Raw genomic sequence first — 72089 nt, forward strand, 5'->3', positions numbered from 1 at the left:
TGGTTGCAATAACCCACTCGGACGTTGGTGTTCTGCTTTAACTCGCTGGCATGTGTAGCATTTACTCACCCATTCTGCTATCTCCTTCTTCATATTCGGCCACCAAAAGTTTTCCTTCAAATCGCGATACATTTTCGTGCTTCCTGGATGAATGGAATACTTCGAATTGTGCGCATCTTGCATAATTTCTTCTTTTAATTCTGCCACGTTAGGGATCCAGATTCTTGATGCAAAACGTAAAATTCCTTCATTATCTTTCTGAGTTGTAATCTCTTCTCCTGTTAAGTTGTCGTCTTGACTCATCACTTCTTCTTGACAACGGCGAATCTTTTCCAGCAATTCTGGTTGAAAAGTCATAGCGTAGATAGTTTCTACCGATTCATTAGGAATACGAATTTCGATTTCCAATTTGTCGAATTCCTTGGCTAATTCTTCACATGAAGTCAACCGATGTAATCTTTCTTTTCTGCTTAGCGCATCTGCTACAACATTTGCTTTTCCTGGATGATAACTGATTGTAACATCGTAATCTTTAATCAATTCCAGCCATCGACGTTGTCGCATGTTTAGTTCCTTTTGCGTGAAGATATACTTCAGACTTTTATGATCCGTGTAGATTTCACATTTTTCACCGTACAGATAATGTCTCCAAAGCTTCAATGCAAAAACAATTGCTGCTAATTCCAGATCATGCGTAGGATATTTCTGTTCATGGGGTTTAAGTTGTCTCGACGCATATGCAATAACGTTACCATGTTGCATCAACACACATCCCAAACCACGATATGAAGCGTCACTGTAGATAACAAAATTTCCTTGCTCGTCTGGCAATACTAATACTGGTGCCGTCACCAACCGATTCTTCAATTCTTGAAAACTTTCTTCACACTTACTATTCCATTCGAACTTTTCACTTTGTCGAGTTAACTTGGTCAGCGGTGTAGCTATCTTCGCAAAATCTTTGACAAATCTTCGATAATATCCTGCCAAACCTAAGAAACTTCGAACCTCTGTCGGCGTCTTTGGTCTTTCCCAATTCAACACGGCTTCAATCTTTGCTGGATCAACTTGAATGCCTTCTCTGCTGATGATGTGCCCTAAAAACTGCACTTCTTTCAACCAAAATTCGCACTTGGAAAATTTTGCATAAAGCTGCTCCTTCCGTAATATTTCCAATGTCGTTCTTAAATGCGCTGCATGTTCTTCTTCCGTCTTTGAATAGATCAAGATGTCATCAATAAATATAATAATAAACTTATCCAAATACTTCTTGAATATTCGATTCATCAGATCCATAAACGCTGCAGGTGCATTCGTCAATCCAAAAGCCATCACAAGAAATTCATAGTGTCCGTACCTTGTTCTAAACGCTGTCTTTGGAATATCTTCGGCCTTGATCTTTAACTGATGATAGCCTGATCGTAAGTCGATTTTTGAAAACCATGCTGCTCCTTTTAGTTGATCAAATAAATCATCAATGCGAGGTAAAGGATATTTATTCTTGATAGTTAACTTGTTCAGCTCACGATAATCAATACACAGTCGCATACTACCATCCTTCTTTTTCACGAACAATACTGGCGCACCCCATGGGGATACACTTGGCCTTATAATTCCTTTATCAAGAAGTTCTTGCAACTGCTTTGCTAATTCCCTCATTTCAACAGGTGCCATTCTATATGGAGCTTTCGAAATTGGTTCAGTCCCTGGCGTCAAGTCAATAGTGAATTCGATTTCTCGATCTGGTGGAAGTCCTGGTAATTCGTCCGGAAAAACATCAAGAAATTCACAAACTATAGGAATATCTTCAATCTTCAAATCTCCCTTATCAACATCCCGTACATAGGCTAAATAAGCTTGACATCCTTGACGTAGCAATCTTCTTGTCTGCATTATTGATAGGAATTTCTGCTTTTGCTTCTCACCTTTAAATATTACCGTTTCATTTTCTTCAGTTTGCACTTTCACTCTCTTATTTGCACAGTCAATTTGAGCATTATTACTAGACAGCCAATCCATTCCTAAAATAATATCAAACTCCCCTAACCTAAAAGGTATCAAATCAACTGAAAAATGACATCTCCCTATCTTAATATCACAGCTCGGACATACTCGATCTACTGCAACCTGATCATTATTCGCTAATTTTATGACTAACATTTCATCCAACCACTGAATCTCACAATCTATCTTAGAGATAAAGGCTTCAGAAATAAAAGATCTAGTAGCTCCTGAATCAATCAATACTAAAGCATTTACGGAATTTACAGGAAGTGTACCTGCAACCACATTCGGACTCTGTACCGCTTCCTTCATTGACATGTTGAAAGTCCTTGCTCTGGGCTGATTTTGCTGTGGTAATGGAGGTGGAGGTAATGCTAAAACTCTTGGAATACTGGCAGCCATTGCAATTCCTCTGCAGTCTTTGGCGATATGTCCTTTTCTCCCACATTGGAAACAAGTAACTTCTGCTTTTCCCATTGGACATTCTCCAGAATAGTGTCCCCTTTGCTTACACTTGAAACACGTAACATTTAGCTTGTTGCAAACTCCTGTATGCTTTCTACCACACGTTCTGCAATCAGGTATAGGCAGTCGAATAAGCCTTTGCTGAGTTGGGGCAGGTAGTCGATTACCCATCCTCTGGTTGTTTTGCTCTGGCCTTCTAAAGTTTACTTTTCCCCGAGCTTGAAATCCCGGCCTTTTGTTGAAACGGTTCTGAAAATTCCCTGGTCCTTTCTCTTTCTGAGCTGCTTCGCTTTCTCCTTCAATAATCATAGCTTTCTGAACAACAGCCGTATAAGTTGCCAATTCAAACACAGCTACCCTGCTACGAATCCATGGTTTTAATCCTTGCTGAAATCTCTTGGCCCGCTTCTCGTCCGTGTCCACCTGCTCTGGAACAAACCTTGCCAATTCAGTAAACTTGGTTTCATAATCCGCGACCGATAAGTTGTCTTGTTTCAGCTCCAAGAACTTGATCTCCATCTGGTTCTTCATAAAACGAGGAAAATATTTCTCCAAGAAAAGATCAGTGAATCTGTTCCAGTTCACCACACCTTCTTCCAAAGCTTTCTTTGATTCCCACCAGTAATTAGCTTCGCCTTTTAGAAAATAGCTAGCAAAATCTGTCTTCTGTTCTTCCTCGACCTTTGCCAACGAAAAAGCCTTTTCCATCTCTTTCAGCCAAGCTCTCGCTTTCGTAGGATCTGTGGAACCCATAAATTCCGGTGGCTTCACCGACTGAAATTGCTTGAAAGTAGTCATAGGTGTTGCTGGTGGTATTTGATGTCCTGGATGAGCGGCTTGCTGTAACATCTGTTGCTGGAACTGCTGTTGCTGCTGCTGCATTTGTTGTTGCATCATCAACATCTGCTGTTGCATGAGATTAAACATCTGATCCATCTGTGTATTATTGTTTTGGCCCTCGGTGTTTCCATTCGATGAGTCGGGCTGCGCTTTTCTCTTAGGTGCCATTTTTCTGATAAATAAATAATGGACCTTATTTAATAACAGTATATTAAACATATATTAAAACAGTCGATTCGAGAAATAAAAATAACTTATTAAATAACTGAATAAATAAAACAGTATGATATGTTTTAAAATTTTTTTTTTTTTTTTTACAACATGATCGTGAATAAAACTACATTTGTAAATATGCAATGGTACTGAAATAAATGTAAATGCTTAAATGACTGAAAATAAAATAAAGAAAACATGCAAAAGATTATCTCATATATATATATAGGTAGAACACCAGCTACAGGTGTCAGTGCTTGATACAAAATCCTATGATATAACAGTCGTACTGCTACTACTATCAGTCAGAGTCAGTAGCTACACTCATACAAACTGGTCATACAATACTATGCTGCCTCTATCTACAAAATATACATAATACAACACTCATCGATCTGCTGGTCTCAAAATCCTGGTGGTACGTGGCTCAACTCCTCCCGCACTGCCTCTAGTACTGCCTCAGTAAGTCCCAATGCTCTGCGATATGCTGTCTCCGCACTAAGATCCTGCTGTCTCAACTCAGTAAGCTGCTGCGAACTAACCCGGTGAATATGATGTAGTCTCTCTCTCAGTATATAATCCGGTCGTAATGCTCTGACAGGACCATCCGTCTGTGTCTCATACAATCCAAGGATCTCTCTACACTGGTTCTGCCATCTAATCCTCTCCTCCCTCTCTGCCTGAAAGCGCTGGTAAGTCACGGTATGATGCTCATGAAGATCAGTACTGGAACCTCGAGAAGGTAATGGTCCATCTACCACGATCTCATCCATAAACTCTGGCTGAGGAAACTGATACACTCCCGGAACAGGTGCATAAATGGCTAATGGGGCAGGAAATAAGACAGGCTGCTCCATAGGCGCATACACAGGCGGCTCTGCCTCTGGCTCCATCGGTGGCATCTCTGGAATCTCAACTGGTGGCATAGGAATCTGAGGCTCTAAATCCTCCCACTGCGGAAGATCAACCATATCAGGAATATCAAACATCGGAAAATCTAATGGTGGAATATCTGGTATCTCTGGCTCAACATATGGAAAATAATCTGCAAAACCTGGTACCTCCGGGAAAAGTGGTATCTCTGGTGCTGGCTCAGGTGGCAATGGAGGTAAAACCTGCTCTGACACTGGGGCTACTACCGGTACATCCACTGGATCTGTCTCGGTCCTCTCCGTAGACGATGATAAAGAAGCCATCTAATATACATAAAAATAATAACACAAAACAATCAAATCACAATCCTATAACTCATAACTTCTAATCACATAGACAAACAATCCTAACACTCTTACTCTCATCCTATCTTATTTTCCTATCTTATCTTAACCCTAACATTCTTGTTTTCCAAGGTCAATCCTAAGCTCGGATACCAACTATAACACCCTCCAAATCCGGGGTATAGATTTGGGGCATTATTAACAACAATTACCAACTATACCTGCACAAGCGGAATATTAATATAATAATTACCCCGAACTATCATTACTCAGGATCTTTTAAGGGTTGAGGTTGGAAACAAGAATCATGCACTACACTTTATTACAAACCCGACTAAATAAAAACCTGTCTCAAGAACTCTCTTTATTACAAAACTTTATTCTATCTACAGTTTCACTACGCAATCTTTTATTCAAACTACACAAAACTTTTATTCAACCCAACATCACTACTTATCCTGCTACACCTGATCTGGCAATTCAAAGCTCTCTTCGGGAATAGGAAGGAACACTCTTGGTATAAGAGGGTCCCGCTGCTTGACTCGCTTCTTGACTATGCGGGTCCTGATGGGTTTCATTCTCTACCTTAACTGTAAAACAATAGGAGTGACAATAAAAGAAATGAGCCAAAATTGCTCAACAAGCCTGCAACAATTTATATATATATATTATAAAGAGAGAGAAATAAAGAGAAATAAATAAACCAATAAGCTGCTGGTTTGAACAACCATCTGTATCGGTATATGATAATAATTAGCCAATGATGGCGAGTGCCAAATGAACAAGACTGGAAACAAGAACCAACATATGCACTATAATCTGCTGATCAGTCAGAATATAGTGCGGATCTATACCCAACTGCATAGACCCAACCAACATAAGGAGTACTCAGGCAACTATGGCCTATTAATTAATGGTCTGGGAAAACCCCAGCCTTTATAGTAATCATCCAGTCCAAGGCTGAGCATCCGGAACAATCGGTATGCTATTGATGTATCCCAACACCAGGATATACCAGAATATATATAACAAGGGTAAAGAAATTGAAATGTGAACAGGGAATTCAATAAATTGGGTAAATCAAGAATTGAAATGAAACTGAAACAAGTAATAATAACTGGACAACAGTGTATATGAACAATGATTATCAAAGAGAATTGATATGGTAGAAAGGAAATATAAATCACTATTCTGAATTTAGAATAGGGGAAAAACTTGTCTTGCGCGTACTTAACCTGGTTTAACTTACTGCCTTCTGACCCTAGCTTGCTCTGCCTTGCTAACACTGAACAAATCATGGAAAGATAGGTGTTTAGATAATTTACTACATACGTGTATCTTGAATTGATATCACGCAACCTTATCAGTCTACCCATGCGTTTCTATCTGACTCGCATATATATACATATATTTACACAACACATTTATGCACATAATCACATATAACACGTAACATGTAAAGCACACAATTAATTTCTAGATTTATAATTATTTTTAAAATCAATTCCGGGCTTATACCTGCATTACTAGTCGTATCTGATTTTATTATAATTTTTCGGGATTTATTCGGCTCAATTATATCCCTACTAGGACCTATGAACTATCAATTATCACCAACCATTCTTTTTCAGAAGAAATTATAACTTACAACTATTTTTATTGGATTCGTCTCATTTTCCTGAGTCTAGGGGTCTTCGTTTCACTCAAATCGGACTAACGGTTGAATTGTTATGAATTAAACACTGATAATTCAATTTATTATTCAATATAGATAATTATTATAACCTTTTAAATCCTAAAATAATTTTTAAATAATTATTTAAGAAAAATCAAAGTCAAAAATAATTTTTTTATAATTTTTGGAGTTAAAACGAAGAAGTTACGATTTATTGAACCTTATGTGATTAATTACCGAAATAATTAATCAATTTTTAAATATTTAATAAATAAATAATTAATAATTACTTATTTAATAATTTAAAATAATAAATCCCTAATTATTAGGATTAATCACAATTTATTATAATATTTATAACTTATCGATATTTATTCGATTAGATCGATTATTTACAAATAATCAATCAACTTAATTAACTGATACGCTATTTATCAAATAGCTACGAATTATTTGAATTATAGATCACTTAACGATTAATCACTCGTATTTTCACGAGCCACTCGCAACTCCCGCATAATTATCGATCTATTATTATTGAAACTCGTACAATTCGTTAATTAATTAATTACGGATATCTAATTATATGATACGAATAATTATTACAATATTATTCAAATAACTAACGCTCGAATAATAATTCAATTATCGAATCATTACTCGTAATAATAACTAATTATCGAATTATTAATCATATTATTTAATTATTTTTAATCCTTATTTATTAATTAATTACCTAATTATTAACTAATTAGATAACTAATAAATAATTACATAAATAATTAAATAATTAAATAGATAACTAATTTTGAATTGCTAAATTAATAAAATAATTCAGAAACAAGAAACCAGAACAGGTAATCAGGTTTTGAAGATCAAAACCGGGTCAAGGTTTCCGGGTTTTCGGGTCAACAGTCGGGTCCCCAAGAACATGGGTCGACCCGCCTGAATCTGGAAAACTCCGGCCACCTGCAAGATTTTCCGGCGAGCAATTCCTCGGCTTCCTGGCAATCATTCTGCAAGGTCTTTATCCCGATCGATTCCATGTGACTGCAGAAACACAACTCCGTCGTCCTCTTCCATCCCTGTCGTCCCAGTCGTTTTCTCCGGCGAAACACAGAGCATCGGCCGGCAACTGCTGCAGATTCCGACGAGCTCGGTTTCTAGGTCAAAACACAACCGTTTGATTCGTTTCTTGGTGGGTTTTCATTCAAAATCACTCCAGGAACACAATCACGCCAACAACTTCGTCTAATAACCCAGGGAACCATTTCTCCGATCAAAATCATAATATTTCCGGCCAAAACTCAAAGTACCGATTCCGTACACCAAAAATTACACATAATAGCTTAAAATAAAGCTTATTAACTCTACAATCTAACCCCTATAATCAAAATAACCTCAGATTCATACAAAATCAAAAATGAACTAAAATAAAATTGTATAAACTTGAAACTAAGAACTAACACTTAGGACAATCTTTTGTTGAAATAAATAGCATAAATCGACTGTAAACAAGTATATACAACTATATCAAGCATCAAAATCAACCCAGAACCCCATAATCAAAAATCCCCAATTTCAGTCCAAGAACCCTAAAATACAAATTGAAAATCTAAACAACAAAACATGAAATTGATGGTAGGAATAGAAAGTACAGATCAAGAGCTTTGTTTTGGTTACTCACATGATTGAATTGGACAACAGAATCACCTTCAAATCTAGAGATTAATTCTGCAGTTGTTCTTCACCAACAAACTAATTTCTTGATTTTCTGGATTTTTTAATAATAATTAACTAATTAATTAATAATAAAACAGCTATTTATAGTACTGAAAATAATACCCCTAAATAAAATTAAGGGGCTAATTACACTCTTAATAAAAATATTTGGCCCCAATTTTTATAATTTTTGGGTATTAATATTGAATTTTTAAATATCCAATAAATACAAAATAAATACTAAAAATTCCCAAAAATTGTGAAAAATACAAAAATACAAAGAAAAATGATATATAATAATTTCATGATCATATACAAATAAAAATGTGATTTTTGTGGGGTTTTTGGTACCCGAAGGGGTCCGGAAAAGTCGTTTTTCGCGAAAAAGGTCAATTTGTAAAACGTCTAGGGGTTCAGAATAGCGATACGGTATAGGGCATTTTTGGCAAAATAGGGCCAATGATTTTGTTTGAAATACGGGCTTTTAAAATACTGTTTGAGCTGTACGGGTTTTGATATAAAATATATAACTTGCAATAAAACACTCAATAAATGTCCGAAACATGTTCAGATCAAAACAGACAACACGTAGCACATAACGATTAGGGTTTAATGCCTCAACACAGTTAATCACATAATAATACACATAATTTATTATTATTATAATATAATGCAAGCGTAATTCCTCGGTCGTTACAATAGAGACCGCCAGGAACGCTCTTGCGAGCGGTGCGCCTAAGTCTAGCCATCTTATTACTTAACTGCCATGGTTAGATCAACACAATAAATGAGCAAAGAAGCTCAGCAAGTAACTATATAAACAGTTCTGAATACCAGCATAACACAATAACTAAGGCATTCTATAACCAATAACTAGGCGGCGACATTCAATCAACTTTCTGGAAAAGGGTTTCAAAAGAAGGTTTCAAGTTTTTAAGATTGAAGTTTGCATAATCAATGTTTCTCAAGATTAATCGATAGGGTTCTCAGAGAGTTTCATACTTTGAGAGATAAATCATTATAAGCCATGAACATCAATATATAAAAGTAAAGTGGCAGGATTCTCAAATAAGATTCTCAGGACTTTAAAGAATATTATATTCAAACTATTCAACTTCAAATCAAAATCAGAAGAAAAGCATGCTTGTTGCAACATTTATAAATCTTTTACTTTTTATTCTTTAGAAATAAAGAATCCTTAATTGAAATATCCATCTTTTAAATATAATACGGGTGATCAGCTCGTACTGAACTCCATCCGGTCATTAAGGTACCTATGACATTATTTCAGCTTGTATTGGACTAGCCCCGCTAGTCTCTTACGTGGCTGGACTAGTCCCGCTAGCCTCTTACGTCTATATTTTATCCTTTAGTAATTCATTTTGAAAAACCTTTATATTGGAATACAAGGAAGTTTGGCTAAATTCATTTTAACATTGCCAGATATGTGACATCATTTGGACTCAATAAAGTCGAAAATCATTCTTAAGTTCAATTCAAGAATTCAAAAAGGGAATAAACAAATTAGAAATACGAGGGATCGTAAGTTAAGGAAATGACAAAACATTAATCAGAGGGTATAAGAGCATCTCCAATGGTGTTAGCTATAATTGGTTGGTTAAATTGGACATGTGGGACAATTTGTAAAATTTGTTGAACCTGTAAGGTATTGTATTTCGATGGTATTGGCTATACTGGTTAGCTATATTTTTTATTTATAATATGTATTAATAATTTTTAGCTAAGAGTTTCATGTGGTTGGAGATGCTCTAACAAGGCTGTTACCAGGATAGTTACAACGAACGATACATAAACAAGGCACAAGTTTGTTATCATAGGAATCTAGGTTAACAAGGTATGAAAGGATATGGAAGGTTTATTACGTCTCTTAGGGTCAAAGGATCAGAAAGACAGGCAAATATGAAAACAGGGTATAAGTGCTTAGAACAAGGAGTTTCTATCAAGGTTTATCACAAGGATCAATAAAGTATTACGAAGATTCTTTACGCTTTCAATGCGTAACATCAATAACCTCTCTATAATCAATTCACAATAGAAGGCATAGTTACTTGCCTCAAATAACTTTCCTGTTTCACGGTATTCGAGTTATTGCCACCTAAGACCTCTTTTCCTTTCCTAAAATGAATGCCTTCGCTTCCCAAATATGCAAGTGATGTAAAGATAGAGATTGAAAAAGATTGAGATTAATGGTGAAATCTTGGAAAATCGAGTAGAACTTGAGGTTGCATGTAAGAGAGAGAGAGAGAGTGAACCGGGGGAGGAAAAAGAAGGAGAAGGAAGGAAGGTGGGTGGGGGTATATATAGTGGAGTGGAGGGCAAAAGAGTAATTTGCCAGTGATTTTTCTTTTTTCTTTTATATCAAAATACTATATCATGTTTTGATAATATAAAAACGACTTTATAAAATCTGAAAGTGCCATAAATTTAAATAACGATATAACTTTCTAAATTGCGAATCCAAACCACAAAAACACACAGAGAACTCAACATTTATCATAACTTATTATAATCCTCAATTTTATTATTCTTAATCCTTCTCATTTAATTCATCCTTTGAATAACGGGTCTCGTTCTACCTGACGGCCCGACAATCATAACTTAAACCCTTTCACTCACTCAGAACGAGCATTTGCCCGTTCCTTATTACTACTAGCTTAAAACCCGTGCGATGCGGGTTCCCGTTAATATTTATATATTTTTATTTATATTTTATATGATTTTATTGAAATTCTAATATAAATAATTAAAAAAGTAAATTAATAAAAATATAATTATATTTTATTGTGTATAACTTTAAGTTAAATCGAATAGTATAGTATAAAATAGTATATAATTGATGAGATTTGAACCATTAACCTTATTTATAAATAATAATTAAATGTTTGATGTTGGCGGGGTTCGAACCTGTGAACTTGGTTAGTGTATTTTTTTTATAAATATTAATACAAATGTTTGTTGTTGGCAGCATTCGAACCTAGAAATCTATGTATAATTTTATAAATAATAATATAAATTTTTGTTGTTGGCGGGATTCGAAACTGTAGATTTGGTTGGTGTATTTTTTTAGTATTCTGATATAACAGTTATGATCATTTGGTTAAGAGATCTAACGCTAGACGATCGTGATTGAAAGAGATAACAAAAAACAGGGTTAACCAAACACAAATTATACCCCTATTTACACATAAGCCACCAAATTATATAACTTATATATTATACTCATAAATTCACAATTATAACATAAAAATTACAATAAACCGTAATCAAAATTACAACCTAAATTGGAGATTTAAAATGTGGTTTGATGCGAGTTTGACCGACCAACCGCAGCTAACATGAACTCCTACACCCATTTTAAGGTAGCCAAATCAGTTTCATCAGGCACCGCAGATAATGATGCGACTGAGTCTCGGTGGAAATTCGCAGGAGTATCATCTTCGCAACCAGCCTCCTCACTCCAACTATGATGGTACATCTCACAAATTCATATTCAGACTCATACATTTGTCTAAAACTGGAAATGTACTTATTGTAGTAGTGTTTACGTTTCTATGTGTGTTTTGCGTTTTTTTTTGGTTGAGTTGTCGTCAAAGAATAGGTTAAATTTCTATATCCCCAGTTTACATCTGTGAATATAACATGTCGATGGGTCATTTTATCAAACAGTTTAATGTGCATAAAATTTGGGTAGTTAATGTTGAGTTCAGACACATAATCATTAAAAAATCAAAACCAGTCCCTTAAATTCTCCGTTGTCTCTGTATTTTAAGCTCACTTTCTTTACAGACTTGTTAATGTTAACAAACACGTGAATAATAAAACAAATAAGGGTCAGAAAGTAGTATTAGTGGGATGTTTATTTATTTAAGGACCACCCTAACCACCATTCCACCATGTGGAAATGTCATATGAATTTCCGCCAAAAATTGTTGACTGACTTCATATTATTCCTACACAACTTTAAAACTACATAAAATCAATCAACCAATTCTTCTATTTTTAAGCTATTTTTCTGCCATGGCTTCCACCAGTAATCTTGAAATGACTGGTGCTTCCTCTTCTTCGCAATGTCCGCCTATCACCTGGGATGTCTTCTTGAGCTTTTACGGCCAGGACACTCGCAAAAACTTTACTTCACATCTTTATTTTGCTTTGGATCAAGCTGGAATTGTAACCTTCAGAGATGATACTGCTCTTGAAAAGGGCCAAGAAATTTCATCTTCTATTCTCAAAGCAATTAAAAATTCAAAGATTCTTGTCGTAGTTATCTCTGAGAACTATGCTCTTTCACCTTGGTGCCTCAATGAGCTCGTAGAGATCCTTAGATGCAAGAAAACGGAGAATCATGTTGTTCCTGTTTTTTACTATGTTGATCCTTCAGATGTCCGTAACCAGAAAGGGAGTTTTGGAGACGCTCTTGATTATCACGAGAAGCGTTACTCTCCTGACATGATAAATCAGTGGAAATCAGCTCTTGCTCAAATTGCGGCGATAACTGGATACCATCTCAAAAATAATGCAATTGAGTATGTCTCTTTATCTTGTTCTTTCACATATAAGCATAATGGACTATCTAATTCCATGCAGTTTACATTAATATCTGACTACAAGTCTGTCTGTATTTCAAATTACAATCAGGAATGAATCGGAAACTATTCAGAGCATTGTAGAGAACATCACACGACAAGTATCTACGAAGGTCTTACACCTCGGAGAAGATATATTTGGGATAGATTCTGCTGTTGAAGAAATATATCAGAAAATCAGGATGGAATCAAATGATGTACGTGCGATCGGGATATGTGGCATGGGCGGAATCGGCAAAACTACTACTGCCAAAGCTTTTTACAGCAAATATTATACCAATTTTGAGAGTTGCTGCTTTATTGAAAACGTCAAAAAATATTCACAGGGAGGTAGTCCTCTACTTCCCTTACTTGAGCAACTATTGACCGTGCTTCTCAAAAGCAAGGATTATAAGGTCACTAATGTTGACAGTGGAATTAGACAATTGAAACAAATTCTATGTTTCAAGAAAACACTCATAGTTCTCGATGATTTGGACCAGTCAAGCTATTCTGAATTTCTAGCAAAGCACTGCCATTTGTTTTCAGCCGGAAGTAGAATTGTTATTACGACAAGAGATGTACACCTGTTAAATCAATTAAAAAGTGATTTAATAGATGTAGATATATACATGATGAAGAAACTGGGAGAGGCTGATTCTTTAGAGCTCTTCAATTATTACGCCTTTGGAAAAATATCACCACTTGCAAGTTTAAGAGAGCTCTCGGTTGGTTTTGTAACATATGCTGGAGGTCTTCCGTTAGCTCTAAAAGTGCTAGGTTCTTCTTTGCGAGGTAGAACTCATGATGAAGTATTCTGGAAAGCCAAACTTAAGAAAGTTAAAAAAATTCCAGAGAACGAGATAATGGAAATTCTTCAACTGAGCTACAATGAGTTGGATGATGAGACAGTAAAATCAATATTTCTCAAGATTGCATTCTTCTTCGTCGGGAAGTTCGTATATGAGGCCAATGTCATATTTAGATCTTGTGATTACTTTCCCGAGGTTGGTATACAAATACTATTGGAAAGATGTCTACTTACAATTGATACAAACGAAGTACTTCAGATGCATGATCTTATACAAGACATGGGAAGGGATGTTTCCAAGAGCATACACATGTTCTTGCGAGGAAATCCATGGGAATTTTTGCAAAATCAAAAGGTAATTAAAAGCAAAATGCCGAGTTGTTAAATATTAGATATCCCTATTAAATGGATGTGATATCTGAAGAAGGTTAATAGCTTTTAGTCTATAAAATTAATAAACTATCATCATATTAAAAGTTCTTGAATTTATTTCAATTTTATCAAAACATTAGACTATGATTTAGATGACCGTTTTTTTTGTCCCGTTTAAACCATACTTATTTCACTTACTTTTTGTGTGTGCAGGAATTAGACAAAATTGAAGGTCTCGTCTTAGATCTAAGTCAATCAACCGAAAAACAAATCAATTCCCAAATATTTGAGAGGTTGCCCCAGTTGAAATTACTTGAAATTCGTAATGCTCACGGCATTAAAGGACATTTTAAAAATTCATTTCATGAATTAAAGTGCATATACTGGAGTTATTGTACATGGACACGGCTACCTTCTAGTTTCCAACCACAAAAGTTGATCTCCATAAGTATGCCACATAGCAATTTCAAGATGTTGTGGGATGATGCCATGGTATGAATTAAAATTCATTCATTATTTTTATGAAAGTAGTATTTATACATATATTGTTCACTTAATATTATAATAATATATGTTGTTATTTATGTAATGCCGTTAAAAAGTTAACGGAATGTTAATTCTCGTGAGGATAAAAAGGTCATAGTACATTTCTAATCGCTATCTTATGTCTATATGTAAGATTTATCCTTATATTGAAGCTTTTGATAGTAAATATAATTATGTAAATCATTGCTTGATTGATGTTCAGTAATATTATCGTAATCTTTGTAATTACTGTAGGACAACTAGGCAATCATCTAGGACAGTTAGACAAATCTCTAGTAATTACAGCAAGGATATCTTCTGTAATTACAACCAAGATTCCCTTGGTGTGTATGTATAGTTCTGAAATATAATACAAGGAGGTCAAGGGGAATTACTCAATAACTAGCATGGTAATCAGAGTCATCCACCCTACCCTTATTCTTTTTCTTTATCTTCTTCTTCTGTGAAGTTCACATTCTTAGAATTTTGTTGTCTCCTCCTTTTGTCTCTTGCATTTTCTTGCAATGACAAACTCTGCCACATCTTCTGGTGCAGCAACACCACCTATTTCCCCGCCATCTTCTTCCCTACACCCTGCCCAAACAGTCAGCAACATTCGAAACTTAATTCCCCTCACTCTCGACCCTCAGCAGGTTCAATACCACTCCTGGGCAGAACTCTTTCAGGTAGCTGCTCGTGCTCACTGTGTCATGGATCATATTGACGGTACTGCTCCAAATCCGATGCTCAGTAAAGCCAAGTGGGATCAAATTGACGCTGTTGTTCTATCATGGATTTATGGGACTATCACACAGGATCTTCTTCTCACGATCCTCAAACCAGGTTCTACGGCCCGTGAAGCATGGCTCCGCCTCAAGAATCTTTTCCATGACAACAAAAGTGCTCGTGCTGCAGATTTGGAGAACCAATTTAATCATGCTCAGTTGGAGAATTTCTCGTCTATTGCATCTTATTGTTAGCATCTTAAAATGCTATCTGATCAGCTCTCGGATGTGGATCAATCAGTAAGTGACCAACGACTAGTAATTCAACTAATTAATGGTTTATCCCGTGATTATGATACAGTTGGCACAATCATTAGCAACACCAGTCCTCTCCCTTCATTTGATACAACACGTAGTATGCTCCTCTGAGAAGAGACACGTCGTGGTCGACACTTCGACAATCAGCCCTTAGTTACTCATCAGGCGTTAGTCGCTCCAACAACACCACATGTCCCTAACCCTCCCATCATCTCCTCTAATAATCAGTAAGGAGTTAATAACAATCTCAATCGGAACCGGGGAAAGAATAAGGGCTCACGTAACTATAATCGTGGCCAGCCTCATCACATGCCTCCTCAACAGCCTCGGAACATGGCACCTCAACAACACGGATTTGCACAATGGCCAGCTCCTGGACAGTGGCCCGCACCTTCAATTTGGGGTGCACCATGGGCGATGCCTCCTTGTCCTTACCCTACCAGCGGCCCGGCGTATCAGCGTTCCCCCTCTCCTGGAATTCTTGGTTCATCACCGTGACCACAAGCTCTCCATACCACTACATCTGATGGTATCTCTAGGCAGTTTACAGATTTGCCACATGCTTTTTCAGCCATGACCATGCAACCACCTGATGAATCATGGTATATGGACACAGGTGCTTCTTCTCACATGGCTGCTAACCCAGGTACATTTCACACTATTTCAACATCGAGCAATGTTCCTTCTGTTTATGTTGGTAATGGCAATCACATTCCTGTTGTTGGTTCTGGTACTGCACAACTATCCCCGCACCTAACCATGACTAATGTCCTCCATACTCCTCACATTATTAAAAATTTAGTGTCAGTCCGTCAACTTACCAAAGAAAATAATGTCTATGTTGAATTTGACCCATTTGGTTTTTCTGTGAAGGATCTTCAGACATGGGATACGGTCATGAGATGTAATAGTTCTGGAGATCCTTATCCTGTTTCTCAAACCACTGTGGCTTTTACCCCTCCACAAGTGTCTTTTGCAACCTTGTCTTTCCATGATTGGCATTGTCGTCTAGGACATCCTGGAGATCATGTTTTTGATTTTCTTAGGAGTAATAACCTAATTTCTTGTAATAAAGAGCAACACTCCAAAAGTTTGTGTTCCTCTTGTCAAATTGCTAAACATAAGCGTTTACCTTTCTCTCCTTTCACTCCTACTTATGCACCTTTTGATATTGTTCATAGTGATATTTGGACTTCTCCTGTGTTGAGTAAAAAAGGTCACCGCTATTACCTTGTTTTGCTTGATGATTTCACTAATTTTGTTTGGGTTTACCCTCTTAAACAAAAATCTGAAGTTTACAATAGATTTCTTCACTTTAGTACATTCGTGAAGACTCAATTTGAGCGTGACATAAAATGTTTTCAATGTGACATGGGTCGTGAATTTGATAACTCTTCTTTTAAATTATTTTGTCAAAATTACGGGATGATCTTTCGCTTTTCATGTCCTCAAACTTCTCCTCAAAATGGGAAAGCAGAAAGAATGATTCGGACTCTAAATGACGTAGTCCGAACTCTGTTAACACATGCATCCCTTCCACCTAATTTTTGGGTTGCCTCCCTTCATATGGCAGTTTATCTTTATAACATTTTACCTACCAGGCTTTTAAATTTTAACACTCCTACTCATGCTTTGTACCTTCGTTCACCTTCTTACTCTCATCTCAAAACATTTGGATGTCTTTGTTTTCCCAACTTGAGTGCTACTGCCCCTCACAAGTTGTCCCCTCGTTCTACTCCTTGTGTTTTCCTTGGTTATCCCATTTCTCATCGTGGTTACTATTGTCTGGACTTGTCCACTCATAAACTTTATATCTCCCGTCATGTCACTTTTGACGAGAATGTTTTTCCTTTTTCAAAGATAGACAATGTTCCCTCCTCATCGTATAAGTTTTTAGCTGACGATACACCTTCTCCATATTTGTTAGAGCATTTCATGACCATCCCGGGTTCTCACTCCCCACCTACACCTATACCGACCAATAGACCTGCCCACCAACAAAATCAAGACCCTCCACTACCATCTCGACCTCTATTGGTCTACAGTCGTGCTCCTAAACAGCCTCCAAACAGACAGCCCCAACCACCTCCTACTCGCCAACATCGAATGATTACCCGATCCCAAACAGCAAACCAATATAATCTACACACCACTTCTCTCTCTCCCTTGCCTCGCTCCTATCTCAGTGCCGTTGAAGACCCTAATTGGAATGCTGCCATGCAAGAGGAATATAATGCATTGATTAAAAATGGTACTTGGGATTTGGTCCCCCGGCCTACTAATTCTAATATTATCCGGTGTATGTGGTTGTTTAAGCATAAGTTTGATTCTAATGGCAACTTGCAACGCTATAAGGCTCGTTTGGTGGTTAATGGTCGATCTCAAGAGGTTGGGGTTGATTGTGATGAGACTTTTAGTCCAGTTGTGAAACCAGCCACTGTCCGAACTGTACTTAGTCTTGCCCTCTCTCAATCTTGGCAAATTCGTTAACTTGACGTCAAAAATGCCTTTCTACACGGGGATTTGAAAGAAACTGTCTACATGCATCAACCCCCTGGATTTGTTGACCCTTTATTCCCGTCACATGTATGTCTACTTCGGAAGTCTTTATATGGTCTAAAACGGGCTCCACGCTGTTGGTATCAACGATTTGCCACATTTATAACAAAGATGGGTTTTGTAAGCAGTAAATGTGACAATTCTTTGTTCATCTACAAGCATGGGGTGATACTGCATATCTTCTTGTGTATGTAGATGATGTTGTCCTCACTGCCTCTTCTCCAGCATTCATTCAAAATATCATCTCCACTTTGAGTTCAGAGTTCTCTATGACCGATTTGGGGCCACTTAGTTATTTTTTGGGTATTTCAGTTCGTAGAACGGGTGATCAAATGTTTCTTTCTCAGTGGAAGTATGCTGAGGATATTCTTCGCAGGGCTAAGATGGATAATTGTAAACCAATTCAGACACCTGTTGATACCAAGAACAAGCTAAGTGCCGACTTAGGGGACGCATCTGATCCATCTTCTTATCGGAGCCTTGCCGGTGCCCATTCACTCGACCTGACCTTAGTTACGCTGTTCAACAAATTTGCTTATTCATGCATGCCCCGCGAGAGCCCCACCTTGCTGCCATGAAACGTATTCTCAGATATATTAAGGGAACTCTTGAGTACGGCCTCCATCTTTCAGGTTCATCCTCCCGTGACTTGATAGCATACTCTGACGCTGATTGGGGCGGGTACCCTGACACTCGTCGTTCCACCTCTGGGTACTGTGTGTTTCTGGGTAACAATTTGATCTCCTGGTCCTCTAAACGACAACCAACCCTGTCCCGCTCCTCTGCCGAGGCAGAATATCGAGGTGTTGCCAACGTTGTTGCAGAGACCTCCTGGATCAGGAATTTACTACTCGAGCTACACCAACCCATCCAAAAAGCGACCTTGGTCTATTGTGATAATGTCAGTGCAGTTTATTTGTCATGCAATCCTGTGCAGCACCAACGTACTAAACACGTTGAGATGGACATCCATTTTGTACGTGAAAAGGTGTCTGTTGGTCAGGTTCGTAATCTGCATGTTCCTTCCTCATCTCAATATGCCGATATCTTCACCAAAGGTCTACCTTCCTCCTTGTTCACAGAATTTCGTTCCAGTCTCACTGTTCGTCCCTCCCCTGCTTCGACTGAGGGGGTGTGATAGTAAATATAATTATGTAAATCATTGCTTGATTGATGTTCAGTAATATTATTGTAATCTTTGTAATTACTGTAGGACAGCTAGGCAATCATCTAGGACAGTTAGACAAATCTCTAGTAATTACAGCAAGGATATCTTCTGTAATTACAACCAAGATTCCCTTGGTGTGTATATATAGTTCTGAAATATAATACAAGGAGGTCAAGGGGAATTACTCAATAACTAGCAGCTTTAAACCCTAATTCTTAACATGAAATCCTAATTTCATGGCAAATTGGGTCTGAGTGGTAAATGGGTGGGGTTATTTTAGATGATTCTTGCAAACATAACTCCATACGCTAACATTTTACGGCAGGTGGTATAAATTTATATTACTGCTTAGGAAGGTAGTTTTATAATAATTTTATCATATATTAATCATAGTCATTCCTGAAAAAAAAATCATAGTCCTTTTTCTCTCACAAGTAGTGTATTAACGGCAACTGTTCGGACTCCATAACGTGCTTTAAAAAAATATAAATTTAGCCATACAAATGTTGACTTGTTTATTTCCATCACCAAGTGCAAAATCATTAGATTACAGGTACACAAGATGCAATGTAGTCTTTATTTTATTCTTAACTATAAAAATAAAATACGTTAATAAGAACTAGCAAGAGTTGTTACTTTTTTACTAAAATAATTTTTAAGGCATTATAACTGTTCATTAAAATTCTTTGGTATTCTTTTAAACAGTCTTTCACGAGTTTGAAGATGATAAATGTCGAATACTCTCTGAAGTTGAAAACAACTCCCAACTTTGGAAATTCAAAATCTATTGAGAGGTTATTCTTTTGTGGTTGTGAGAGCTTGCTAAAAGTCCACCCATCAATTAGAGAGTTGTCTGGTTTGTATACTCTGAATTTGAAGGAATGCATATACCTGAAAGTTGTGGCTGAAACACTGGGTCAGTCAAGTGAACTGCGCTATATGTTTTTAAGTAATTGTAGAAATCTAAGACAATTGCCAAAGCAGTTGGGTGGTATGAAATGGTTAAAGTGGCTTGATGCAAGTCACACCGTAATTGAGGAACTGCCAGACTCAATTACTCAACTCAAGGAATTGGTTTATTTGAAATTGGATGGTTGCAAGAAGCTTAAAAATCTGCCAGTGCAGATTGGGAACATGGAAGGCTTAAGAACATTTCGTGCAAGTTATACTGCAATTGAACAACTTCCAGATTCATTTGTTGGCCTCATTAATTTGGAAATACTGGATTTGTGTTGCTGCAAAAACCTTCGAAATCTTCCAGATGGCATATGGAAGCTCAGTCTTCTTAAAGTACTAGATCTGGCACGGTGTTCAAAGCTGGAGCACTTGCCTTGTAAATTGGAGAATATGCAATGTTTAGAAGAGTTATATGCACTGTGTACAGCCATTAGAGAAGTACCGGATTCAATTGGACTACTGAGTAGGTTAAGGGTATTACATTTGTCTGGTTGCGAGAAGCTTGAATATCTGCCAAATAGTGTCTGGAATCTTACATCACTCACTCAATTAAATATTTTAGACATCGGTAGAATGAATCTGCCTGCTACAGTGAAGGATACGAAGTTGGTTTCTTTATCTCTGAAGTGTAATGTAATATTATGGCTGCCTGTGATTCTAAGTTTCTCTTCTTTGAAATGGTTAGCTCTTAGTGTTGGGGGTGAGAGTTTATCTTCAACCAAACCATTCAGTCTCTCTAAGCTTTACAACCTACAATATCTCTCATTGTATGACTGTACAAATTTTGGGTCATCTTTTCCAGAACTTCCTCTTCGTATAACACAATTAAACCTAAATAACCATGCAACACTGGTACGTCTGCCAGATTTATCCAGCTTGAAAAAGTTGAAAAAGTTGGAGATTAACTGGTTCTTCAGCCTTGAATCACTTGGACCACTTCCTCCTCATCTTCAATCAATTACAGTTTATGATTGCAGAAGCCTACAACATCTATCAGATATGTCAATGTTGAAGGAATTGAGTGATTTGAATATTGGTAAGTTCTGCAAGTGGAAATCATTTGGTTCGAAAAAGAGTTTCCTTCAGGTCCGTTTATGTTAGAACTCCTTACTTTATCGCCCTAAATGATACTCAATCACACGTTTATAAATCAAACTTCATTTTCTTAAGTTGCAGGTAATAGATGTAAGAAGACACTTCCGCCCTTTCTATAAAGTTGAGGTACCAAAGATCGCAGAATGGTTCAGCTATGCAAGCACTGGTCATACAGTCTCTTTTGATATCCCGACACTGTCAGCCGATAACTTCTTAGGCCTCGCTCTATCGGTTCTTTTAACGGGCAAACACAGGCATCATCGCTTTATCATGAAAGCTGATGTTATTAATATAACAAATGGTACAACGAAGTCCTGTCCGATTCTTGTATGTTTATGCAATAGAACATCTGAAGTATATTATGCGGTAAAATGCATAAGAGGAGATGAAATGTCAATAAGAAGTGGGAACAGAATTAAGATTTTACTTCAAAGGAAATTGTATGATTTTAATGGACTCCTAGAAGTTCCTTATGAAGGAGTGAAGGTAGAGATGTTTGGTGCCCATGTGATGCAAAGAACACTCGCTACCCCAGATTTTCCCTCTGTTTTGAACACCTTGATAAATTGACATGTTGCTTACTTATCTTTTGGTTATCATATTATCTTGAATCAATCTGAATATCAGAATCACCTGATACAGAGATAATACTTATGTCAGGTTAATCTCCTTCTTCCTTATCACTATTACTACTAACTTAATAGATAAAAGTAGATAGCCAGTTTTGGTATGCTTCTTTGAAATGTGATATATACAAGTTCCATATTGAAGAAAATAGTTTGTTCTTACTTCTTAGTATAATCTAGAAGTTAATTTTTATAATTCAAGGTGTATGATCTGTTTCTTAAAAAGATCCCACTGTGGAATAGAATTTCAAGTCTCTGCCTTTAACCTCTACTTTTTAATTGATGAAATCTTCTGTCATAAGTATGCTTTCTGCCTCAGACAGTTATACTCAGCTTAAAGCTTCTCCGTGATTTGTGTTCTTTGTTTGTATTATCTTTTAATGTTGATGTGTACATTGCGAACTAATCACAATTCTACCTTTAAAGCTGATGTTAATAATCACACAAATGGTGTAACAAAGTACTGTGTGATCCCTGCTTACATTACAAGGCTTGAAGTATAATCTGTGGTACAATGCATGAGTAGAGACGAAATCTCGATCAGAAGTGGAGATGGAGATAGAATTCCTGAGATTTAATGTAAATAACGGCTTAATTTTTGGAAAGTGTTGAAATTTTTGACACATTTAATTAGGGCTGAGCAAAACCGAAAAATCGAACCGAACCGTGCTAATTCAGTTAGGTTCGATCCTGTTCGGTCTATTCGGTCGGTTCGGTCCGGTTCTATTAAAAAAATTCGGTTCGGACCGAATAGACCGAAAGACCAAATCATAAATACTATAATTTTATATTATATATATTTTACATATATCTTAAAAATTATAATTATAATTTATAATTTGTAATTTTATTTATATACTCTTAGAACTCTACATATCACCTTATTTTAATTATTGTTTTAATTTTAAAATTTTTGGTTGAAATTTTAATACAGTTTAATTTATAAAAAAAATCGGTCCGTTTGGTCCAAAACCGGACCGATTCGGTTCGGTCCGGTCCATAATATAATTTCGGCCCGGTTCGGTTCAAGAAAAAATGATAATTCGGTTTTTCAGTCTATTCAGTTCAGTCCGATTATGATCGCCGACCGAATGCTCAGGCCTACATTTAATGATGAATGAAGATATTTTTTTATTGGAGGATGTAGATAATTTTTAAAATAAAAAAGAGTTCGGATGTGAGAAGAAAAAAGGGAGAAGGCGAACAATTTTAATTTTGCTGGGATGAAAATTGAAAAATGGCAAGTAGATCATGAGTGAAAGGATTTTTTTTTATTTTTCTCGTATTAAATATTTTCTCTACTACTATTCTTACTATAAAACTAAAAAGAATTGGGGCACTATTTAAGTTTGTGAGCTTGGCCGTTCTAACAGTCTGTTTTTCATCATACAGTTTGAGAGCCAAATTAGTTTGTTTTTCAGAAGCAGCAGCAGCAACATCCACCGCAGATGATGATGCAAAAGCAGTCTAGTAGCATCTTCACAATCGGCCTCCTCACGCCAACTACGATGGTACACTTCATTAATTCATATTCACCCTCGTATATATATAAATCTAAACTAGGAATGCACTTATAGTAATACTTTTTCAGTGCTTATGTCGTAAATTTTGTGTGTTTTGGTTTGAATGCAGTGATTTTTTGTTCAATTGTCTTGAAGAATAGATTAAATTTAAGTTTTGGGAAGAAGCGTAGAAACACTCTTATTATGAATTTAAGTAAATTGAGTATACAAAATCGCAGAATTTTAAGCATAGTACAGAACTCAGAAAATAACTCATCCAGTATTCTTTGGGATTTTGCTCAAACAGTTTGAGAGCATCTTACCTGACATGTCTCAGGTCATTTTACCTAACAGTTTAATGCCATCTTCCTACTAAATCCAAAATTCATATTCTTTAAATATTCCCAAACAGCTAATATTCTCAAGAGAAATACTACTAACTTCCAAACATGTCACTACAAAATGTTTATATTACAGATTAGAAAAATGTATGATCAATTTTATTTCTGTATTCTTTTGTCAGGTATTTTCTGTATTTTAACCAAGTTGTCAATGTCAACTGAACACATTAATAAGAACCACTAGTCCTATTAAATTGGCTGCATATGTCAAGGGCGGCACTATTAAAACTAGAGTCCTGGCCATACTCAACAACAACAATTTTCTTTCATGGCAGCCACTAGTAATCATGAAATAACTGCCCCTTCTACTTCTTCTTCATCTCCACCTATCAGCTGGGATGTTTTCTTGAGTTTTTACGGTGAAGACACTCGCAAAAACTTTACTTCACATCTTTACTCTGCTCTGGATCAAGCTGGAATTTTAACCTTCAGAGATGATCCTGCTCTTGAAAAGGGCCAAGAAATTTCGTCCGGGTTACTCGATGCAATTAAATATTCAAAGATGTTTATCCTAGTTATCTCCGAGAACTATGCTCGTTCCCCATGGTGCCTTAAAGAGCTCCTAGATATTCTTAGTTGCAAGAAGACAGAGAGTCGGGTTGTTCCTGTCTTTTACTATGTTGATCCATCAGATTTACGTTACCAGAAAGGACGTTTCAGTGACGCTCTTGATTATCATTATGAGAAAAAGCGTCACTGTCCAGACATGATAGACAAGTGGAAATCAGCTCTAGCTCAAATCTCGGAGCTATCAGGATACCATCTTAAAAAGCATGCAAATGAGTATATCCCTTTATCTTATTCATCCACGTATCGGAATAATGAATTTCATTCCATTGCAATTTAACCACTCTTTATAAAAATGGGATATAATAGTTTTAGTAATTACATAAAACAACTTGTGTTTGCACATCAGTTTTATTCATTATGGTTGATTGTTTTAATCATTAATCATGCTATAGCAATAAGAGATGTCTGATATTTAAACTTTTAGAACTATAAGTCTGTATTTTTGTTTAAAACAGGAACGAATCGGAAACTATTCAAGACATTGTAAAGTATGTGGAACGACAAGTATCTACAAAGGGAGTGCACCTTGGAGAAGTTCTATTTGGGATAGACTCTGTTGTTGAAGAAATATATCGGAAATTGAGGATGAAATCAAATGATGTACGTGCCATTGGGATCTGTGGGATGGGCGGAATCGGGAAAACTACTACTGCCCAAGCTTTCTACAACAAATATCATACTGATTTTGATAGTTGCTGTTTTGTTGGAAATGTCAAACAATATTCACAGGGAGGTAGTCCTCTACTTCCTTTACTTCAGAAAATGTTGCCTGCGCTTCTTAGGAGGAAGGATTATAAGGTTCCTGATGTTCACATTGGAATTAGACAACTGAAACAAATTCTTTGTTTCAAGAAAGCACTAGTCGTTTTGGATAATCTGGACCAATCAAGTTACACAGAATTCCTAGCAAGGCACTGCAATTTGTTTTCAGCCGGAAGTAGAATTGTTATTACAACAAGAGATGTACACCTGCTAAATCAATTAAAAATTGTTTTAATATGTGTAGATATATACATGGTGAACAAATTGGGAGAAGTTGATTCTTTGGAGCTCTTTAATTATCACGCCTTCGGAAAAGTTAAACCGCCTGCAAGTTTAAGTGAGCTCTCATTAGGCTTTGTAAATTATGCCAGAGGTCTTCCATTAGCTCTCAAAGTGTTGGGTTCATCTTTGCATGGCAGAACTCAAGATGAGTTATTTTGGAAAGCCAAGCTTGAAAAAGTTCGAAAAATTCCGGAGAACAAGATACTGGAAATTCTTCAACTGAGCTACAATGAGTTAGATGATGAGACTGTGAAGTCAATATATCTTGATATTGCGTTTTTCTTCGTAGGAAAGAACAAATACGATGCTAATCTCGTATTCAAATCTTGTGATTACTTTCCAGAGGTCGGTATACAAATTCTTTTGGATAGATGTCTAATCACCATTGATGAAAATAATATATTTCAAATGCATGATCTTATACAAGACATGGGAAGGGAAATTTCCAAGAGCACACGCTTATTCTTGGAAGGAAATGCATGGGAATATTTGCAAAATCAGAACCAGGAGGTAATTAAACCCATATTTTTAGTTGTAGAATATTAGTTATCTATATTAATTGGAATTGAAATTCCAAGAATTTTAAATAGCTCTTAGTCTATAAAATTAGTAAAATATTTATAAATTCAAAAGTAATAAAATTGATTTTTAATATTTTTTGAAAAATAATTACCTATTGCACTATGATTAGATAAATATTTGGCTTCGCACAAAAGTAAACTATACTTATTTTACTTATTTATTTTTCCCTGTCTAAATATAAACAAATATATCTTACCTATTTTTTGTGTTTGCAGGAGTCGGATAAAATTGAAGGTCTTGTCTTAGATCTAACTCAATCAACCGAAAAACAAATCAATTCTCAAATATTTGAGAGGCTGCCCAAATTGAGATTACTTGAAATACGTAATGCTCATGGCATCAAAGGACATTTTAAAAATTCATTTCAAGAATTAAGGTGCATCTATTGGAGTTGTTGTACGTGGACACGATTACCTTCTAGTTTTGAACCACAAAAACTGATCTTCATCCGTATGCCATACAACAACTTCAAGATGTTGTGGGATGGTGCCCGGGTATGAATCAAATTTGTTATCTACTCTTATACAAAATATTTCATTTCATTTTATTTATAACATCTTTGTAGAAATTTGTTATTAAAGACTATCAAAATTGATTATTTTACGAAAACAATCTTTAGCGGCAATGCAAATGTGTATTAAAAGTTTTGAATTTTTTATCTTGTGTCTTTTGTAATCTTTTGTACAGTCTTTCACCAGTCTGGAGATGATAGATGTCCAATACTCTATGCACTTGAAAACAACTCCCAACTTTGAAAATTCAAAATCTCTTAGGAAGTTATACTTTCGTGGTTGCGAGAGCTTACTAAAAGTCCACCCATCAATTAGAGAGTTGAATGGTTTGTCTTCTCTGAATTTGACGGAATGCATCCCTGTGAAAAATTTGGCTGAATCACTGGGTCATTCAAGTGCATTGGACAGTTTGCGTTTGGGTTATTGTAGCAATCTAAGACAATTGCCAAAGCAATTAGGTAGTATGAAATTTTTAAAGGTGCTTGATGCAAGTTACACCGCAATTGAGGAATTGCCAGATTCAATTACTCAACTCAAGGAATTGGTTTATTTGAAATTGGATGGTTGCAAGAAGCTTAGAAAGCTACCAGAGCAGATTGGGAATATGGAAGGCTTAAAGACATTACGTGCAAGTTATACAGCAATTGAACAACTTTCAAATTCGTTTGGAAGCCTCATTAATTTGGAGAGACTGAATTTGGAATGCTGCAAAAACCTTCAAAATCTTCCGAATAGCATATGGAAGCTCAAGTTGCTTCGAGTACTAGATCTAGGGTTGTGTTCAAAGTTGGAGCGATTGCCTAATGAATTGGAGAAGATGCAATGTTTAGAAGAGTTGGATGCATCATCCACAGCCATTAAAGAAGTACTGGATTCAATAGGACAACTAAGTAGGTTAAGGGTATTGAGTTTGTCTTACTGCAAGAAGCTTAAATATCTGCCGGATAGTGTATGGAATCTTACATCACTTACTCACTTATATCTTCTGGGCATCGATGGAGTTGATTTGCCTGCTACAGTGAACGATACAAAGTTGGTTACTTTACATCTGAAGAGTAATGTAATATTATGGTTGCCTGTGATTTTAAGTTTCTCTTCTTTGAAAGATTTAACTCTTATTGATGGGGGTGAGAGTGCATCTTCAACCAAACCATTTAGTCTCTCTAAGCTTTACAACCTTCAAAGTCTCGCATTTTATGACTGTACAAATTTTGGGTCATCATTTCCGGAACTTCCTCTTAATATAACACGGTTATATCTATATGATCATGCAACGCTGATACATCTACCTGATTTATCCGGCTTGAAAAAGTTGAGGCAGCTGGATATATACCATTACATCAGCCTTGTATCACTCCCACCACTTCCTTCTCATCTTAAATCACTTGCAGTTAATAATTGCGCAAGCCTAAAACATCTATCAGATATGTCAATGCTGAAGGAATTGAGTGATTTGAATTTTGTGAGATGCGGCAATAGGAAATCAGTTGGGAGTTTCTTTCAGGTTGGTTTGTGTATCCTTCTAAATGATACAAAATCACGCTTCTATAAATCTAACTTCGTTTTTTTATGTTCCAGGTAATAAATTTAAGAAAATTGTTCCTCCCTTTCTATAAAGTTGAGGTACCGAAGATTGCAGAATGGTTCAGCTATAAAAGCAGTGGGCGTACAGTCTCTTTTGATATCCCAACACTGTCTGCAGATAACAACTTCTTAGGTCTTGCTCTTTCGGTTATTTTTACGAGTAAATTCAACTGTCAAAATTTCATCATGAAAGCTGATGTTACTAATATAACAAATGGTACAGCAAACTCCTCTCTGATTCCTCTATCGACAAAAAATGCAGAGAGAGAAGTATATTATGCAGTAAAATGCATAAGAGGGGATAAAATCTCAGTAAGAAGTGGAGATAGAATTAAGATTTTACTTCGAAGGCAATTGTATATTACTCTTTCCGGAGAAGATCATCATGTAGCTAGAGTTCCTTATGAAGAAGTGAAGGTAGAGATGCTTGGTACTCATGTGATACAGAGGACACTCTCCACCCCTGATTTTTCTTCTGTTTTGAACAACCTGATAACTTCATGTTGCCTAGTGCTTCCGTAACTTTGGTGTCTTTCATGTATTCTTTTTTGGTGGTTAATTGAATTTATAATACATTTTATAAATTGTATATTTTTAATGTGTCTTAAATTTATACATATTTAGTAAATGTGTATATTTATTTTCATTGTTTTTAGTTCATATGTTTTTTTACGATTGGTTTCAGACTTTCAGATGTTATAAATAGGAGATTTCATTAAATAATGGACAAAATCAATGAGCTTATTTGGACTTGTAATGCCTTCAGGAGCATATAATAGCAAATATGTCAAAGTACCCATTTGTACAGGATCTCTTCAATTATTTTACTGTTTTCGCTGCTTGTCTCGTATTTAATACTCTTACGTAGTCTCTCCAATGATTGAGAGTTTCTCTTTTTGGTTCTAGTAACAAGTTATATTCATTTCATATTTTGTTGTTTTCATCATAAAAGAAACATGGAACACTCGAAACAAACGTTTGAGGAATTATATGCAAAGCTGTCAATAGAAGATGAGGAGGAAGGAGGGGTTATTATTGCGTCGGAGGAGATTGTGAGGAAGAAGGAGGCCTTTATTCTGCTAGGACGTTTCTTGACGGAGAAGAAAATTAATTTTGTGGCAATGCAAAATGTGTTAGCAGATTTATGGTGTCCAAAGGAGGGTGTGGAAATTGATGACATAGGAGGAATGAGATATACTTTTACACTCTATCATCCAATGGATCTACACAAGGTGTTAGATGGAGCCCCGTGGTCTTTTGAACAAAGTTTGCTAATTGTCAATGAGGTAAAGGAGAATGGTGATCTAAGGGAGACAAAGTTAGATGATACAGAAATATGGGTTTAAGTATACGGTTTGCCAAATGGATTCATCTCGGAGAGTATACTCCAAAGCATTGGTAACTATATTGGTGTCTACGTAAAGTCTGATCCTGCAAATTACGATGGCATATTGAAAACACATGTTCGAATTCGTGTTAAAATGAGTGTTAGTAAACTAATAAAGCGAAGGATGAAGATCAAGAGATCGGGAGGGGATTGGAGCTGGGTTAATTTCAAATACGAGAGATTATCCACTTTCTGTTTTGTTTGTGGAATTCTGGGACATGGTGCGAGATTGTAATGTGGTGTATGTTAATCCAGGGAAAGTAATTGAGAAAGCATATGGGACATGGCTGAGGGCACCAAGCAGGGGAGCTAAGAACAACGTCGGTTCTAGGTGGAGGGGGGACGCACAGTGGGCGGGAAAAAACAATCAAACGAAATTTCCGGGGGACAGCCGGAGTTAGGAGAATACTCAGGCGAGATTTCAGGAGGTGGATGGGAGGATAAGTGAAATTCAAAAAGAAAGGGGGAAGAATAACAATAATGGAGAAAAATAAGGGAGTAAATAATGGGATGGGTGAACATTCAAAGGTGATGGATATCGAACATGCGAGGAATCAAGGAGAGAATATAGTGTTTGATACTAAGAGGCGTGTAGAGTTGAAAATAATGGGAAAATGAGTGATGGGCTGGAGAATATGACAACAGATGGGCCAAGTAAGTTAAATGACATAACCACAACCCAAGAGAAAGATGATCCAAAAAACGTGAGGATGGCGGACTCTGGTCTCCAGGCCCGCCAAGGATTATGAGTCTAATGGGATGGAACTGTCGTGGGCTGGCCACCTCACGAGCAGTTGATTTCTTTAAGGAGTTAGTGTAACAAATAAGGCCTGGTTTAATCTTTCTGTCTGAAATTTTAGGGAATAAAAAGAAGGTGGAAAAGATCTGTAGAAGTATTCAGTTTGCAGGATGTTTTGTAGTCGAGTCGCAGGGGCAAGGAGGTGGTTTAGCTTTATTATGGAAAAACACGGGCTCAGTGGAAATAAAAGGAAGTTGCAATCACTATATAGACTTTGAAGTGTAGTGTGAGCAAGTGGGAAGATGGCGATATATAGGTTTCTATGGATGCCCGGAAAGATATAGACGTCATGAATCATGGAACTTATTAAGGGGATTAGCTGGTGATTCTGAGTTACCATGGTGCGTTTTAGGTGATTTTAATGATTTGATTTTTGCTCACGAGAAGAAAGGAGGTAGACCTCACCCTCGAAAATTACTGGATGGTTTTGTGGATGTTGTTAATGACTGTGGTTTAATAGATATGGGCTTTTCTGGGAATGAATTCACATGGGAAGGAGCTCGGGGTCAAATTAATTAGATTCAGGAGCGTCTTGATAGAGGGTTTGCAAATCAGCAATGGCAAAACATGTTTCCAGATGCGAAGATAAAAGTTTGGGATGTGTCCTCTTCGGATCACCTTCCATTGATTCTAGAGTTAAACAAACAAGTGTATACTGTGTATGTTCAAAAAAGTCATCAATTTAAGTTTGAAAATATATGGATAAGGGTGGCTGATTGTTACAATTTAATAAACCAGAATTAGCATGTGCAAGAGGGGATGGGAATAATGGATAAGATCAAGTATTGCACAATGAAGTTACAGGAGTGGGGTGGAGGGCAACTGAAAGAACTGGGGTTACAGATTAAGCGTAGCAAGGGAATGTTGTGAAGCTTGAGATCGAAAAGGGATTTATATGGTGCTCAGCAATATAATGAGGAAAGAGATATATATCTTCGATTATTGGAGAAACGCGAAATATATTGGAGCCAAAGAGCGAAGCAGTTCTGGCTCAAGCATGGTGACCAAAATTCTAGGTTCTTCTATAGTTTTGCAAATGGTCGGAGACAGCAAAACCAAATTAAGGGATTGAGGAACAAAGATGGGGAATGGACAGAGGATGATAAAGAGATGCAGAGCATTGTGGTCGATTACTTTGAAAGGTTGTCTAAATCTACGATGGATGCAGAGAGTTTAACGGAGAGAGAGGTTGTTATGCATGTTACTGAGGATCATAACGAGGAGTTGATACAGCCTATCATGAAAGAAGAGGTGAAAGAAGCTATTTTCTCAATGCATACAGAAAAATCGTCGGGTGAAGATGGGTTAAATCCCGCGTTTTATCAGACGTATTGGAATATAGTTGGGGATGATGTTAATCGAACTGTGGTATGTCTGATTCCAAAATTAAAAAATCCTCAAAGCATGACGGACTTACGTCCGATTTCCCTATGTAATGTGTTGTTTCGCATTTTGTCGAAAGTTTTGGCAAAACGACTCAAGAGTTGTCTGCCTACATTGATCTCAATAAATCAAAGTGCATTTGTTCAAGGAAGATTATTGACTGACAATGCATTGATTGCTTATGAAATTAATCACTACATTCGACGTAAAATGCAAGGGAAGTATGGATATGCGGGGTTAAAAATTGATATTTCAAAAGCCTACGATCGACTTGAGTGGAAGTTCATTGAGGATATGCTTGGCAAATATGGGTTTCATCAGAGGTGGATATCTCGAGTGATGACATGTATTCGAACTGTTTCTTACAGTTTCTTACAGAAGAGAGAGGTTTTTGGCCAGGTTATTCCAGAGCGCGTGATAAGGCAAGGGGATCCTATATCCCCTTACCTGTATATTTTGTGTGCCAAAGGGCTGAGTTCGATGATTAGAAGGAATGAGGAGGTGGGTTTAATACATGGTTGCAAAATTGCTAATGGAGCTCCAAGAGTTTCTCATCTTCTCTTTGCAGATGACTGCTACTTGTTCTTTAAAGCAACAGTAACGGATGTTGTTACAATGAAAAATGTTTTGAAACGGTATGAGAAAGTGTCCGGGCAAGCGATTAATTTTAATAAGTCTAGTATTACTTTTAGCCCAAACACAGCAAAGAAAGAAAAAATGAGGATTTGTGAAGCATTGGAAGTAGAGGAAGTGGAAAATCCAGGGCGATATTTGGGCATTCCAATGGTGGTAGGGAGAAAGAAGAAGGATGTTTTTGGGTTTCTTACTGATAAAGTGAAGCAAAAGCTGCATAATTGGAAGAGTAAGAAAATATGGAAGGCAGGAAAGCACACTTTACTGCAAACGTCGTGTCAAGTGCTTCCAAATTTTTGGATGAACTTAATGACTATCCCTGCTGAAGTATGTCAAACTATTCAGAGGCAAATGAATCAATTCTGGTGGAGTAATGGAGGTCAGAGTAAAGGTGTGAAGTGGATGGCTTAGGGAAGGATGTGTGAAGCTAAAGAAAATGGCGGCCTGAGATATAAAGATTTACAGCAATTTAATCTCGCGATGCTTGCAAAACAGGGATGGAGGTTGATAAATGGAGAAAATATGTTTGTTACAAGTATAATGAAGGCCAGATATTTCCAAAAGACAGATTTTTTCAATGCGGAATTAGGAGCTAATCCAAGTTATATGTGGCGAAGCATCTTATCAGCTCAAGACATTGTGAAACAAGGTTGCCGGAGAAAGATAGGTAATGGTGAAGAAACTTTTGTTTGGAAGACCCCCTGGCAGTAGTGGAAAATGGAATGCTTACGACTAATATGCCACATCGGTTAGCAAATATCAAAGTGGCAAGCTTGATAAAGAATGGTGAGAGGGAGTGGGATGAGGAGATTTTAAACGATATATGCAATGAAAGAGATAGATTATTGATAACGAAAATTGCGTTACCTAGGAGAGATAAGGAGGATTCGTGGTATTGGGCTTTTGATAAAAAGGGAGAGTTTACTGTTAAGAGCTGTTATAATCGTATAAGGGGGGAGAGGAGTATGTTGAATGTATCTTTTTGGAGGAAACTATGGTCATTGAAATTACAGGTAAAATCATCCACCATATATGGCGTGTGTAGATTGTGTTTGCCTACTGCTGTTGATTTGAGAAATAAGCATGTGAATGTGGAGACTGTGTGCTCGTGGTGCCATAATCATGAAGAAAATGGCATTCATGTGTTGTTTGATTGTGTCTTTGCAAGAGCGGTGTGGGAGGCTATTGGATTGTCTGACTTAATCCAGTTCAAACCAGATGAAAATGTGTTTGATATCTTTCTGAGAACTTTTACCCGGTGTACAAGGAGTCAAGCAGCAACAGTGTCATTATTTTGCTGGCACATCTGGAGTCGTCGAAATAAATGGCTATAGCGTATTAATATATCAGTATATGGCACTAAGGCAACAGCGATAAAGATGTTGGAGGATTGGAAGAGTGCCCAGCAGGAGGAGAGGTTAGAGTGTGGGTAGTAAGGTGTGGCAAAAACCAATCATGGGTTAAGATTAATACGGATGCAGTAGTTATTCCTGGTACGCATCAGATTGGGACTGGAACAGTGATAAGGGATGAAGATGGGCGATTTCTACATGCGAGATGCATGGACATTGCAGGTGAATGGAATGTAAAAGAGGCTGAAGCTCGAAGTCTCCGTGATGCTGTTGGTTGGACAGTGGCTATGGGTTTCAAGAAGTGTATTTTCGAGCTTGACTCGAAGATTGTTTTGGATGCTTGTAATGGTGGGTCTGGTAGATCAATTTTTTATTCCATTATAGCGGAGTGTGTTGAAGGTTTTAAGCACCTTAAGGTGCAATTTACTTATAAATGAATGTAGTGGTTCATACATTAGCTAGGGCCTCTATTTCTATGTCAGGTTTTCATGAATGGCAGGGGAATGCAGTGATGTATTGAGTTTTGATTTTATTTAAGTAAAGCAAGTGCTTTTAATTCAAAAAAATAGGAGATTTCTACACTTTTGTAAAAGAAGGTCAATCAATTAATGTACCAAATAATGAAGAGGTTATTTTCTTGAAAGATCTCCAGCTTGTGTGTAATTTTTAAAAAAATTTAACAATTTTTAACAATTTTAAAACAAATCTTTACAAAATCATAAACATGAAAATAAAGATTACAATATGAACGTAATTATTACAATAAAAAATTAAAAATATTAAATATAATTAAATAAAGTTCTAAAAAGCCGACACTTTACTCATAACATATATCTATTGTAATAATTTAATTAACAGGTGTATAACATTTCTATCATTTTAATTGGCCGAAAATCGGGTGTGTTGTATTACTGTATAAAAAATAAAGATATTAATAAAAAAATTATATATATTCTTAATTGATCGCGATTCATTAACACCTTTATCTTCACACAACACAATTCAAAACTCGAGACTACAACAACATATGACTTGGAGTTTCTAATTGCCGTAATAAAAAAGAATAATTTATTAGGGCTTATAATTATATTTAATGAATGTTTTAACGATATGAAAATTAGGTCATAATATTATTCTGGAAAAAATTGATACAAATTTAAGTTATATAGCAATTGATTTTATAATAATATTATTTACTTATATAATGTTAACGGCACAGATTGAATGTTTATTTATTTTTTAAAAAAAGTGCTTGACCGAAATGACAGATTGAAAATTTGTCTACTTATTTATTTTTATTAGATATATATATATATATATATATATATGGTCAATTAGATTTTAACTCAAAATTTTGTTATTATAAATTTGAGATATTAGATTTACTAATAGAAAAACTTTTTATTGTGACATTTAAATTTAAGTACTTTTCTCCTACACCGACAACCATAGACTATAGAAGTTGCATTTAAAAGGGTTTAAAATAAAGTCGAAGTAAGGGATTGATGCCCGGTGAAATTACTCTTTTCTCGGAAATGATGTACATCAATTTAGAAAATAAAATAATTTTGAAGACCTCACTCTCCTATTCTTATAAAACACACACACATATATATATATATATAAAACACACACACATATATATATATATATATATATATATATATATTAAGCGGATACTTTAAAATTATCATCATCGTGATAATAATTGATGTCAATTATTACATTTACTCAAAGTAAATTCATTATGAATATTAACGAACATGTAAATTTTAATAAATTAACATGATAATAATTGATCTCAATTATTAAATTTACTTAAAGTGAATTCATTATGACTATCAACGAACGTACATGTAAATCTTAATAAATTAATTCCTTTCAAAACGAAAAAATAATTAATTAATTGATAAATTAATAGTTTATTTATATATTAATATATATCATTTTATGTTTTTTGACAAATATTTGTAAATATGTATGTCAAATAGATTATTAATCATCATGATGTAATGAATGCCAAAAATTTTATTGATTATCTTGACGAAAATGAAATAATAACAGAATTATTGGATGATAACAAATAATTAAGATATTATGGAAAATGAGAATTAAGATGAAACCGATGATGAGATCCGAGGAAATGTACTTAAAATACCAATGAAATTGCTTAATTTTTTTCTTAATGTACAAATGTACATGGTACACCATAACTTGGTACAATTAGATTGAAAATAAACTTTTAGGAAATGTACTTAAAATTAAAAATGAAATTGCTTAATTTTTTTAATGTAGAATTGAACGTGATACACCCTAGTTTGGTACAATTAGATTAAATTACTTATTTTTAAAATAAGATGTTTATATACTTACATTTTTCTTAAAAATAATACAAACAACATATACTTTGTATTGTAGGGACAATTTTCTAAAAGTTGGCTTTTAATCGGTATAAAATTAAACTGATTAAGTGAAAATCTGGTAAAAAATCAATTTTTAAGAAAATCGGTCAAAATCGAAAAAAACGGGTTAATCGATCAAAAATCGGTTTAATCGGTCAAAAATCGACTTTATTTGTAAAAAATTAAAAAATATTTAGAAAAATTAAATTTTAAAATGAAAAATGTAAATTTGTAAATTTGAAAAAATTTAAGAAAAATAATATTCTCGTATATATTTTAAATGGTTAGATATTAAAATTTCTTAATTTTTCATCTAAAATTGACCAATTTATAAATTAGATCTATAAATTATATTCACTTTAATAATAATACATATTTTAAATTTATTTATATATTTATAATAATTATATATGTATAATTAAAATAATAAAATAGTCATTGAGCAAAAAAGTAGTATAATTTCATATATTATTATTTATAAATAGAGATAATATTAAATTATTTTCAATTAATAACCAAATTAATCATTCCGAATAATTCTCGATTATCGATTAATTAATTCCTAAACGGTTTGTGCGGGGGTCCTTAATCGAGTAGGCGTGGGGTGTGTGAAGCAAACCAAGAACATAAGAGTTGACGAAATTTTAGAGTCCAGGCTCCAACCAACTAGATCGCTACGCATACATAAATTGAGGATGAGGATTAGTATATAGTTGTAACTTGTAATTCATAATCCCAAGCCCAAATCTCCGTTAATCTTTAAATCTTGTTGAATTTTGAGTTTGCAGATCAGAATGATGGACAAGATCCCAATGCAATTTCTTGGAATGGACTTCACTTGTGCTTTTCAATCACTCAGTAATGGTTCTATTCCCCCTAAAGATTGCTTGCTTCCTCTCATTTCTAAGCTTCTTGGTTATGCCATTGTTGCTGCTTCTACCACTGTTAAGCTCCCTCAGGTTTCTCCTCTCCTCTCTCTCTCTCTCTCTCTCTCTCTCTCTCTCTCTCTCTCCCTCTCTCCCTCTCTCTCCCTCTCTCTCCTTTTCTCTTTCCCTCTCTCTCTCCCTCTCTCTCCCCTCTCTCCTCTCTCTCTCCCTCTCTCTCTCGCCCCCTCCCTCCTTCCCTCTTTCCCTCTCTCTCCCACTCTCTCCCTCCCTCTCTATCTCTACTAATTTTAAATTTTGATAAATGGGTTTGATTTTGAAGTCACATTTAGTAATTGGGTTTGTTGGTTTATAGGATAAAATTCAATAATTGGATACTATTAGATTAGAAAGTATGGATCTTTATATGTGTAGTGATCACAACTTCGATTTGGTTTTTTTTGTTGGGCCTTGTGTTAGAATGGATGGATCTTTATTTCTGTAGTTTCGTGATTAATTATTCTTGCAAAGAAACATAGCCTGAACAATAATGTTGTACACAAGAATTAGTTTACAGTTGCGGATTCTCTATTTTTAGAAGAGTAGGAGTAAGGCCGGCCTCGTCCCTTTGCTTACACTACTAATGTTTACGATACTAAAAATTTATGCTTTACATGTTTTTAAGAAGACATTGTTCTACTTTTAGAAGTAGTTTTAGGAGTAGGAGTAAGGTATGCGTATATCTCACCTTCCCCAAACACTACCTAGGAGTGAGAGATATTAGGTATTTTCGGTTTTGTATATGTTTTTAAGAATCAAGTGCGTGCATTTGTCAAGAATTCTGATGCCTTCTTTTCCTATGTATGAAGTATGGATCAGTATTACTTTTAAGAACAGTGTTTATTCTCTTATGTGTGTTTTTCTCTTTGCAGATATTAAAGATATTGCAACACAAAAGTATTAGAGGACTTAGCCTTGTTTCCTTCGAACTTGAAGTAATTGGTTATACCATAGCTTTGGCATATTGTCTGCACACCGGAATGCCCTTTTCAGCTTATGGGGAGTTGGCATTTCTTCTGATCCAAGGTAGTAGCCCACTTAAAAATTGCCTATAGAATTCTCTTCTTCCTCTTTCCAGGTCTTCTATGAAAATGAATCGCCTATTTTCTAGATGAGTACTACTCTATCACAATTCAGATGTCCTCTTTTGTTTGGGCACACAGATCGAGAAAATATATTATTGTTCCTTGTGCACATACCTTCTCTTTCCTCTTTATTTCACCATTAATCTCTCTCTCTTTCTCTCTCTCTCTCTGTCTCCTTATACATAGACTATGCAGTATGCATTAATGGTATCAATCTTTTATAATGGGATCTTGGTTTTTTAGTTATCTTGGGTATTATCTTGAAGGCATTAGTGGAAATTTACTCTGAAGTTGTTAAGCCTAAAAGGAGGCCATATGATTTGAACATATATAAAAGAATAAGAGGACATTTCAACTAGCAGGAAGGAATGTATGTTATGATATTGTGAGTGCTAGAACCTTAATGTTGTGTTTGGTTGGGGTGAATGGAATGGAATGGATGTAATCAAAGAAATTATATGGAAGTTGGAGAGAATATTTGAAAAAATTAATTAGATGGATAAAATTGTTATGATAAGAATTGTGAAGAAAATTGGGTTAATAAGGAATGGAGCATTCCATCTCAAATTGGGGGTGTTTAATTATAATGTAGGTGGTTAGGAATGGAATGGGCTAAAGAATGAAAATTTTAGAAAATTTAATCATTTTCCACTTAAAATCTCATTCCATTCCATTCTATTTCATTCACCCCAACCAAACACAACATAAGTTCACAATCAAATTTTTCTATGAGAACATCGGAAAGAGAGTAGTCCTCCTCAATAGTCATTCTCTTCTGGGTTTTTTCATTCTATTTGTCATTTTCTGGCTTGGTGGTGGGGTTGGAAGGAGATGAGATTATGATCAAATAATGTCACTTCAAAAAAGTCATGGTGAAGATTTTTGACAATGGACATCTGTTTCAATTATATATTTGAACTTACACCCAACGGGCTCAAGCATAGCATGTAAAATTTCTAATTTCAGCTAACTTATGGCCAACTACGAGTATATATCAATAAAATTAAACAAGAGACCATTCTATGGCTCTATTTGTGTGCCAAAAACTTGTTCAATAATTTCACTAAGCCTTGTGTTGTGTATTTATAGAAACTGATATATAAGCTGGCAGTTGTGAATCAAAAAGAAGACGCCAACTGGTGTTGGATATCTCTTGCTTAAAATATGGGCCCGCCTAAGTAATTAAAAGCCTGCGTGTTTAATAACCAATCATATATATCCATGTCGTTCGGTTTATAAGTTTGGATTATCTGTTTGGTCTTTAAAGTATTACTCTTTATTTGTTTATTTATTGATTACCATTTTCGTAGTGGATCTAATACTTCTTCGTTTGTTTTATATGTTGCACAGCTATAATTTTGGTTGCAATCATATATTATTTTTCTCAACCTATGCGGACATCAACATATATTCGACCACTGCTGTATCCTTTTTACTTACTGGTCTAGATTGTTATTGATTCGTTTTTCAGCCTATGTATTGTCTAAAGTTTATTTGAGAGAATTGCTCTTGTAGAAATGTAATATAGCTGCATTTCCTTAGTAATGTATTATAGATATTGTGGTATAGCACCAACTATTTTAGCTGGTCGGATTGATCCCCTTCTCTTTGAAGCTCTCTATGTAAGTGGCAAAGCTTCTATATGGACCTCTATATATATATATATTTATTTATTTATCCTCTTGAAATTTCTTCTTTATGAGGAATTTTCTGCATCAACTTGTTGTGAATTGTGATGGGTATCTAAGCTTCTATCGTTTTAAAATTATGTATTTCAGGCGACCCAGCATGCAATTTTTCTCTTTGCCAGAATCCCACAAATATATGAAAACTTCAAGGTAAGTTCATGCCTGATAATATTTGTCTTTAGACAACATAAAAAAATGTCGCGTGTTATGCCTTTTTGTTGTACATAAAGGGCATGTGATTGTCTTTAGACATCTCCAGCTTTTACCTTTCAAAATTTTTGGAGATTGATATCTCCGACTTGATCTCACCGTGAGAAAGTTGATGTTCTTTTTTAAATTTAGGGAGGAACTCGTAACATGGACAGTCTAATATGTTTCTTATCAAGTACATTGGAGTAAATTTGGCTTAAATTGTAAACAATAAGCTTACCTATAGGAGGCATGATGTAGGGATAGTATTTGTTATGATCAACTGTATATCTATTTATTTTACGTGCTGGATTTCCTCTAAGTAATCGCAGACCAGTCCGTAGTAATGATTTGGAAGAGAAATGATTTGTTAGGTTGATGGTCCCTGGCATACACTTGCCCGGACCTGGACCCAGTATGAATACTTTTTAGTTGTACGTAGGTGTATGAAACAAAGCTTTTCGAACTCATTCGTGTTTTGACATGTGTAAGCTCTGTATACCTTGTAACAACCGGAAGGTAAAGCTTGTATTTGTTCACTCGAACACAGCAAAGGAGAAATTAAAAAACCAGACAAACCCCAGGCCACAATGCTATTTTCTCTTCCCTAATACATTGTGGTACCCGTGTTCGGACAATGTTCATCTTGGTACCCGTGTTCGGACAATGTTCATCTTCAGAATATTCTACCGTTGCTTAGAATCCCAGAGAACTTTACTTTTCACCCCTTTACAAAAATCAGAACTTTATATATCCTCCAAAATATCCTGAAACACAAAATTAAGTTAACCCAAAAATTTCAGTAACTACCAAGTATCAAGGCTTCAAATGCAAGTATATTCAGTACCTTCTAAAGCATGTAGTGGACATTTTTGGACAGCATGATCAGTTATGGTTTTTTCCTGTCATCCATAGTTAACAATTATTAAGATATCACACTGTTTTTTCAGCTGATTCACTTGTACATTTGCGAACAGAGGATGAGCTGCTTAACTAATATCTTTAGATTTACAGTATAGTTTTGGTTACAACCTTGCCATATAAATGCATTCGTCACAAAACAATAGTGAATCCTTAACATATAAACTTCTGTCATTTCTTTTGCTTCCCAAAGTATCCTTTTACCTGAATAGCTATGTTATTGTATTAATTATTGTTTATTTCTTGTTGAGCAGAACCGAAGTACAGGAGAGCTCAGTTTCCTAACCTCTTTTATGAACTCTGCGGGTTCCCTAGGTTTGTTCAGTTTTTCTGAGAAGCAAGATGTTTAGGACTAGAGATTATACGGAAGGATCATTGCCATCTGTTAATCTGTTATTTATATTCCAACATTATATTTAATTTTCTTTGTTATTTATATTTTGCAGTACGGGTTTTTACCAGCATCCAGGAAAACGCTCCAACAAGTGGTATGCATCGTGTTTATAAAATGCTATAATTGGTCCTTTTGGAAAAAACTTCTTCATAGTTCACTGTACATTATTTGTTGGTGAACTATCACACTCAAACAATATCCATTTTACGTCGCATATTGAGCCTTGTGTTTCAACAACTTGAAACATCGAACCTATAATGTTGGAATTAATGCCTATTGAGAACCAAATGCCTGCTTTATCATTGTACGGCCTCTAACCTGAGAGCTTCGTTTGATAAATCTTTGCTGGCTCTAATTATATGATTTCTCTAATTTTATGAAGTTATTGCGGGATCTGTGGTGGGCATAGTGACCAATGGCATCATATTAAGCCAGATATTAGCATACCAGAAGCCACCTGCAAAGAAAGAGAAGAAAACAGACTAGAGACCAGATTTCGGTATGTGGGGGTATTGCTGCTGAAGCTGCATCAAACAGTGATCATACTCGCAAAATATTATTGCGGAATCTTTTGATACACATTGAAGAAGCGATACAGCTTCAACTTAATGAACTCTTAGATAACGATTCTTGTGTCAGACTTGGATTAGATCCTACAGCAAGATTCTAAAGTTTTAGCAGTATTATTCCCTGTGTTTGAACTTCAAAATAGCCGTCATACAATTTATTTATGTTATTGTTACTTGTCTACTTTGCCAGTGTAGATTATAGTCAACTAGATCATGTGAGCAAAACTAGAACAAAAACTAATTATATGAAAAATCCTGAAAAAAAATTACCTACAAAAAACCACGGAATGGTATGCTTATAACTTGTGCTTGCCCTGGACCCCCACGAATATGTATTAGCACCAAATAAACGGCATTCTCTTTCTGTAGAAACTCTCTCTGTTACAATGTCAACCCTAATACTAAGCATACAACTTGAATGACAAGTTACAACAACACACATAGTTTCACAAACCATAAGAATGTGTATCCAATCCTGAACAAGCGGCAGATCATGGCTACTCAAATGCCTTGTTTCGTGTTACCACCTGCTTCTAAATTCGATATAGATTTAAGCACTCAATCTGCAAGTATAAACACACGATCAATGATAGGCAGTCAATCTATCCACTTACGGAAACACAAAGCGCATATGCCGCACACCTGGGACTTATTTGCGCATATGCACAAATATTAATTCCGGTCTCGATCACTTCAACGTGAAAAAAGAGAGGAAGAGCAAGGGAGATCACCCCTGGGACTGAAAAGGATCAGGAAAAGGATTAGAGGCAAACAACCCAAGAGACGGTCATTGATTAAAGCATTATTTCTTAAACACTGGGAACTGTAGTAGAATATTCAAAAGCTTCCCATTGTAATGTATAGAAAGGAAAAACAACTTTAACCAAGTCAAATGTCTGAGCCCCAACTGTACACAAAAGGAAGCAGGCATCGTCTCCAGTCTTCACAATCAACACCTAGCTGACATTTGCAGGATTAGTGACAACACAAACTGGACATGCTACTAAAAACATAGTTGCTTCCGCAACTATCTCGGTATTGATTTCGACAAACCATGATTGACAGAGAAACACAATACATGATCGATGATAAAAACAATATAAATGTTGCATTTTGTGGGCTTATAAGAAATTGTCCCAGTGTCATGCAATTTTAAGGATATTTTGTTAAACTCATGCTTATTATCTATCACTTCTTTCATACGGTCCACAAATTTAAAATGATCCTCACTTTTTTCAATTTACAATGGAACGTTTATTCCTATCTTGTCTCATCTCATGCTCATACTATATCACCTTTTTTTGGTACATTATATATTCTTCCAACATATTAGCTTTTACATTAAAGGGGAGGAAATGAAATCTGATAGCAAGCCTAGTTGTCAAGGGGGAAGGTATGAGCCTTTACCACTAATCTATCCCTGAAAATGCAAGAAGTACCCTGAGTAAATGCAATAATTTCCCAGAAGTACCTGAGTAAATGCAATAATTTCCGAACACACAAAAAAGGCCAAGAAATACAAACAAACATAACACTGGGGTAAGTAAACACTTCATATAAACATTTTGTCTAGCAGGATAGCTGCAAAATTACAAAATTACAAACCTGCAAAGTTGAAAATATAAAATAAGAAACATATTTATTAGGAATTAGAGTAAGTTGGTGCATAACTGCTGGTGTCGGGTATTAAAATTAAAGAAAATAACAAAAATGCAGAATAGGGCAAGCTTGGAAACTAAAAATGGAATGCAATATTTTTAGTGAAGACTTGAACAAGATAAAGAATCAAGGAGTTTAGTACTCAATAGTCTCATCATAAAACAATCAAGGATAACATAAGCATAATTAACTAACAATGAGAGTAATAATGTAAAATGGGTCAGGTAAACAAGAAGTCACAGGTTCTAGGAGCTAAATATCTCAATTTTATGTGTAAGAATACATGTAAATAAAAATGAATTTTGAGAACTAAATTAATGCATCCATGATGTTATCTTAGATACAAAATTGATGCTCTGATATCACTCATCTACTATGATTATAAAAAGTAAATGCACATTAAAGGCTTCATACTAGGTCTTTTTTTTGGAAAGAGGGGCTCATACTAGTTTACAGACTATAATTATATAGGTATATCTATTTTGAAACCAACACAAAGGACAATGCACTCTATTTGCAATCTAACACAAAACGTGAAAAATAATGTGATAAATTCTGAAATGAATAGTTTTGCTTTACTTAAAGGTATTATCCTTGACAACCTTTCAATATTTGCCTACTGCAACCAGACATCAAGAGAGTCCATAAATGATAGAGTAATCCCTGCCTAAACTATATATTTAAAAATATATAAATTTCAAGGTCATGCAACTTGTAATATAATATTTAAATTTTACCAGGTAATAATTGAAATACATACCAATAAAAGCTGAATATTTCTTGTTTGAAGAGAGAGCATATCATCAAACTTTTTTTGATATGGAAGCAGCATGCCAACAGGTTCATTCCACCTTCCCAGGGCATGCACTGCACTGTCTGCACCTAAGAAAGAGAACTCTCCAAAACACATGTACATGTAGACCGCCGCTATAGAAATATCAATTACCGAAAGTCAGACTTACAATAAGACTATTGAAATCTCATATTAGGAGAACCAAGATATTGATAAAACAAGCTTGAAAAAAAAGATGATGCAGTATGCTTCAAACTTTCAGATGAGCCTATATTGTAATCTGCACTTGTTACAGGCTTATTACAGGGAAAAGATGTGTGATACCTTATTGATCGAGAGAGAAGGGCTATAAAATTAAATCCGTTCCAATCTTAGCTTATTTATCTTATTTAGGTCATTATATTCTAGTCTCTCTTACTACAGCATAGATAATTGCTTATTACTATATCAGTCAGTAGAATCTTGTTAGCGTAATTGGACGTTGGAGTGATGGAATATCAGTACACCCGATAAAGGCAGGTGCGTGAAGATTCCTACCGACATAATGTCAAGGAATGTACACGACCATGTCATAATAGCTTTACGGCATAAACCAAAGTCAACAACGTGCATAAAATAAATTACTACATCTTATCGAGGCATGACAACTACAAAAGGAAGCAACTAAAAATGGCACCAATTATAAGAATCTAGCATATGAGCAGAATCCAATAGCCCTTCCCTTCTCACACAAGCTGCGATCATACTATACAAGCAGACAAACAATGAATGCGACAAAAAAAGATTTAAAAGTTATGTAGGGAAAAAGCATTCACAGTCTCTCATTGAGTTTCACGTAAAATGCATGGCACAACATCAAAAGGTAATATCATAGGGCACAGAACACATTATATATAAAGTATAAACCATAGGACACACAAGACACCCTTCATCAAATGGATATGTTTCTTGCATGTACCACTAATAATAAACGAGTAGATTGCAAATTTAGGAAGTTCTTTGTTTCAGTTTGAGTTATATATAGGATGATATAGAAAAGGAAACAAATACATCATAATTGCAGATTGCAAATTTTAAACTTTAAAGGCATAAACAGCTACAGAAGTCAATTACAAAGGATAATGAAAAGCAAACTATGGATTATAATGTGAAAAAGACCAAGAGCCTTTGTACTTTTCTTTTATATGTCCATTCAGGTCCTTCTCTGGCTACTTCCTGAAAGACCAAGAGCCTTTGTACTTTTCTTTTATATGTCCATTCAGGTCCTTCTCTGGCTACTTCCTGAGGTGCTGCCGCTGAAGCTAGACCATCTTCTTAGAGTACACGCAACTAAACTTCTTCCTGCAGTAAGGCGTAACCGGGACTTGAATGATGCTGACCGGACAGCCCTTGGTCGACCATTACTGCTTGACGCAACATTAGTACCCACGTCTTGGACAGTTTCAGGTGCATTCTCAGCAGCATTAACTTCCTGAGCATTACCAGGAGCAACAACTTCCTGGTTCTCAGGCTCAACAGTGTCCAAATTAACAGCCACTAAAGCCCTATTTAATCTCAACCAATCTGCACCCTCAGAAGTCACGGCTCTACATTTCTTAACCTTGACCTTAACCAAATTAGGACATCCCCCGGCAAGAGCTTCCATACCATGATCAGAAACGGGACAACTTTTAATACATAGTTTTTTCAAAGCAACACATTTTGCAGCAATACACGAAATCTCGGCATCTCCAACAGTCTCACTTCCACACAACGCCAACCGTTCTAAACCCCGACAATTCGTAGCCAACCGCTCAATACTCACACACGTAGGATTCACACCAATCAGAACAAGTTCTAGCAAATTAGGACAATGTTTTGCAACAGCAATAAGACCTTCATCACTAATCCTATTCGTTTTCCATCCATCAATATGCAATTTCCGAATAAGCTTACAACTCTCCGCCACAGCCATTAATCCCAAATTCGTACATTCCGGAGTCTTCACAAGATGCAATATCTCAATATTCACACAATTAGCCAACGTGGCTACTCCAACATCACTAACCTGAATCCTCTCCAAATGTACTTCAACTAAACTCGTCACACGACTGGTAATCTCCTCCAAAAGTTTATCCCAATCCCCCGAACACCTATAAAGCTTCAACGTCTTCAAATTCTTCGCTCCCATTATCAACGGACCAAAACACTGTCCCGAATAAAGCTCCTTCAAACAAATCGTCTTAAGTGAATTTGAAGCCAATCCAGGACCAATCGGTTCCAATGCCGCTCCATCAGGATTACACCTTAACCTCTTAACCGACAATTCCTCCAACGTCTCGCAATTATCAAGCAACGCATTCATTCCTTTCGCCCCAAACGTACACGAACCACACGAAAACTTCCTCAAACTCCTACAATTCCTCGCTAAAACACTCAACCCTACCTCACTCAACTCCTTACACGCGCGAATCTTCAATCTCGTAAGGTTTCGACATTTCTCCGAAATCAAAACCAACGCCTCATCTCCTATACTCTCAGATCTCCTCTCACATTTCAACGCGAGTTTCGTAACCGAATCGAACCGATTAAAAACCGAATCAATCGCACCACAAATCTCCACACTCGCATTCAACGACAACCGATACCGACTCTGACCTTCAACTCTCAACCACCGGCGACACACCAGCGAACACTTTTTCCGATCGCCGGATCCGAGAAGCTGAAACACACACGCCAAACACTCATCCGGCAAATACGATGTATAATCACAATCACTATCTCTCTCGCGATCTCTCTCGCTATCTCGATCGTTACGATCGTGGCGATCGGAGAGAAAGTCCATAAAGGAGCGAACTTTGAGAAATCTCGGCGAGATTGTGGCGGAGGGAGAGTCGGAGAAGGGCCGTGAGGGAGTCGAAGATGACTGCCCCATTCACGGCGGCCGAATAACGGCCTCGATATTCGCGCTGCTATGAATAGGGTGTGTGTATAGGTTTGAGTTGTATGTATAGGTTGGAAAATGTATGTATAGGTGAGAAGGAGATAGGGAGAGGAGATTAAAGTGGAGTTGAAAACGGAGTTTTTTTTATTTTTGGAAACTCTACTTCTCTAGGGTGTGTTTGGTTTCTTTAAACTAAGCTTTTTTTGTAATTATTATTTTTAAGGATTTATATTTTATTTTTTGATATTTTGGTTGGGTTGTTTTTTAATTTGTAACTATAAGAACTCACCAAGTATGTAATTATTTTTTTGCAAAAACCAAAAAAAATGATTGTATTTTAACAGATTATTGGATATTACGTAATTATGACGAGTGTTTGTTGTTTTGTTGTTGTCGCGGGAATGTATAAGTTTAGAGAAAAGTCAGTTTTTTATTTCATTTTTGTCGTGTACGGGATGGATTTTAACGAATTATTGAACGTTATAACAGATTGTGAGACATGGATGCAACATGACGTTAATTGGATATTTTTTTGTTGTCGTAATGATTTTCTACGTGTTAAGAAAAAAAATTGTTTTTATTTTTATTTCCGGTAAGTAATGAGTTGTAATCTTGATTCATTGATTTTGTATTGAAGTCAATTCTGCGTAAAAAAGTTCCCGACTTAGAGAAGTTAAATATAACTCAACTGAACGCGATTAAATAGCTCAAGCGGCAACTATGCGATTCTCCGTTTTATATTTTGATTATGATCTCGATTTTTCGAAAAAACAATATTTAACTTGATGTAATTGTAATTTGCTCAAGAGTTGATGAACATTCAAGTACATATCTATCCAAATGCATGTCATACGTTAGCTGAAAGCTGTGAATTCAACATTTTGAACCAAATTTCCGGCTTGACCCGTCATATATAAGTTAGAAATTAGTTAGTTTGACGACAGCTAAATCTTGGCAATGGCAGGCTCTCGTGTGTAACTTTAATACTTCTATTTCATATCTGTACGTAAACATGACGATAAAATCATAACAAATTATACAAGATGAACATCTGTAGCAAGGTTGTGTCTCGTGTGTGTCTCTGCAAACCAACATGACACCTCTTTGTTTATTTAACAAACACATAACTTTAATGTAAATGAAAGAATATTGGAGTATAAAATAAGTTAATATAAGATTGTATTTGACAAAATCAACCATAGACTGCAAAGAGATCGCATTGATTATAAGTTCATTTATATCTGTTAGGTAACGCTTACGAGTATGTTATCAGTTAGAAGTATATAACATTAACATTCACTTTAAATTCAGTTTTTTCTCTCGTAAATTACTTTTTATATGTTTATATTCAACGAAGATAGGTCAATATGTGAAAGTCTTGTTCATTTTAGATACAAAATCAACCACATACTCCAAAAAGATCACATTGATTATAAGTTCATTTATATCTATTCGGTAATACTTACGAGTCTGGTACAAGTTAGAAGTACATAGTGTCTAATTGACAACGCTCACTTTAAGTTCAGTTTAGGCAGATTTTTTTTCTCATAAGTTATTTTTAAATGTTTGTATTTAACGAAGATTGGTCAATGTGTGAAAGTCTTGTTCATTTTAGATATACAAGACCATAAATTCCATTTTCTCGGAAATTTTGAATTTTTTATAAAAAGTTTATTTTCACATGCACTATAGTAGTATATATACCAAGTTTTTCTAGACTTAACTTGCTCATTCACTGGGAAAAGCCCTTTGGTTTCAAAAATTTTATTAATCAGTTATGCACTACCAAGTGAATGTTCATGATCACATACATGATTTCACAACTTCTGCTAAATGTTACAGATAGAAACAAGTGATTATGAACCAATGAACTGTAATGTTGGCATCATATGGCAACAGAGCTTATAAGTTTGAGTATCCTAGTTCTGATTCATTACTACCATAATCACTTCCTACATTCAGGTTTACATTAAGTGATTGTTATCAAGTTGTTGCTGGCATTCCAAGAACTATTTTTCATGTTTGCATATACTTGTTTGATAACACTTACACGTTCATTATAAGTTAGACATATATAGTGTCTGTTTGGCTGCTCTCACTTTAACTTATAAGTTACTTATCTATATATATTTGTGTTTAACCAAAATAGGCCAATACGTGAAAGTCTTGTTCAATTTAGAAATGCAAGAGTGTGAATTCCATTTCTGCTCTCAATTTCCATTTTCTCTAAAATTCCGAAATTTTCATAGTTAAGTATATATATTCACATACACTATAGTACTGCACCAAGTTTTTCTAGACCTGAACTCATACATTTCATTGGGAAAAGCCCTTTGGTTTCAGAATTTTTATTAATCACTAATGCACTACTGAGTGAATGTCCATGATCACAAAAAGGATCTCAAAACTTATTCTAAAAGTTACAGCTTGGAACAAGTGGTTATGAACCTCTGCACATCTTAGATTCAGTCTGGTCAAGTTGTATCTTAGCTGAAAAGTTGCAGTATTTTTCTAAAATGTTCAATGTAGCAATGCATTTCTAGTCCTTTTGGTACCTCAAAGTTGTGATTCTTGATCAGTTCAAAGTCGGTTTCTTCCTGCCAACTAACGACGCATTGAATTGAACTACGGATTTTGAAGAAGATGAAGTAAGTGTGTTGGAAATGCTTCTAGCTATCATCTGAGCTAAATTTTGGCATTAGCAGGCTCTCATGTCTTACTTTGATACTTCTATTTCATTTCTGTACGTAGAGATGACGATAAAATCATAGCAAAATATGGAAGATCATCTGTAACAAGGTCGCGTGTGTCTCTGCAGACCAACAGGACACCTCTTAGTTTATATAACAAACACATAACATAATGTAAATGAAAGAATATTGGAGTATAAAATAAGTTAATATAATACTGTATTTGACAAAATCAGCCACAGACTACAAAGAGATCACATTGATTATAAGTTCATTTATATCTATTCTAACTTACGAGTTTATTATAAGTTAGAAGTACATAGTTCATGTTTGTCAACACTTTAAGTTCAGCTTAAACAGATTTTTTCCCTCGGTAAATCATTTTCTATATGTTTTTATTTAACGAAAATAGGTCAACCTGGGAAAGTCTTGTTGATTTTAGATACATACAAGAGTGTAAAATTCCATTTTCTCCAAAAGTTTGAATTTCTAATATAAAGTATATTTTTTTTTTCACAGAAACTATAGTACTGTACCAAGTTTTCCTAGACTTGAGTCTTGAACCCACACATTTCACTGGGAAAAGCCCTCAAGTTTCGGAATTTTTATTAATTACTAATGCAGTACTACTAGATGAATGTTCATGATCAGACACAGGATTTCACAACTTATGCTAAATGTTACAGATACAAACAAGTGGTTATGAACCCATGAACTGTAATGTTTGCATCAGATGGTAATAGAGCTTCATTACTACTATCACTGCAGGTTTACGTTAGGTGATTGTTATCAAGTTGTTGCTGGTTTTCCAAGAACTATTTTTCATCGACTAAATTGGTCGATTGATGTCAACTTGGGCGGATTAGTCGTCGACTAGTGAACACATACGGCGCCCCTGTACTCCAGCCCTAAGATCATGGCAACAATTTACATAACATAATGTATATGAAAAAATAAATAAGTAGATAAAATACGGTTTGACAAAATCAACCAAACAGCTGCAAAGAGATAGTATTGATTATTAGAGACAAACAAGTTCGTATAAACTTGTTTGGTAACACTTACACGTTCATTATAAGTTAGAAATATATAGTGTCTGTTTGGCTACTCTCACTTTAACTTATAAGTTACTTATCTATATATTTTTGTATTTGATAAAAATAGGCCAACACGTGAAAAATCTTGTTCAATCTAGAAATAGAAGAGTGTGAATTCCATTTCTGCACTCAATAATTATTTTCTCCAAAATTCCGAATTTTTCATAGAAACTATGGTTTCACATACACTATAGTACTTTACCAAGTTTTTCGAGACTTGAAAACTCACACATTTCATTGGAAAAAGCCCTTTTGGCTTCATATTTTTAATCACTAATGCACTGCTAGATGAAAGTTCTTGATCACATGCAGGATTTCACAAGTAGTTATGTGTTCAGTCTGGTCAAGTTGTATCTTAGCTGAAAAGTTGCATCATTTTTCTAAAATGTTCAATATAGCAATGCATTTCTAGACCTTTTCTGTTTTCTCTTTATTCGGTTTGATTTTTGGCACCTCAAGTTGTGATTCTTGATCAGTTCAAGTCGGTTTCTTCATGCCAATTAACGGTACATTGAATATAAAGACAAATTTACTGAAGAAGATGAAAATAGCGCGTTGGAAGAAGATAAGAAAATCGTGTTGGAAACGCTTCTAGCTATCGTTTACGCTCTGCAGATAAATAGGGTTGCAGATATAAGAGAACAATGTATTATGTACCTGACTACCTGATAGTATACAACAACTGACAATACTTTCAAGTCAAGCAGATATTGTACTAAACTATCTGAATGTTAACATTGTAAAGATTTAAGCTTTGTCAACTGCAATTCATGCAGATTGTTGTGATTGATACTGTATCATTCTTCCTCCCTCTGGGAACTTAATCCAGCTAGGGTTGTGAATCAAGCCAAGCATATTAAAATGGGAAACATAAACGAGATCGAATTTGACTGTTTGAGTATATAAAAATGTTAAACCACTCAAAAATCGCGAGGTGAACTGGCCTCTTACAATAAACGAGTTTACTCGCGAACTAGTTGAGCTGATATGTCGAGTTTACTTGCGAGCTAATTAATCAAATAATATGAATTCATGAATTTGTACATTAATTTTGAAATAGGTGCCAATTTTATTATTAAAAATAAATGAGTTGGAGCTCGAGTTTGAGATAAGCTTTCTAAATCTGGTAAAAATTTATGCGTGCTTGGCTCGTATGGATAAATGGGTAAGAATTTGTGTTTAAAATGTGATCGCAACACTTGAATTATACACGAGTTTGAGTCAAACCAAGCCACGATAAACAAATCGAGATCAAACAAATTACAACCCAAAATCCATCCAAATAAACAATACTCAAATTAAAATCCTTAAACACAATAGTTGTATCAGAATAATACTCGGTTTCCGAATAATCCTCGTAGGGGGTAGTACACGAGGTATAGAACAAAATTTGAGGCGGCCCATTTTTTTGGATTTATTTTCATAATTTGTCCCTATGGATTTATGAAATTGCATTTGCGTCAATTTGGGATCCTCCGGAAGTGAATCGGAGCTTAAAGTAATGGAACTCGGTTTCCGAATAATCCTCGTAGGGGGTAGTACACGAGGTATGGAGCAAAAATTGAGGCGGCCTGTTTTCCAGTACAAAGAGCTATAAGCTAAGAAGCACATGCTTATACTCCTATGGGCTTTCGAAATAGTTTTCACTCCAAAAGAATGATAATAAAATTGTGGGCATGAACAGGCTGGCCCAATGGGCGTGCACAATATGTGAGTTGTAATTGCTTATGAGAATATCACATTGTTAATCTGTTCTGGGAATTTGATCAGCCTGATTAGTAAATCAGTCAACTGGCTCTTAATTTTTTATGATGCTTGAAGGTTGAGTAACTTGAATGTCATCCTCAGTTAGACAGTCCAGATGCCTATTCGTAGTGAGAACTAACGGATGATAGATAAACTTCTTGTACCAGAAGTGCCTAAGATCATGCATTCGACAGAAGTATCCATCTCATGCAGAGAAGTTTATCGAACAGGGAACGTTTACAAACGTAGAAATTAGTACATGCTTATCTAAGACTCTGCGTCCTAATGCATCCTGAAATATGCAGCATGCAATGCATTTTAGGCACTTACCGTTCTGGAGTTAACACTTAATCGTGATAAGGATGGGCCATATATTATCGACAATGTAACACTAACACTTAGTAACAGATGCCTGGTTCTTAATTACTCTGTGCAACTGGGGAATGTTTGGAGGGATGTTAACGGCATTGTGTTGAGTAATCAACTCATCTAAAACTTTAAGATCTTGGAGAAAGACCCAACCGGATCTATATTCTAACACTCCCCCTAATTCGAGAGCCCATTTTTATCAAACACTAGATCACGGACGTCCATCTTTAGGGCATAAATGTGTCATGTTGAGTAACCAGCTCATCTAAAACCTTAAAGTGTTAGAGTAAGATCCAACCAGATCTATATTCTAACACATTGTCCCCATTGTGTTAGTTAAATTTGTATTTGCTTCTTCTTCTTTTCTACTTCTCTTTCGATTTTTGAATTCAGTGCTGCAATGCTAGTAGTGGGGATGGTCCTGGAATTAAATTGTGCCCATACAGACAAAAGGGAGCCTGAGTAATATGTACAATCACTCGATTTAATGAATTTGTTTCATCGTTTGTAAAAGTGACCATCCATTGCACATATGTTCAAGCATGGTATTTAATATGTTCATGCAAAAGGCCAATTACTCTTTGGATCATATGCTTTTGTGAAGCTGGTTATTTGGAGGCCTCTTTTATTTTTAATTTCACACTTGCAAGAAAGTAAATTCGCCTATTTTCAACATGTAACGGTGTCGTTTTATGTAAACACGCAGAGTAATGCTACAAGTATCAAATTTTGATCATGCGTATGTGATCTATCTTTGTATGTGATCTGGATCTCGAGCATTATTTACACAATATACGTCTTTCAGTGAAACTCAATATGTTTGGTTTGGTTATAAGTGTCGAAGAGTATAAGATCATGTTCGGCCCTTTCTCTAGCGACTGGTTACTTAACATGGTATCAAAACTCCGTTTATGGAGAGACTTGAGTTCCAATCCCCACCCTCATTTATTTAATTTAAATATTTGTATCGGTATTGTTAATTGGTACTCCATTCGTCCCTAAAAACGTTTCCTATTTGTGTTGGACACGTTTGTCAATGCACACTTTTGATTGTTAATATCTTTAATTTCGTATTAGTATCAAAGATAAAAAATTTATTGTATTAAAATACTTATAAATACGAATTTAACAAAATCACTCATGACTATATTTAACCTTATAGATTAGACGTTCGAATCCCCCACCCTCATTTATTTAATTTAAATATTTGTATCGGTATTGGTAATTGGTACTCCCTCCGTCCCTAAAAACGTTTCATATTTGTGTTGGATACGTTTGTCAATGCACACTTTTGATTGTTAATATCTTTAATTTCGTATTAGAATAAAGATAAAAACTTCATTTTATTAAAGTACTCATAAATATGAATTCAACAAGATCACTCAGGACTATATTTGATCTTATAGATTAGACGTAAATTAATAGTCAATCGTTTACCATGAATAGTGTCAAAAGTCAAAATAAGAAACGTATAACGGGACGGAGGGAGTATTGGTCTTATGTATGATGTCTGGTCAATCGGTATGAAAAATATCATACGATCGAGAGGAGTGTTGAAAAGTATAATATCTTGTTCGGGTCTTCCTATATCACCTTAAAGTTTTAATGCGACCGGTTAACATAAGCTCGATTCCTCCAACTTTTACGGCAAGTGAAATACTGCCATTCAAGCTTATTTAAGTTGCTTGCAAAAAGTTCAGCAGATTGTGGTTGAAAGGACAAACATTAGAAGAAATTGTGAGCTCTTTATAAATGCAATAGAACTTGGATGCCGTTTGGTTTAGGAAGCAGTACAGAATCACAGGCATGTGTTTGTTGGATTACAAAAAAATGTGTTTGAATACAAAGAAAAACCCAGGAATTATTAACTAAGTTTTTCATGTACACACTTGCAACCAAAAAAAAACTAGCCTCTCGTGAATTTTAATTTTTATGTAGTACAGTTTGACATTATGCATCACACAGCTGGTACTGGAACAGTCAACTTAAATAATAAATCAAACTATTATACTCGATCGTCCCAAAGAATTGTTAACACTTTATTTTTTATAATGTATCGTCAGGCGGTTAAATTTTCTAAAATAACGTATTTTTTCACTAGTTTTTAATGATCTCGGTAACTTGTTTTTTTTGTTATGTTGAATTTTTTATGGGAAATGTTATTTCCGGAGTTCATTTTTTGTTTCCAGAGCTAAAAACATGTGAAAAGACCAAATTACCCTTGCACTATTTTTTGTAGGATTGTTTATGTGATCGGGGCAATTTTGCCTTTTTATCATATTCTTGCTCCGGAAATAAAAAAAAAAACTCTAAAAATAGTATTTCACCTGTTCATTTTGCATAGGCTTCACCTAAATGTTAACAATTGGACGGAACGAGAACGAATACGATACAGTAAATCAATAAAACGTGGTGAGATATCTGAGGACAGCCACTCTTAATCGTTACTTTTAGGGACAAACGGCTCAAAGTGTTGTGGTAGTTACACTAATGCAACTTTTAATGTACTTCTGTAGCCTGTGATTACGGGAGACAGAACACTATCATTATCTGTTATTTAAGCATAATTATATAGTATAACAGCTGTGTTCAAATATAGCATGTTTTATGTTTTCTTATCACACAAGTCAAAAAAGAGATGAAGCATATGACTGCGATATAGTAGTCCAGATAAACAACAGCAAACCTACGCTAAAATCCCGATTAACCTCTACTACCTCCGTCCGTGAAAATATTTCATGTTTGTCATATTTGACTTTTTGCGGTCAAATTAACCAAATTTTGATTGAAAATTTCATATAGTATATAATCGAAAAAAATTATAAAAATTATATCATTAGAAAGTACACGTAATCTACTTTAATACGCATTCTTTGGTTTTTCAAAATAATTAAAAATTGATATTTAATTTACGGTTAAAATTGAGTCAATTTGACCAAAAAAAAGTCAAACATGACAGATAAATTGGGACGGAGGGAGTAATAAACGTAAATAAAAAACACAAATAGGCAAAAGAGGAAAGTTTTATTAATCTTAAGGATATAGATTACATCATCCGGTTAGGTTATGTTATGTCATAGAGAGTTTATATAATATTCTCTAGATTGTTACGTAAAAGTCCAAAAAAATATGTCCAAAACAGCTAAAACCTGGACTGCGGCTCGCTGACCGGTCAGCAAGACCCCAAAATCCCGGCATTTTGAACATTTACCGATTCAAGGTATATTCTAACATTTTGAAATCCTGGTTCCGACGTTGTTTCCCCGGATATAACAAAAGGATCAGGTGACACGGTAAAAGAAAGTTCTAACTTCTAACCACAAGAAGTGAAAGAGGGTAGATGCACATAATATCACCCAACCTAACAAAAAAATACTACATTTTCAATAGTGTACATGATGATTCATAGAATAGACCAGAGGTCCTATCAAAGGCAACAGTTGATGAAACCCAAGTCTATAAATGACACTGCATAAATCACATAATGCATTCGGCAGTATATAAAAAAGAAAAAGTGAAGAAATCCAGAAAAAAATAAGGCATGGGCTTGAAATGCAGCTTTAGTTATAGCTACTAGCTCTAGAGCTTTGATTTCTATGCTACATTTACAATAATAACAAACTACTTTCGGATTTATTTAAAAAAAATAGATATTTGAAGGATACTAGTTAGTAGTGTTGCACTGTTTGCTTTGCTTCTTGTGTTTGTATAGTGGATTTGATCTTTTGACTAGAATGATGATGAAATCACCTCTCATTTGCTTGTGGATTTTTTTAATTTTTTTTTTGTCAAATTATGCCACCTATGTATTTCGGAAAATGTTATTTCCGGAGTTATTTCTTTATTTTCGGAACAACATTAGTGTAAAAAGACAAAACTGCCCTCTCTGCATTTACAATCAAAACCCTGAAAATATGAATATAAGGGTAATTTGGTTTATTCGCAATTTTTTTCTCCGGAAACAAAAAAAAATAGATCTGGAAATCATGTCATCAGATTTGGATATTGGTGGACGAGGTTATAAAGCTCGAAAATCGATTTCACTAAAATTTATTTTTCAAAATTTGAGTTACCAACTTCATCGAGTACGACGTTAAATTTAAACCATCTTCAGTTTTCCTGTACTTATTTAACTAATCGATCAAGTTAGTCGATTTTTACAACACTTGTTAATGTTGAAAGAGAGATAATTATTTTCTTGGTCACCGGTTTGAATCTCACGGGAGGAGAATTTATGATTATGTCTCATGAACCAGAGCTTGTTATTTAAATGCGCTTTATCCTAATTCACGTGATTTGTAGGTTATTGCATGAATCGTGGGTTTTATCAAGTACACACCCATTTTCACTGCGGGGAAAAAATAGTGTTAAAATCCATTTTGACTGAGAATTTTATTGCATTTTCATTTGTTTTAATAAGAGATGTAAAAGAGTATCATGTGCTCTTGATACAATTGATGAGACAATTCGAAGGTCTCTCACTTCACTGATCACTCACACATTTTGTCCCGGAAGCAACCGAACTACTGAACCTGCTAAAACTCATATACTATGTAAGTTTAAGTAAATTTCAAAACTAGTATCCTAGTTCACGCGAGAATAAGGTGTGTTTTCTGGTTTACGAAATACAAGTCAAATTACAAATGTAATAGTTAATCAGATTCCGAACAAGGTTCGTATCCAAATTTACGAAATACAAGTGATGTAGAAGGAATTTCGGAACATAATCAACGGTGTGATGAGTGCAAGAAGGCCAAAAGTATGATTACGCTGATGACTGCATGATCATGCTGTTGAGAACATATGATGACATGCTCACGCCGCTGAATTGTATGGTCATGCCAAAAGTGAAAAAAATAAGTAGGTTTTTTGGTGGCCAGATGGAAAATATTGTATGCTCATGCTCAAAACTGCATGATCACGCTATTTTTAATTATTATTTACTTTTAACTATGATTTGTTTTATTTCATTTTATAGTGTTTTAGAGTTTTATATTCCTATATAAACAATCTTATGATGTAACATATGGATAATCTTTTATTGAAATTAAGACCCTTAAGAATTTTTCCTTATCTTTCTTCTGCATTCAAGAAAACCCTCGTGGATTTAAGGTTTGCCTTATGGATTCAAGGTTTTAAAGGATTTCTCATGTAAGAGTCCTTGCGAGGATTAGCGCTTACTTATTCTACACTTCTGTGTTGCGTCAGTTGGTATCGGAGCAGGCTGTATCATGTCTTTTCGTTAATTGATTCAATATGGGAAAATCAGTTACCCAAAAAGATCTTGCAGAGGTTATGTCGGCTTTTACCGCGACTCTCAAGGCTTTAACAAAAGGGACGACTATGTTGACGGATAAATTGAATAACAAGAAGAAACAGCGTAGAGGTGAAAGAGAATATAGGAATTTAGTCCCTCGATGCGGAAAATATCATATAGGTGAGAATTATGGCTTGGTTTCAAATATGGGTAACCGACTCAATGATGTTGTAGAGGAAGATATACCATTATTCTATGGATCTCTAGGAGTTGATGAGTTTCTGAATTGGTATATTGATGTTGATAAATTCTTTGATATTATGGGTGTTCCTGAAAATAAGCAATTGAAGATGGTGGCTATTAGGTTAAAGAGTCTTGTTGCGATTTGGTGGGATAAATTGGTTATGCAGAGGAAGAGGCAAAAAAAAGGAACCGATCAAAACATGGCGACGAATGAGACATTTGATGATGAAGAAGTTTTTACCAGACAATTATGATTATAAGATCCATAAAAAGCGTAAACTGATGAATGATACGGTTCAACATTATGAACCGATAATGCTTATAATGTGTTTGATATTTGTCCTTAACTAAAACAAGATAAATTGTTGGGTTGCAAACATGAGAATGATATGGTAGAGCATTATGGACTTGAAGATAATGAGTTTGATGAATGTCCTCAACCAAAAGAGGATAATCCGTTGAATACGGAGGAGGTTGAAGAAGGAGGTGAGACAAGTTATGAAAATTGTGTGTCTTATCAAGTAGGCATAAATGATTCAGTGATAAAAGAAGATAAGAATGAAGATATAGAGGAACATATTAAAGAAGGCCTTGAGAATGTTTATCAAGACGAGAATAAGGGTGATGTTAAACGTCTTGTTAAAGGTGTGCACACATTGTCCATGAATACTTATACATCGTTGGAGGCAGATGATTTGCAACATGAGAGCTTCACTCAATCATGGTCTAAGAACTTGTGTAAGGCGAGTCTTCGAACTTCTCAAATTGTGACAAATTATGAATATCATGAGAACTTTTATTTGAGAAAGATGATTGGTGAAATCAAATTGTATCTACAAATTTATGTCGTAAAAAATAATATTATTTAGAATAATCCAGTGGTTGTGAATACCGTAAATGAAAAATTTGTGATTGACATTGTTAGCACGAGGTACAAAGATATTACAGTTTTTGATAATTTTGATGTGGAATCATGCGAGTTAGTAATGGATAGATCATATCAGTTTGATTTGAACTTATATCACAGAAGTAGGGGGAAAATAATTAACAATGATGGAGGGTATATTTTGTATCCATTGGAGGATTCGCTTGCCCGTAATCCCACTTTTGAATATGTGATGTTTGTTCCTGCAAATACCGGGTGTAAAGAAGTCGAAACTGGTTTTAGTACTAAGTCGACAATGGTTAACAAAAATGTGGTTGCATTAGCTCAAGTGTTGTTTTCAAAATTTGTTAATCTTGGTAAAGACTTCGGATACAAAGTTCCAATAAGGTTATTACCTTTAAAAGTACCATCATGGCGAGATAAACAACAAGTTGACGTAATTGTTGTTCTAGATGAGAACTCGAGGTCGAGTTCTTTTGAAGTGCAGGAGTTTGATGTAGGAGGATTTTCGGAACATAGCCAAGAGTGTAATGAGTGTGAGAAGACCAAAAGTATGATCACGCTGATGACTGTATGATCACGATGTTGAAGAAATATAATGACATGCTCACGCCGCTGGATTGCATGGTCATGTCAAAAGTTGAAAAAACAACATTAGCTTTTTTGGTGGCCAGATGGAAGACATTGCATGCTCAAGCTCAAAACTGCATGATTTCGCTATTTTTAATTATTATTTGTTTTTAAATATGATTTATTTTATTTCGTTTCATAGTTTTCTATTCCTATTTAAACAATCTTATGATGTAACATATAAACAATCTTTTATTGAAATCAAAACCCTTAAACGTTTTCTCTTATCTTTCTTGGACATTCAAGAAAACCCTTGTGGATTCAAGGTTTTTAAAAATTTATCGTATAAGAGTACTTACAAGGATTAGCGCTTACTTATCATACGCTTCCGTACCTTATAATAGATTAATTGTTAATCAGAGACCGAACGACCAATCTCGTCAAATTTTAACTGCGATAACTTTATTCTCGAAGCATAATTAAAATCATAAAGAAATTATATATATATAAATATATAATCTTACTCGTCTATAATGAGGTCAACGGTGTCCGTTACAATAGCCGAAAGTACGAAATATATTATATTCGTCGGAAATCGAGCCATGATTTTTCTCGGGCAGGGGAGATGCAAGAAAAAGGAAACAAAGGCAAATTACAGCAGTGCAGAAAGCCAGAATACGTGTTTCAGGACCCAAACTATCAACAATCACGCCCAAGTATAAATTTACGGGTTTAAAACTAAAGTTTATTACGGGCCTGTTTGGCTTCTCGGTAAAAAGCTATTTATTCACTTATAAGTCTTTAAGTACTTATCGGTGAGTGTTTGTCGACCCAACTTATGAGTTGATAAGTTGAATGTTGGTAATGACGTATTTTTTTCCAACTTATTTTGGTTTTTTCACCTTTTATTAAATTTAATTTTAAAATATATGTTTTTAAATATTTTTCTAATTTTAAATTCACAAATTAAGTTAATTGTATATAAAAATTATCTATATTAATTTATTTAAGTAAAAAAATTATGACTTTTAAGTAAATTATTCAAACACTTATATAACTTATAAATATTTATCTACTTATCACTTGTAACTCACTTATTCGTTTTAAATTATAAGTTACTTATTTTAAGATTTTCAAAACCGACATACGTACTCTAAAGAGAAGTTTTTATCAATTGTTCATGTGCTTTTTCTACGTACAAGAATGAAAAAAGTTTGAGTAGATACGAGTATGCAGCAGCAACCGTACAAATATTAAATATGAAGTGTGAAATTCATGTATTGTATTTTAGGTAATACTTCCTCTGTCAATATAATAGGAGCTGTGGCATGGAGTTAACAAAAGGTGTAATATGATATTCCCTCTGTTTCATTTTAACAGTCGTTTGATTTTTTTTTCCACTCATTTCGAAGTGGTTTGACCGTGTAGTTAAAATAATAATTTTTAAAATTTTATTTTTTGGAATAAAAATATATAACTTAAATTTTTATATACAAAAAAAAATTAAAAATAATATTTTTTACTATGCGGTCAAAGCATCTTGAAATACGTGCAAAAAAGTCAAGCGACAGTTAAAATGAAACAGAGGGAGTATAGAAAAGTAAGAAAAATGGAAAAGGCGATGAGATTGAGATTAATATTTAATATATAAAGTGAATGTAGTGAGAAAAAAGTAGTGCATGTAAGTGGGTGTGATTATTTTTTATATTATAAAATTTTATTATTTTTAGAACATATATAATTGAGCGTGAAGTCATAAAACGAAAATTGTATTGAATTGAATGGGACAGAAAGAATATTTGATTTATATATGTATAATCAAAATAATAAAATAATTACATGTATTATTATTTATAAATAAAAATAATATTAAATTAATTTCAATTAATTAATCCGATTAATCCCCGACCAAGCAATTAATTTCAAGACCATACCTCATACGACTAAGTACGATTCCCGCTTTTTACCACACAGGTCTCAACTCTCAAGCATTAGACTAAAAATCCTGCTATAAAAGGAAAAGAAAAAGGAGGTAATGTGAAAATGAAAAAAATAAAAAAAGAAAGAAAATAAAATGTCAAATGAGTCGAGTCAGTAGACTCTCTCTTTTTAACTCCCCTTGTCCATTTCCATGCATATATCTCTATCTCTCCCTATTTTTTCTTTTTCTTTTTATACTTTATTTTTATTTTTTACTTTTTCTGGACAACAAGTCAGCCAGCCTTCTGTAGTGCAAGCTGTCATGCTATATATTGAATATTTAAAAAATAAAATTTATTTATTTGTATGATTTGGCAAATGTAGGTACAGTCAGGGGTGTACGCGGTTAGGTTTGGTGTAATTGGGAGGTTAAAATCACACCAAACCACATATAACGGTTTTCTTAAATCTCCAACCTCAGTCGCATTTGCGGTTGCAGTTAATCGCGACTTTTTGAACCGCGCGGTTGCGGTTGGTGCGGATCGACTTGCGCTTCAACCATCGACTTAAACGGTAAATGACAAATAAAAATATTTCATTATAATTATACTTATCAAATTTTAGAAATTTGTAAAAATAAAATGTACTACAAGAGTACAAGTGGCTACTGCAAATTATATATGGTTGTTTTTACGTTTGATGATATATATTATATCCCAAAGCCCCAGACTCTTTATCTTTTAATTCTTATATATGGTTGTTTCGGCGTTTAATGATATATATTATAAATTATATATTATATTATATATAAGCGGTTTGCGATTGCGGTTCGGTTTTCGCAATTATTTAAAAATCAAATTCGCAGTCAATTCACAAATATGCGGTTCCTGTAATTTCAATTTGTATTTAATCTAATGCGATTCGATTACGAGCGGTGCGAGCGATTTATACGATTGAGTGAATTACATGTACAGTTCCGGGTAGAGCACATATAAATACTCTTGACCGGAGCAAGTAACGGATCCTAGCAATATATAACGTTAGTTGTATAAATATCACGTGTCAAGCATGAAGCTCCCCCCTTCTGCATAATTTATACACTATGTGCTTGTATACAGGGAGGATCTAGCAAGAGATCCGTAAAATTAAATTTTATTTTATAATTAAATATTTTAAAATATGTGAAAATTTTTATTTTTAAATTATTAATTCAAATGATTTTTTATGCATGTCTATATTATTTTTACAATTATATAAATTTTTATAAATATAACATTATATATATGTGTGTGTGTCTGTGTGTGCACATACACACAATAAATTTAATATAATAAATTTTAAACTATATAAATATTTAAATATAATATATTTATTCAGATTTAGATATTATCGGATATGAATATGCCTATATCTGTATCCGTATCTTCGTATCCGTATCAGCAATAGCCTGATTCGAATACGGATAATATCCGCTTTATTTCGGATACGGATAATATCCACTTTATTTCAAATATGAATGTGGATATTTCGAATTTTTTTTAACCGCCCTAGTTCGAATCAACTGAATACAAAAGGAAAATAACCGGTCCGCAAGGGTTAACTCGGTTGGTTAAAAAAGGGATAATTATCCTCTTGGTCACATGTTCGAATCTCACAGGAGGATTTATGATTATGCCTTCTGAGTCAGAGCATGACGCTTAAGTGCGGTTTATTTTAGTTCACGTAATTTGCAGACTATTGCGTGAGCCTGTGTGGTTTACCTGGTTCACACCCGAATGATAGCGGCTGCGGATTCTCCACGATAAAAAAATAATAAACAAAATGATATTGTACCGATTGCGGGTTCTCTACAATAAATAAAAAGAAAAATAAACAAAGCCATATTTTTGTACCGGAGAGATACAATCTCAATCATATACTATATCAAGAGTACGTGATAAAAAATAATAATAAGGAGTTTTCTCTCTAAAATAAAATTTATTATCTAACCGAAAGTTACACGTATTATTCACATTCAGGTAAAATGATCTAAATTTTGACATTCGCACGTAGAATACTTGTGCAAACTTTATTAGCACACATAATAGTATAATACTGATGCCCATACTACAGTACATATTTACATGTACATACCCAGATACATACAATGTAGAACTATATAAACCAAGATTCAGCTACTTCACACTCCCCCAGTCTCCTCTACCTCCCCACACCACCTCACTAACCAAAACTTTCACCAGAAAATCTCATAACCTTCATTTTATCTTACCTTAAGTTATCTTAAACTCATTAACAAACTACACATTACACTATGAAATGAACTCACTCTTCAAACCTCTTCTTCCAAGAAGAAGATGTCTTCCACCACCCCATTTCACCTAGACTCTTTGTACTGTAAAGAACCACATTTCGATGAGGACATTTATCAAACACTTGGTGAGCATGAACCATTTCTTGAACTGAATGACCATTTTGATGGAGAAAATGAAGATGGGCTAGCTTCATTGTTCTTGAAAGAGGATAAGAACGATGTTTGTGACGATCTTATGGACACCCTAATTTTAGTTGAGGCTCGCCGAGACGCGGTGGAGTGGATGCTAAGAGTGGTGGGGTTTTACTCTTTTTCATCACTCACTGCTGTTCTTGCAGTCAACTATTTTGATAGGTTTGTGAAGAGATTTGAGTTTAACAGAGATAAAGTGTGGATGGTTCAGCTTGTTTCTGTTACTTGTTTGTCACTTGCTGCTAAAATGGAAGAAGTTGATGTTCCACTACTGTTGGATTTTCAGGTGAGACACTTTTTTACCTTTAATGCACACCACCTGTTTGATGAAATGTGTGAATGAAAATTGATGTTTATTTTTTGTGGGTGTGTAGGTGGAAGAACCAGCGTATATGTTTGAAGCTAAAACTATTCAAAGAATGGAGATTTTAGTGTTGTCAACTCTTGAGTGGAAGATGAATCCTGTGACACCACTTTCATTTCTTGATTGTATTACAAGCAGGCTTGGTTTGAAAAGCTACACTGCTTGGGAGTTTCACAAGAACTGTGAAAGTCTTCTCCTTTCCATCATTGCTGGTAAGATTGAGATAAATCTTGAAAAACCCATATTTTTTTTGTGAAAAGTGAAAATATTGTTACTGATTTATATATGGTTGTAGATTGTAGGTTCATGTGTTATCTTCCTTCTGTGATAGCAACTGCTACAATGCTGCTTGTGATTAGAAATGTCGAGCCCTGTAATGGAATAGATTACCAAACCGAGCTTTTGGGAATTCTCGGGATCGATAAGGTAACTATCTTTCTTTTGGTTTTCACAAGTAAATTGCATTGTTTGATATTAGATTGTTTAGTGACATGGATTTATTTCTTAATAATTAGTAGTAAATTAGTTAATTGCATTGTTTGGAATTAGACTGTTTAGTGACTTGGTTCATTTATATTCTTGAATTAGTGTAAATTGCAAGATTGCTGCAAACTAGTCCAGGAGCTAGTATCAGAAGGATATGGTAGCAGTCCTAATAAACGCAAGTTTGGTTCTTTGCCGGGGAGTCCTAGAGGGGTAATGGATCTGTGTTTTAGCTCGGATACCTCAAACGATTCGTGGCCGGTGACCACATCTACACCGACCTCTGTATCATCCTCACCGGAGCCAGCCTCGAAGAAGAGAAAGGCCCAGGATCAGGATCAGAATCAGGATCAGCCGAGTTTTGACAATGCAGCTTCAGATAACCTTAGCATTCCTTTTTAAAGAGAGGAGTCTTGTATTTTATGATGGTCCAGTTTAGTTTTATAGTATGGTTAATAACAATGATATGTTCTTTCTTTCATATGAAAGTTAAATTGCCTACCATCTTTGTATCAAAATCCATCACTATGCAAAGCTCTGGAGATTTGAGTATGATGAAGATATGAAGATATGGTTGGCATTTTATCAAGAAAGGGAAATAAAGAACATGAAGATAGCCAGAGGACCAGAGCATTTTAGTATCAAGTTACATTTCATTTCTCCTTGTAAAACCCCTATAATGTCAATAAAAAATTCCTTTATTCTCAACATTGTATTTCATTAATCATTATCCATAGTCATGATTATAAAAATTTCCAATTTGATGCATTAATCGTTCAAAGGTACTCTTCCGATTCGATTAATTATTACATATTTAATATTTTTACCAAACTAATATGTTAGGATATGGTTCCGATTAATTCACAGTTACTCGATGAATTGTTACAAGGTTGTCTAACAGACTAGTATCGATTATCGATTTTTATAATATCGTCCATAATTCTAGCCAGTAAGTTAATTTTCTTGGAAAATTTATAATTTTAGCTTCTTAAACAAAAAAAGAGTCCAAAGCAGTGTTTTAGATTTCGGAAATCGGTATTATTCGGTTGATGTGTCGATTTGCGATTTATCATACGATTTTTAAAATATCAGATGATTTATCGGAAATAAAACAAATAATTTTAATCGATTTTTAAACAATTTATCAACGATTATTGAAAAATCGGTTAATTTCTATAACAGAGGTCAAAAGAGGCAAAAGGGTTGGTAGTGAAAAAAGAAAAAGAAGGATGAAAAATCATGAAAAAATTGTAATGGGGGATATGAAGGGGTAAGTATGTTTGGATGTGGAAGGGCGGGATAGATTGTCGGCCACCAAAATTACATTTTTCTTTTTTGGGGTTTGACCTCGTTACAAGTGCCTAGTCTTGTGGAGACTTGTGTGTGTTTTGTTAACAATTTCAGCATGCCAATGAGTCGGCGACCATGGCTACATACCTACACTTCATTAACCAATCTATGCATTCTATAGTATAAACATGATCCAAAGAGTCTAATGATACCTAAAATAGTTTATGCCTTGATGTATTTCTAGTGTTTATTTGAACAATCAGAACGACAGTCAGTTCCGACGTGATGACAGTCAGTTCCGATCTGATTTCGTTATTAAAAACAGTTTAAAGATTGGTAGACATACTCTAAAGAGTCTAGTAACTACTAAAATAAATAGCTATGTAACTAGTTTAGAAAACTATGCCTTAATAAAAGTATTACTAATGTTTCTTTGAAAAATCGGAATGACAATCAGTTTCGACCTGGTTTCGTCGTTTATACGAGATTTACAATTTGCAAGAAGATGGTGTATGACATGTAAATGTGTATGAATACATTCAAATAATGATTTCTCTTCCCTTCTTTTAGTTGTTTTAAAAATCACGGTGTCAACATAAAAGATAAAGAGAAAGAGAAAGGGTAAAAGAGAATTAGGCACTATTGTCAAGGTAAAAAGAGGGGAATGGGTATTTGATCATGAGGTTAATAGGTTAAATACACTTGCATTGCCACCATTAGATTCAAAATCCAAGATTACAAAGTACTAATATCACTATGACTTTTAAGTGTGAAATTGCAATAGTTTGTGGTAAACAATGGAAGGTGTTGTATTATACTATAAACTTTATATAAAGACTTGTGTATCTTGGACAGCTAATAGATCATAGAGTAGTGCAAGATTTCAACATACTTCTCATCTACCACATAATAAGAATTGATGGAGTAGGGGTTGCTTTGGACTTGCTGGTTGTGGAAAATAGTTCAAAGACACCCATTATAAGGCAACCATGTGCTTTCTAAAACTTGCATTAAACTAGAAAACAATTCACCATAGTTGATCTCATCTTAAGCGCTCATACAAATGTAATATGTCATGGTTGTCAAATTATTTGTCAATGAAACCGAAACCAAAAAATAAAAAAACATAACGTTTAAAACCCTTGCTCCCGAGTATTTACAGGAGGGACGTAAGTGGTAGGAAGGTAAACTACTTTCATTCCAAAAATTGGACAAAGTTTTGGAGATAAATTAGGTAAAAATTTTATTTACTTTCATTCCTTTTAAAAACTCGTAAACACGATTAGAAATGAAAGTGAAACTATTTTACTTACCTTACACTTGCTTTCCACCCTTTTTCGCTTCCGAGTTTTTTAAAGGGAAGGAAGTAAGTGATAAGGAGGTAAAATACTTTCATCCCACTTTTGGAGTGAAAGTTTTGGAATGAAAGTTTGTTAAATTTACATTCATTATCACTTGTTTTCGCTCCTTTTAAAAACTCGGAAGCAAAAATATGTATGCAAGTGAAACTACTTTACTCATCCACCACTTGTTTTCCTTCATAATTAAAATTTAGGAGTAAGGGGTAAAACTCGGTAGCAAGTGGTTAGTTTTCAAGTATAATGTATTAGGTTCTCACCGGTGTTCAACACTTATCGACGAATGAATTCGTGAGTATTTAAATTTCCGTAATAATTTTAGTGTCTTGTGCAGATATATGATAATTTTTGGGAGAGATGCAACTATGAAACATGATCCAATTATTAATTCATCTCAACACTGCAAAAATTTGCAGAAAATTGATGAAACAGCACTTATGAAATCTGACTATACATGCGCGCGCAAGTGTTGACTGTTCCACATATTAACTTGCATGCATTGCTCATCACCTAGATTTATAATAATTTCACATGCACTTTTCTTGTCTATATACATATAGATTTATTCCATGTAGCGGCAAGTGGAAAGATTCAGCTAGACTATCAACACCGCGCCGAAAGCCCAAAATTTAAAAAAAAATTAAAAACATAATTAGCAGGTAATTATTTAGGGAAATGTTAATTTCATTCCACTTTTTTTCCAGAGGAATGAAGCGTGAAATTACCAAATTACCCTTAATTTAATCGTTTGAAGAGATGTTTTTTATGAATGCAGGGGCAGTTTGATATTTTCACTCCGTTTTTGTTCTGAAAACAAAAAAAATGCTCGGGGAAAAACATTTCGCCTTATTTACAAACGTGTTTATCGAAATGGGTTCGGCTTTTTCAAAAATCGCGGATAAATTGGTTAAAATATCTGGCCGATTCGATAAATTTCCGATAAATCATTCGATTTTTTAAAAATCGTCGATAAATAACGAATCGGTACCTCTTTCAAGATTCGTCGATAAGTAACGAATCGATACCTTGAACGAGTAGTTTCGATTTCTGAAATATGTAATAATGGAAAAGTAGGGATATAAGAGGAGGATGATATGTAAGTAGAGTGTTAAGATTAGATTCAACAACATGATAAACACACTAATAACACAGAAAAGGGAGAAAAGGTGAAAGGAGAGGAATGTTGAAAATAAGAGACAGTATCTTTTGATTTTGTCTGAGATGTCTCTTTTGTTTGTTAAGAGAATAGACTTTACTGTTATTTCAACTCATAAAGAAAAAGAAATTAAATCAAGACAATGATGAGGCAGAGAGAGAGAGAGTTGTTGGTTCCAGTTATCATCGATCTCGATCTTCTTTTATCATTAGCTCGTTAATCATTGCTTGATCCCGTAAACATGTATTTCTAATCATAAACGCTTAATTTTTATAAATCAAAACGGCGTATGCGTAGGGTTCGATTCTACAATTTGAATACAGTATCATATATTGTCATTTTGTATTATTTAAAGGATTAGCTCGTTATTCATCGCTTGACCCCGTAAACATGTATTTCTAATCATAAGCTCTTAATTTTTATAAATCGAAACAATGTATGTGTAGCATTTGATTCTACAATCATATTTGAATACATTATCTTATATTGTCATTTTGTATTATTTAAAGGATTAGCTCGTTAGTCATTACTTGATCCGACTAACATAAATTTCTTATCATAAACTCTTACTATCGAACTATCGAGAGGACGTACATGTAAAGTTTGATTCTACGATCACATTTGAATATTATGCGGTGATAATTAACCTTAGTCACCACTTGACCTCAAAAACATATATTTCTAATCATAAGCTCTTATGTGACCTACGGACGCATATGTGAGTTTTGATTGTACGATCACAATTGAAAATGATTCACCTTTCGCCAAAAATTGCAATGAAAAATAATGTACTTACAGATTTCTGTTAAGTGTTACGTGTAAAATTTTACTAATTTCGGTAAATTTTAATAATCAGGTGAAAATCGAAATCGAGTTTTTTTACTATCTCTAGAATGTACATACATTTTATGAAGCTACAAGGGAAGCAAGAAATGTGAGAGCCTATCACATCTATGTATGTATACAAACTATTACATCAATGTCAATTTTACTATAGCAAAGGGTACAAAAATATGTGGTAGTAATTTTCAAGATGCTCAAAAGTAGGACTTAGTAACACACCTATATATAAGTACAAAAAACAGAACTGCAAAATATTAATTAAAAGGGTCCCTGTATATAAGATTTGATGGCAACAAGACTATGTTTGGGGATAGGATTCTTGATATCCATCTAAGTTAGCCAGATAGAATACCCACACACCATTCGTGACCGGTGTAATGGCTAACAATGAAGAACCCTTGGCTTCTTTAATCAAGATGATGGGTCGGATCTTCTTCAATCGATGTCATTTTACTCGTAAATTTATCTTGAATTGCTTTGACATTTCAAATATCCCCTTGGACTGTTTAATCGTCCGTTTAGTTGAGTGGATATGAGATACTAAGCACCCTCGGCTTCTTTAATCAAAATGATGGGTCCGATCATCTTCAATTCGATAACATTTTACTTGTAATTTTATCACGCATTGCATTGAAAATCAAAATATTTGCTTTCACCGTTTAATCGTCCGTTTAGGTCAGTGGAAGTGAGATACTAAGTTCAGTTCAACAGTGACGATAAACCATTATCACTTGAATATTTCTCGATTCTCTTCAACATTAACATAATTAAGTGACTCGGAAATCAAATTGGAATATATTGAGGTCGGAAATATTGTTGGACCACTTGGTTTGATAACATTCCATGAACACTTGTTACCAAACAATTATGCATTCGCGTAACATCACTTACAATCAACTTTTGACGCTTATTATCCGCTCAATGTATGAAGCCGTAAATTATTGAAATGCGGAAAGTATACAGTCCCTTATATGAATAAGAATTACAAAACTGTAGCCGTTTATACGGATAAAAAGCGCGATAAAATTAGCTGCAACATGCGTCTCGGACTCGGGTAGACCCGCGGTAGAAATGAATAGTTTGTCTTGTGTATTCTTGGGGGTTTTGAGGAAGCAAATGTAGCCAAACTTGATGCATTATTTCTGTCCAAGACACCCTAGCTGCCGTACGCATGGTCCATTCTGCTGTGGTCCAAACATCCTGGAATATAAATTTATGACATTGGTGGTCTTGTTTGGAATTTGCATTTCTTGTCTAGTTTTGTCTAATGAGTAATGACCTCTAAATTTTAATTATTTAGTTGAAGCTCTTTTAATTCGTCCACACGGTTACTTAGTTCTTGTTGTGGTAGGGCTGTGGCTTCTATATGGAACTTTAGTGTTATGAGCTTGGATATACAGATAATCTGCCCAATCGTAACAATAGCTCACGCAATTTGTGAACGAACTTGTTTTATGCGAATAATTGCGAAATGCTGGTTAACTTTGATAGAAGTATTTTAGAACTAAACCATATCTCTTATTCTACCATTTATTCTAAAAATCACTGATTTTACCGATTAATCGTTCAAATATGCTTTATCAATTCGATTTTATAATCCGATTAATCACTGCATTTTTTCTTAAATTTAAATATTTAGCTTAATAAATTAATTATCTTTATATTTTATAAAACACATCCGATTAATACTCTGATTAATTAATCCAATTAATCGCTGAAATGTTACACCAACGAAAAATACCAATTTCCATTTTCTAGAACAATAATTCTATCTAATTAAATATTTGCAACCAATTGGACATCATCCGAACTATTTTCGACCTCTAGTAAAGAAAGCGAGATAGAAAACCGCTTGAACGAGAGCACATCGGTAGTGTTTTGGTAATGGAGAAGAAAGGGACGGTACAAGTATATATGTCCCTAGTAAATAAACTTTAGGCGGCAGTTAGAGACACAGACAACAAGCCAGGCCTAGGGTGTATATTTATGGAGATTCTTTTATATATGCAGGTCCCTGGGGAGCTGTCCAACCTATCATCACATAAGATTTTTGAACTTATTGGGAAATATTATTTCCATTTTTTATTTTCAGAGCCTTTAAAGTATGAAATGACAAAACTGCCCCCATGCATTTACAATAA

General features: G+C 34.9%; 5 protein-coding genes across 20 annotated transcripts; 4 read left to right on the forward strand and 1 right to left on the reverse strand.

Annotated features, from left to right (window-relative positions):
* The first annotated feature begins 11450 nt into the window (after window positions 1–11450).
* On the forward strand, window positions 11451–28690 carry LOC141721774 (disease resistance protein Roq1-like). Of its 8 annotated transcripts, XM_074524868.1 has the most exons (8): window positions 11451–11626; window positions 12189–12683; window positions 12796–13888; window positions 14119–14397; window positions 19906–21243; window positions 21328–21912; window positions 23271–23389; window positions 24807–24943. In XM_074524868.1, exons 2-6 carry the CDS (start codon window positions 12199–12201, stop codon window positions 21820–21822), a joined length of 3690 nt encoding a protein of 1229 aa, XP_074380969.1. In that variant the 5' UTR covers window positions 11451–11626; window positions 12189–12198; the 3' UTR covers window positions 21823–21912; window positions 23271–23389; window positions 24807–24943. The 8 variants fall into 8 exon arrangements, with proteins under 8 accessions (XP_074380969.1, XP_074380973.1, XP_074380967.1 ...); XM_074524866.1 differs by lacking the exon at window positions 11451–11626 and having other exon boundaries at window positions 12083–12683; XM_074524867.1 differs by lacking the exon at window positions 11451–11626 and having other exon boundaries at window positions 12083–12683; window positions 21334–21912.
* Window positions 28691–33012: 4322 nt separating this feature from the next.
* LOC141720155 (uncharacterized) lies at window positions 33013–34064 on the forward strand. The gene is made up of 2 exons (XM_074522512.1): window positions 33013–33535; window positions 33640–34064. The coding sequence occupies exons 1-2, from the start codon at window positions 33013–33015 to the stop codon at window positions 34062–34064; spliced, it is 948 nt and encodes a 315-aa protein (XP_074378613.1).
* A 2561-nt stretch (window positions 34065–36625) lies between these two features.
* LOC141721785 (mannose-P-dolichol utilization defect 1 protein homolog 2) lies at window positions 36626–41979 on the forward strand. The gene is made up of 8 exons (XM_074524894.1): window positions 36626–36988; window positions 37825–37978; window positions 39388–39460; window positions 39593–39659; window positions 39816–39875; window positions 41090–41150; window positions 41282–41323; window positions 41612–41979. The coding sequence occupies exons 1-8, from the start codon at window positions 36824–36826 to the stop codon at window positions 41713–41715; spliced, it is 726 nt and encodes a 241-aa protein (XP_074380995.1). The 5' UTR covers window positions 36626–36823; the 3' UTR covers window positions 41716–41979.
* LOC141721780 (F-box protein At1g47056-like) lies at window positions 39891–47328 on the reverse strand. Of its 9 annotated transcripts, none has more exons than XM_074524889.1 (5): window positions 45424–47328; window positions 44218–44384; window positions 42707–42754; window positions 42441–42537; window positions 42130–42361 (listed from the first exon to the last, which is right to left on the reverse strand). In XM_074524889.1, exon 1 carries the CDS (start codon window positions 47162–47164, stop codon window positions 45509–45511), a length of 1656 nt encoding a protein of 551 aa, XP_074380990.1. In that variant the 5' UTR covers window positions 47165–47328; the 3' UTR covers window positions 42130–42361; window positions 42441–42537; window positions 42707–42754; window positions 44218–44384; window positions 45424–45508. The 9 variants fall into 9 exon arrangements, 8 of the variants coding, with proteins under 8 accessions (XP_074380990.1, XP_074380988.1, XP_074380989.1 ...); XM_074524887.1 differs by having other exon boundaries at window positions 42677–42754; XM_074524888.1 differs by having other exon boundaries at window positions 42707–42758.
* Window positions 47329–64115: 16787 nt separating this feature from the next.
* LOC141721781 (cyclin-D3-3-like) lies at window positions 64116–66009 on the forward strand. Its single transcript, XM_074524891.1, has 4 exons — window positions 64116–64740; window positions 64829–65030; window positions 65114–65244; window positions 65407–66009. Exons 1-4 carry the CDS (start codon window positions 64306–64308, stop codon window positions 65701–65703), a joined length of 1065 nt encoding a protein of 354 aa, XP_074380992.1. The 5' UTR covers window positions 64116–64305; the 3' UTR covers window positions 65704–66009.
* The last annotated feature ends 6080 nt before the right edge of the window (window positions 66010–72089 follow it).

The sequence above is a fragment of the Apium graveolens genome, chromosome 4, assembly GCF_009905375.1.
Source record: "Apium graveolens cultivar Ventura chromosome 4, ASM990537v1, whole genome shotgun sequence".
In the NCBI taxonomy this organism is placed as follows: Eukaryota; Viridiplantae; Streptophyta; class Magnoliopsida; order Apiales; family Apiaceae; genus Apium; species Apium graveolens.

Bases quoted from the DNA above. Each gene is read 5' to 3' on its own strand.
- LOC141721774 (XM_074524865.1), top strand. From the start codon at position 24,050: ATGGCAGCCACTAGTAATCATGAAATAACTGCCCCTTCTACTTCTTCT. The intron at 26,472-26,664 runs GTATGAATCAAA...TCTTTTGTACAG, and splicing joins TGTTGTGGGATGGTGCCCGG to TCTTTCACCAGTCTGGAGAT. The intron at 27,994-28,067 runs GTTGGTTTGTGT...TTTATGTTCCAG, and splicing joins CAGTTGGGAGTTTCTTTCAG to GTAATAAATTTAAGAAAATT.
- LOC141720155 (XM_074522512.1), top strand. From the start codon at position 33,013: ATGCCACATCGGTTAGCAAATATCAAAGTGGCAAGCTTGATAAAGAAT. The intron at 33,536-33,639 runs GTACAAGGAGTC...TATGGCACTAAG, and splicing joins TCTGAGAACTTTTACCCGGT to GCAACAGCGATAAAGATGTT.
- LOC141721785 (XM_074524894.1), top strand. From the start codon at position 36,824: ATGATGGACAAGATCCCAATGCAATTTCTTGGAATGGACTTCACTTGT. The intron at 37,979-39,387 runs GTAGTAGCCCAC...TATGTTGCACAG, and splicing joins GGCATTTCTTCTGATCCAAG to CTATAATTTTGGTTGCAATC. The intron at 39,660-39,815 runs GTAAGTGGCAAA...TATGTATTTCAG, and splicing joins TTCTCTTTGAAGCTCTCTAT to GCGACCCAGCATGCAATTTT.
- LOC141721780 (XM_074524890.1), bottom strand. From the start codon at position 47,164: ATGGGGCAGTCATCTTCGACTCCCTCACGGCCCTTCTCCGACTCTCCC.
- LOC141721781 (XM_074524891.1), top strand. From the start codon at position 64,306: ATGTCTTCCACCACCCCATTTCACCTAGACTCTTTGTACTGTAAAGAA. The intron at 64,741-64,828 runs GTGAGACACTTT...GTGGGTGTGTAG, and splicing joins CACTACTGTTGGATTTTCAG to GTGGAAGAACCAGCGTATAT. The intron at 65,245-65,406 runs GTAACTATCTTT...TTCTTGAATTAG, and splicing joins GAATTCTCGGGATCGATAAG to TGTAAATTGCAAGATTGCTG.